At 46.7% G+C, this 72,089-nt stretch overlaps 3 protein-coding genes, 1 non-coding gene and 1 pseudogene across 4 annotated transcripts; 3 read left to right on the forward strand and 2 right to left on the reverse strand.

Annotated features, from left to right (window-relative positions):
* Nucleotides 1-11,074: 11,074 nt before the first annotated feature.
* LOC123131816 (wall-associated receptor kinase 2) lies at nucleotides 11,075-13,636 on the forward strand. The gene is made up of 2 exons (XM_044551498.1): nucleotides 11,075-12,212; nucleotides 12,332-13,636. The coding sequence occupies exons 1-2, from the start codon at nucleotides 11,123-11,125 to the stop codon at nucleotides 13,513-13,515; spliced, it is 2,274 nt and encodes a 757-aa protein (XP_044407433.1). The 5' UTR covers nucleotides 11,075-11,122; the 3' UTR covers nucleotides 13,516-13,636.
* A 6,718-nt stretch (nucleotides 13,637-20,354) lies between these two features.
* On the reverse strand, nucleotides 20,355-20,439 carry TRNAY-GUA (transfer RNA tyrosine (anticodon GUA)). Its single transcript is given in 2 exon segments — nucleotides 20,355-20,390; nucleotides 20,403-20,439. It is a non-coding gene; the product is annotated as a tRNA-Tyr (tRNA).
* Nucleotides 20,440-24,842: 4,403 nt separating this feature from the next.
* Nucleotides 24,843-28,876, reverse strand: LOC123130135 (putative disease resistance protein RGA4; annotated as a pseudogene).
* A 1,890-nt stretch (nucleotides 28,877-30,766) lies between these two features.
* Nucleotides 30,767-31,474, forward strand: LOC123130136 (uncharacterized). Its single transcript, XM_044550082.1, has 2 exons — nucleotides 30,767-31,102; nucleotides 31,230-31,474. Exons 1-2 carry the CDS (start codon nucleotides 30,841-30,843, stop codon nucleotides 31,298-31,300), a joined length of 333 nt encoding a protein of 110 aa, XP_044406017.1. The 5' UTR covers nucleotides 30,767-30,840; the 3' UTR covers nucleotides 31,301-31,474.
* Nucleotides 31,475-34,351: 2,877 nt separating this feature from the next.
* LOC123129373 (uncharacterized) lies at nucleotides 34,352-34,808 on the forward strand. The gene is made up of 2 exons (XM_044549564.1): nucleotides 34,352-34,622; nucleotides 34,750-34,808. The coding sequence occupies exons 1-2, from the start codon at nucleotides 34,352-34,354 to the stop codon at nucleotides 34,806-34,808; spliced, it is 330 nt and encodes a 109-aa protein (XP_044405499.1).
* Nucleotides 34,809-72,089: the final 37,281 nt, after the last annotated feature.

Raw genomic sequence — 72,089 nt, forward strand, 5'->3', positions numbered from 1 at the left:
GTTCGTCATATGATTCGTGGCACCGGTGTCCATATACCATGCTGTTGGGGAACGTAGTAATTTCAAAAAATTTCCAACGCACACGCAAGATCATGGTGATGCATAGCAATGAGGGGGGGAGTGTTGTCTACGTACCAACGCAGACCGACTGCGGAAGCGATCACACAACGTAGAGGAAGTAGTCGTACGTCTTCTTCCCGATCCGACCGATCCAAGCACCGTTACTCCGGCACCTCCGAGTTCTTAGCACACGTTCAGCTCGATGACGATCCTCGGGCTCCGATCCAGCAAAGCGTCGAGGAAGAGTTCCGTCAGCACGACGGCGTGGTGACGATCTTGATGTACTACCGACGTAGGGCTTCGCCTAAGCTCTACAACGATATGACCGAGGTGGAATTTGGTGGCAGGGGGCACCGCACACGGCTAAGGAACGATCAACTATGATCAACTTGTGTGTCTATGGGGTGCCCCCTGCCCCCGTATATAAAGGAGCAGGGGGAGGGGTTCGGCCGGCTAGGGAGAGGGGCGCAGGAGGAGTCCTACTCCTACCGGGAGTAGGACTCCCCCCCCCAATCCTATTCCTAATAGGATTCTCCAAAGAGAAGAGAGAAAGAGGGGGCCGGCCCCTTCTCCTAGTCCTAATAGGACTAGGGAAGGGGGGAGGCGCGCAGCCCTTGTGGGCAGCCCCTTTCACTTTTCCACTAAGGCCCAATAGGCCCATTTGCCTCCCGGGGGGTTCCGGTAACCCTCCCGGTATTCCGGTAAAATCCCGATTTCACCCGGAACACTTCCGATGTCCAAACATAGGCTTCCAATATATCAATCTTTACGTCTCGACCATTTCGAGACTCCTCGTCATGTCCGTGATCACATCCGGGACTCCGAACAACCTTCGGTACATCAAAATGCATAAACTCATAATAACTGTCATCGTAACGTTAAGCGTGCGGACCCTACGGTTCGAGAACAATGTAGACATGACCGAGACATGTCTCCGGTCAATAACCAATAGCGGGACCTGGATGCCCATATTGGCTCCTACATATTCTACGAAGATCTTTATCGGTCAGACCGCATAACAACATACGTTGTTCCCTTTGTCATCGGTATGTTACTTGCCCGAGATTCGATCGTCGGTATCCAATACCTAGTTCAATCTCGTTACTGGCAAGTCTCTTTACTCGTTCCGTAATACATCATCTCATAACTAACATCTTAGTTATTATGCTTGCAAGGCTTATGTGATGTGTATTACCGAGAGGGCCCAGAGATACCTCTCCGACAATCGGAGTGACAAACCCTAATCTCGAAATACGCCAACCCAACATCTACCATTGGAGACACCTGTAGTACTCCTTTATAATCACCCAGTTACGTTGTGACGTTTGGTAGTACCCAAAGTGTTCCTCCGGTAAACGGGAGTTGCATAATCTCATAGTTATAGGAACATGTATAAGTCATGAAGAAAGCAATAGCAACATACTAAACGATCGGGTGCTAAGCTAATGGAATGGGTCATGTCAATCAGATCATTCAACTAATGATGTGACCTCGTTAATCAAATAACAACTCTTTGTTCATGGTTAGGAAACATAACCATCTTTGATTAACGAGCTAGTCAAGTAGAGGCATACTAGTGACACTCTGTTGGTCTATGTATTCACACATGTATTATGTTTCCGGTTAATACAATTCTAGCATGAATAATAAACATTTATCATGATATAAGGAAATAAATAATAACTTTATTATTGCCTCTAGGGCATATTTCCTTCAGTCTCCCACTTGCACTAGAGTCAATAATCTAGATTACACAGTAATGATTCTAACACCCATGGAGCCTTGGTGCTGATCATGTTTTGCTCGTGGAAGAGGCTTAGTCAACGGGTCTGCAACATTCAGATCCGTATGTATCTTGCAAATCTCTATGTCTCCCACCTGGACTAAATCCCGGATGGAGTTGAAGCGTCTCTTGATGTGTTTGGTCCTTTTGTGAAATCTGGATTCCTTTGCCAAAGCAATTGCACCAGTATTGTCACAAAAGATTTTCATTGGACCCGATGCACTAGGTATGACACCTAGATCGGATATGAACTCCTTCATCCAGACTCCTTCGTTCGCTGCTTCCGAAGCAGCTATGTACTCCGCTTCACATGTAGATCCCGCTACGACGCTTTGTTTAGAACTGCACCAACTGACAGCTCCACCGTTTAAAGTAAACACGTATCCGGTTTGCGATTTAGAATCGTCCGGATCAGTGTCAAAGCTTGCATCAACGTAACCTCTTACGGTGAGCTCTTTGTCACCTCCATATACGAGAAACATATCCCTAGTCCTTTTCAGGTATTTCAGGATGTTCTTGACCGCTGTCCAGTGATCCACTCCTGGATTACTTTGGTACCTCCCTGCTAAACTTATAGCAAGGCACACATCAGGTCTGGTACACAGCATTGCATACATGATAGAGCCTATGGCTGAAGCATAGGGAACATCTTTCATTTTCTCTCTATCTTCTGCAGTGGTCGGGCATTGAGTCTGACTCAACTTCACACCTTGTAACACAGGCAAGAACCCTTTCTTTGCTTGATCCATTTTGAACTTCTTCAAAATCTTGTCAAGGTATGTGCTTTGTGAAAGTCCAATTAAGCGTCTTGATCTATCTCTATAGATCTTTATGCCTAATATGTAAGCAGCTTCCCCGAGGTCTTTCATCGAAAAACTTTTATTCAAGTATCCCTTTATGCTATCCAGAAATTCTATATCATTTCCAATCAGCAATATGTCATCCACATATAATATCAGAAATGCTACAGAGCTCCCACTCACTTTCTTGTAAATACAGGCTTCTCCAAAAGTCTGTATAAAGCCAAATGCTTTGATCACACTATCAAAGCGTTTATTCCAACTCCGAGATGCTTGCACCAGTCCATAAATGGATCGCTGGAGTTTGCATACTTTGTTAGCTCCCTTTGGATCGACAAAACCTTCTGGTTGCATCATATACAACTCTTCTTCCAGAAATCCATTCAGGAATGCAGTTTTGACATCCATCTGCCATATTTCATAATCATAAAATGCGGCAATTGCTAACATGATTCTGACGGATTTAAGCATCGCTACGGGTGAGAAGGTCTCATCGTAGTCAACCCCTTGAACTTGTCGAAAACCTTTTGCGACAAGTCGAGCTTTATAGACAGTAACATTACCGTCAGCGTCAGTCTTTTTCTTGAAGATCCATTTATTCTCAATTGCTTGCCGATCATCGGGCAAGTCAACCAAAGTCCATACTTTGTTCTCATACATGGATCCCATCTCAGATTTCATGGCCTCAAGCCACTTTGCGGAATCTGGGCTCACCATCGCTTCTTCATAGTTCGTAGGTTCATCATGATCTAGTAGCATGACTTCCAGAACTGGATTACCGTACCACTCTGGTGCGGATCTCACTCTGGTTGATCTACGTGGTTCAGTAGTATCTTGTCCTGAAGTTTCATGATCATCATCATTAGCTTCCTCACTAATTGGTATAGGTGTCGCAGAAACAGTTTTCTGTGATGTACTATTTTCCAATAAGGGAGCAGGTACAGTTACCTCGTCAAGTTCTACTTTCCTCCCACTCACTTCTTTCGAGAGAAACTCCTTCTCTAGAAATGATCCATTCTTAGCAACGAATGTCTTGCCTTCGGATCTGTGATAGAAGGTATACCCAACAGTTTCCTTTGGGTATCCTATGAAGACACATTTCTCCGCTTTGGGTTCGAGCTTATCAGGTTGAAGCTTTTTCACATAAGCATCGCAGCCCCAAACTTTAAGAAACGACAACTTTGGTTTCTTGCCAAACCATAGTTCATAAGGCGTCGTCTCAACGGATTTTGATGGTGCCCTATTTAACGTGAATGCGGCCGTCTCTAAAGCATAACCCCAAAACGATAGCGGTAAATCAGTAAGAGACATCATAGATCGCACCATATCTAGTAAAGTACGATTACGACGTTCGGACACACCATTACGCTGTGGTGTTCCGGGTGGCGTGAGTTGCGAAACTATTCCACAATTTTTCAAATGTACACCAAACTCGTAACTCAAATATTCTCCTCCACGATCAGATCGTAGAAACTTTATTTTCTTGTTACGATGATTTTCAACTTCACTCTGAAATTCCTTGAACTTTTCAAATGTTTCAGACTTATGTTTCATTAAGTAGATATACCCATATCTGCTTAAATCATCTGTGAAGGTGAGAAAATAACGATATCCGCCACGAGCCTCAATATTCATCGGACCACATACATCGGTATGTATGATTTCCAATAAATCTGTTGCTCTCTCCATAGTACCGGAGAACGGTGTTTTAGTCATCTTGCCTATGAGGCACGGTTCGCAAGTACCAAGTGATTCATAATCAAGTGGTTCCAAAAGCCCATCAGTATGGAGTTTCTTCATGCGCTTTACACCGATATGACCTAAACGGCAGTGCCACAAATAAGTTGCACTATCATTATCAACTCTGCATCTTTTGGCTTCTACATTATGAATATGTGTATCACTACTATCGAGATTCAACAAGAATAGACCACTCTTCAAAGGTGCATGACCATAAAAGATATTACTCATATAAATAGAACAACCATTATTCTCTGATTTAAATGAATAACCGTCTCGCATTAAACAAGATCCAGATATAATGTTCATGCTCAACGCTGGCACCAAATAACAATTATTTAGGTCTAATATTAATCCCGAAGGTAGATGTAGAGGTAGCGTGCCGACCGCGATCACATCGACTTTGGAACCGTTTCCCACGCGCATCGTCACCTCGTCCTTTGCTAGCGTCCGCTTATTCCGTAGTCCCTGTTTCGAGTTGCAAATATTAGCAACAGAACCAGTATCAAATACCCAGGTGCTACTGCGAGCTCTAGTAAGGTACACATCAATAACATGTATATCACATATACCTTTGTTCACCTTGCCATCCTTCTTATCCGCCAAATACTTGGGGCAGTTCCGCTTCCAGTGACCAGTCTGCTTGCAGTAGAAGCACTCAGTTTCAGGCTTAGGTCCAGACTTGGGTTTCTTCTCCTGAGCAGCAACTTGCTTGCTGTTCTTCTTGAAGTTCCCCTTCTTCTTCCCTTTGCCCTTTTTCTTGAAACTAGTGGTTTTGTTAACCATCAACACTTGATGCTCCTTCTTGATTTCTACCTCCGCAGCTTTCAGCATTGCGAAGAGCTCGGGAATAGTCTTGTTCATCCCTTGCATATTATAGTTCATCACGAAGCTCTTGTAGCTTGGTGGCAGTGATTGGAGAATTCTGTCAATGACGCAATCATCTGGAAGATTAACTCCCATCTGAATCAAGTGATTATTATACCCAGACATTTTGAGTATTGGCTCACTGACAGAACTGTTCTCCTCCATCTTGCAGCTATAGAACTTATTGGAGACTTCATATCTCTCAATTCGGGCATTTGCTTGAAATATTAACTTCAACTCCTGGAACATCTCATATGCTCCATGACGTTCAAAACGTCGTTGAAGTCCCGATTCTAAGCCGTAAAGCATGGCACACTGAACTATCGAGTAGTCATCAGCTTTGCTCTGCCAGACGTTCATAACATCTGGTGTTGCTCCAGCAGCAGGCCTAGCACCTAGCGGTGCTTCCAGGACGTAATTCTTCTGTGCAGCAATGAGGATAATCCTCAGGTTACGGACCCAGTCCGTGTAATTGCTACCATCATCTTTCAACTTTGCTTTCTCAAGGAACGCATTAAAATTCAACGGAACAACAGCACGAGCCATCTATCTACAATCAGCATAAACAAGCAAGATACTATCAGGTACTAAGTTCATGATAAGTTTAAGTTCAGTTAATCAAATTACTTAGGAACTCCCACTTAGATAGAAGTGATCACGTGATCCAAATCAACTAAACCATAACCGATCATCACGTGAGATGGAGTAGTTTTCAATGGTGAACATCGTCATGTTGATCATATCTACTATATGATTCACGCTCGACCTTTCGGTCTCTGTGTTCCGAGGCCATATCTGCATATGCTAGGCTCGTCAAGTTTAACCTGAGTATTCTGCGTGTGCAAAACTGGCTTGCACCCGTTGTAGATGGACGTAGAGCTTATCACACCCGATCATCACGTGGTGTCTGGGCACGACGAACTTTGGCAACGGTGCATACTCAGGGAGAACACTTCTTGATAATTTAGTGAGAGATCATCTTATAATGCTACCGTCAATCAAAGCAAGATAAGATGCATAAAAGGATAAACATCACATGCAATCAATATAAGTGATATGATATGGCCATCATCATCTTGTGCTTGTGATCTCCATCTCCGAAGCACCGTCATGATCACCATCGTCACCGGCGCGACACCTTGATCTCCATCGTAGCATCGTTGTCGTCTCGCCAATCTTATGCTTCCACGACTATCACTACCGCTTAGTAATAAAGTAAAGCATTACATCGCGATTGCATTGCATATAATAAAGCGACAACCATATGGCTCCTGCCAGTTGCCGATAACTTGGTTACAAAACATGATCATCTCATACAATAAAATCAGCATCATGCCTTGACCATATCACATCACAACATGCCCTGCAAAAACAAGTTAGACGTCCTCTACTTTGTTGTTGCAAGTTTTACGTGGCTACTACGGGCTTAAGTAAGAACTCATCTCACCTACGCATCAAAACCACAACGATAGTTTGTCAAATAGACTCCGTTTTAACCTTCTCAAGGACCGGGCGTAGCCACACTTGGTTCAACTAAAGTTGGAGAGACAGTCTTCGCAAGCCATCTGTGTGCATAGCACGTCGAGGGAACCGGTCTCGCGTAAGAGTACGCGTAAGGTTGGTCCGGATCGTCTCGTCCAACAATACCGCCGAACCAAAGTACGACATGCTGGTAGGCAGTATGACTTGTATCGCCCACAACTCACTTGTGTTCTACTCGTGCAAATAACATCAAACCATAAAAAGCTGGGCTCGGATGCCACTGTTGGGGAACGTAGTAATTTCAAAAAAAATCCTACGCACACGCAAGATCATGGTGATGCATAGCAACGAGGGGGAGAGTGTTGTCTACGTACCAACGCAGACCGACTGCGGAAGCGATCACACAACGTAGAGGGAGTAGTCGTACGTCTTCTTCCCGATCCGACCGATCCAAGCACCATTACTCCGGCACCTCCGAGTTCTTAGCACACGTTCAGCTCGATGACGATCCTCGGGCTCCAATCCAGCAAAGCGTCGAGGAAGAGTTCCGTCAGCACAACGGCGTGGTGACGATCTTGATGTACTACCGACGTAGGGCTTCGCCTAAGCTCTACAACGATATGACCGAGGTGGAATTTGGTGGCAGGGGGCACCGCACACGGCTAAGGAACGATCAACTATGATCAACTTGTGTGTCTATGGGGTGCCCCCTGCCCCCGTATATAAAGGAGCAGGGGGAGGGGTTCGGCCAGCTAGGGAGAGGGGCGCAGGAGGAGTCCTACTCCTACCGGGAGTAGGACTCCCCCCCCCCCCCCCCCCAATCCTATTCCTAATAGGATTCTTCCAAAGAGAAGAGGGAAAGAGGGGGCCGGCCCCTTCTCCTAGTCCTAATAGGACTAGGGAAGGGCGGAAGGCGCGCAGCCTTTGTGGGCAGCCCTTTTCACTTTTCCACTAAGGCCCAATAGGCCCATTTGCCTCCCGGGGGGTTCCGGTAACCCTCCCGGTATTCCGGTAAAATCCCGATTTCATCCGGAACACTTCCGATGTCCAAACATAGGCTTCCAATATATCAATCTTTACGTCTCGACCATTTCGAGACTCCTCGTCATGTCCGTGATCACATCCGGGACTCCGAACAACCTTCGGTACATCAAAATGCATAAACTCATAATAACTGTCATCGTAACGTTAAGCGTGCGGACCCTACGGTTCGAGAACAATGTAGACATGACCGAGACAGGTCTCCGGTCAATAACCAATAGCGGGACCTGGATGCCCATATTGGCTCCTACATATTCTACGAAGATCTTTATCGGTCAGACCGCATAACAACATACGTTGTTCCCTTTGTCATCGGTATGTTACTTGCCCGAGATTCGATCGTCGGTATCCAATACCTAGTTCAATCTCGTTACTGGCAAGTCTCTTTACTCGTTCCGTAATACATCATCTCATAACTAACATCTTAGTTATTATGCTTGCAAGGCTTGTGTGATGTGTATTACCGAGAGGGCCCAGAGATACCTCTCCGACAATCGGAGTGACAAACCCTAATCTCGAAATACGCCAACCCAACATCTACCATTGGAGACACCTGTAATACTCCTTTATAATCACCCAGTTACGTTGTGACGTTTGGTAGTACCCAAAGTGTTCCTTCGGTAAACAGGAGTTGCATAATCTCATAGTTATAGGAACATGTATAAGTCATGAAGAAAGCAATAGCAACATACTAAACGATCGGGTGCTAAGCTAATGGAATGGGTCATGTCAATCAGATCATTCAACTAATGATGTGACCTCGTTAATCAAATAACAACTCTTTGTTCATGGTTAGGAAACATAACCATCTTTGATTAACGAGCTAGTCAAGTAGAGGCATACTAGTGACACTCTGTTGGTCTATGTATTCACACATGTATTATGTTTTCGGTTAATACAATTCTAGCATGAATAATAAACATTTATCATGATATAAGGTAATAAATAATAACTTTATTATTGCCTCTAGGGCATATTTCCTTCACATGCGGGATCAATCGGGTATGACGGCGTAGAACCTTGGTCGACACGTGTGTCCTTGCCCTTGGCGGCAACATGGGCAGCAGGAGGGCCAGAATCTGCCATGGCAAATTGGCGCTCATTGCCTTTGGCATCATTACCAATGCCGAGGAAGCTCCGCTGATCATCGTTTGTGGCACTTGGAGGCGAGGTGCCTCTCACGGCCGCAAAGCTGGCACCGCACGGGGCCCCCACCCGAGGCTGGCGCAGGGGGGTGGCAAGCCGGGCAGGCGAAGAGGGCGCAGGTGGGCGCTGGCCACACAATGCCCAAAAGGCCGCTGGCTGGTCGGCGATGGTGGTGACGGATCGGTGAGCTTTGATGCGTTGCTCGGTGAAGAGCAGACGGGAGAAGAGCTCATGCGGAGGAAGCGGCGGCTTGGCGTTGTGGACGGCCTGGGCAAGGTTGTCGTACTTGGCATCGAGACCCTTGATAACGTAGCCGACGAACTCCTCATCACTCAGCGGTCGACCAATAGAGGTCAGTGTGTCCGACAAGACCTTGATTTTGTTGAAGTATGTTGTGGCAGACGGGTCCAGTTTCTTGATGTCATCCAGCTTGCTGCGAAGAGCCATCGAGTGGGCGGTGGAGGTCTGGGCAAACGCATGTTCCAGAGTCATCCATGCATCCAAGGAAGGAGGCAGCAAAGAGGCAAAGGCCAGCAACCCCGTCTCCTAGGGAGCCCTGGATGGCGGAGAGGATCGCTTGGTCTTGCTACACCCACACACGGTGCACCGGGTTGATGGCCGGGCCGTGGACAATGGGGATAACCTGCGGCGGACACGACAGGGAACCATCCACATAGCCAAGGAGGGAGCGGCTGCGGAGCAGCGGTAGAACCTTGGCACGCCAAAACACATAGTTGTTCGGCGTGAGACGAGTGGTGATCAAGTTGTCGAAGTGAAAAGGCCCGAAGAACATGGCGGCGTCGGTGGTAGCAACAGCGGACGCTACAGGAGCTACGGGTGCCACACGCACGAGCGGATCATCGGAGGCCCCCGAGGCCGCCGGCAGGATGGCGAGTGTTGGGGACGAACCAGCGAGGGCCGCGGGTGGCGCCATCATCGCGGCGGTGGAGGCCGCCACCGTCGACGTCCCGGGAGATGGCTGAATCGAAGCCGAGAATATCGAGCCAACCGTGGTGGTGCCGAAGAATTGGGGCCGCGGCGACGCACTGGCGTGGGCGGGGAGATTGAGAAGGGCGGCCAGCGTGGCGGGGAGGGCCCCCGGAGCTGGCGGAACCGGAGGCGGAAGCGGTCATGGCAGCTGCGGCGACGGCGGCCCTAGGGTTGGGGGCACGGCGGCGGCGGGGGCTAAGGTGGAGTAGGGTCTAGGGTTTAGGCTGATACCATATTAAACATAGAATTTGTGGGAACTGGCTCAACCCTCTAAGGATGGCCTATCACATACATTTATAAGATTACACAATATATAGATTACACAATTAGGCTACGTTACAAAGTCTAACACGAAGGCTTGATTATTGTTGACATATGAATCATGGCATCCTACGGTAGGTTGGACGAGAGCGTTAATCAGCATGATCATGGATGAACATTACAAAGCAAAAGGAGCTTTGTTCTACTACCACATACATGAAATATTTGTTTTTTGAATGACAAGAAACATGTTCTTCCCGATGCAGCCATCGACCAAAAGTAAAGAAAGTACCATAGGCTCAAAGATGGCCTCCAATCAATCTTTGGCTTCTTATGCTCTCGTTCACATCTTCTCGTCTTCACCCACCTGGTCGTCCTCATTTTCACGACACCAACTTGGTTTATAGTTGAGCTGGTTTAGCCGAACCAGTCCTCGTGTACATGTGCGATACGATCAAGAATCACTCTACGTGCCCTAAATTCCTACGACGTCCTCAGTTCTTTGATTTATTCTGCAGCATGAAATCCATCATTAACTAAACAATCATTTGGTTATGCCATTTTGGGTTTTGCTCTCAAGAAACGCTTGTGATTATTGTTAGGTGGTCTATGAATTTGAATATAATTTTTATTATTTCTTGTGTTTATTGTATTGTCATGATAGATCGGATGTTTTACAATTACATAGAGAATTCATGAGATCGAAAAAGAAGAAAACGTGAAAATGTAGATACAGATGTGAAAAGAAAAACAATATCTCAATGTCTTTGTCATCACGATGCGGCCTAGACCAGGTCAGTCAACGCGCACATGCATGCACGCGTGTTGGGTCAAGCGAGCGAGCACTCACTGTCACGGTAGCTCGCGGCTGCTCTCGTACAACTTGCTCAACTTGTAGACAGCTTTATAATGGCGGATTGGAGCGACAATAATCGAACAACCCGCCGCGACGATGATTCCGGCCGCCGCGCTGACGGCGTTGCTGCTGCAGCTCTGCCTCTCAGCGGCAGCAGCTCAGGTTACGCCAGGCGCAGGCTCGCGCTGCCCAGCCAGCTGCGGCGCCGTGCGCGTGCCGTACCCGTTCGGCATCGGCGACGGGTGCCACTGGCCGGGGTTCAACCTCACCTGCGACCGGACGCGCGCCGGAGAGCCGCGGCTGCTCGTCGGCACCGGCCTCCAGGTCGTGGGGATCTCCCTGGCCAACTCCACGGTGCGGGTCGTGGACAGCGCGGGCCAGGTCACGCTCAACTTCACCGGGCCCGGAGGCCTCGACGGCACCGGTGCGTGGGGCGGCCTCGGCGCCGCCAGCCCGTACGTGCTGTCGGAGTGGCGCAACCAGTTCGTCGTCACGGGGTGCAACGTGCAGGCCACGCTCGTCGGGGACGGCGGCGGCGGCAACGTCATCAGCGGCTGCTCCTCCTTCTGCTCCATCAACGACAAGTGGACCGGCGCCGTCACCAACTCGACCTCCACCGGCGACGGCGCCACCGCGTGCTCCGGCATCGGCTGCTGCGAGACGCCCGTCCCCATCGGCCGCCCCTCCTACCGCGTGGAGATCAAGTCGCTGGACTCGAGCAACGAGCACGCCGACAGGCTCCCCATCGCGGTGCGCATCGCCGAGAGAGGGTGGTTCGACGGCGCCTCCGCCGCGCTCCTCAACGACTCGCCCGGGTACTCGCCCTCGCGCCGGCCGGCGGTGCCCGTCGTCCTCGAGTTCGCGGTGGACTCGAAGCCGGTGGAGCTGCCGGGAGTGGCAACGTCGGGCTGCCCCGTGGACGCACGGAGGAGCGCGTGCCGGAGCAGCCACGCCTCCTGCCACAACGTCTCCGGCAACTACCGCAGCGGCTACGTGTGCCGGTGCCTGGACGGCTACCAGGGCAACCCATACCTCGCCGGCGGATGCCAGGACGTCGACGAGTGCACGCTGCCGGGCATGTGCTTCGGCGAGTGCACCAACACGGCCGGAGGGCACCTATGCCGGTGCCCGCGAGGCGCCCAAGGCGACCCCCGCATAAGAAATGGCTGCATCAGATCTTCTCTAGGTGAGCACAGAACCAGTAAAATTGCACGCCAGAGATTGCATCGGTTCATGTTCTGTTTTGTAGTATTTCAGAGATTCTTCCTTAACAACGAAAACGCATTGTTTGTGCACATTCTTCAGGTTTAAGTGTCGGCATTGGAGTTGGCAGTGGAGCAGCCCTTCTAATCATGGTACTTGGTGCTATTTTGATGACTCGAAAGATGAAGCAACGGAGGGCAAAAATGCTCAAGAAGAAATTCTTCAAGCAAAATCGAGGGCATCTGTTGCAACAGTTGGTGTCTCAGAAGGCGGACATCGCCGAGAGGATGATCATCCCCTTGGTGGAGCTACAAAAGGCAACAAACAATTTCGACAAAGCTCGTGAGATCGGTGGAGGAGGGCATGGCACGGTCTACAAAGGGATCATGTCGGACCTGCACGTCGTGGCGATCAAGAAGTCCAAGGTCGCGATCCAGAGGGAGATCGACGAGTTCATAAATGAGGTAGCCATCCTCTCGCAGATCAACCATCGAAACGTGGTGAAGCTCTTTGGGTGTTGCCTTGAGACGGAGGTGCCTTTGCTGGTGTACGAGTTCATCTCCAATGGGACCCTTTACCATCATCTTCATGTCCAAGAACCCGCGCCATCCCTGACATGGAAATATCGGGTAAGGATCGCAACCGAAACTGCGAGAGCTCTCGCCTACCTTCACTCGGCCGTGTCGTTCCCTATAGTCCACAGGGATATCAAGTCCCAAAACATTCTGTTAGATGGCACTCTCGTAGCAAAGGTGTCAGACTTTGGAGCTTCGAGGTGCATTCCGGTCGATCAAACAGAGACTGCAACCGCTATCCAAGGGACATTTGGGTACCTAGATCCCTTGTACTTCTACTCGGGACAGCTCACCGAGAAGAGCGACGTTTACAGCTTCGGTGTCCTTCTCATGGAGCTTTTGACAAGGAAAAAACCATGCTCATATCGGTCGTCCGAGGAGGAAACCCTTGTCTCATATTTCACTGCTTCGCTAGCAGCAGGCGAGCTGGTTCACGTGCTAGATCCTCAAGTCGTTGAAGAAGGCGGCAAGGAGGTTGAAGAGGTGGCTGTGCTGGCAGTGGCATGCGTGAGGATTGAAGGAGACCACCGGCCAACCATGAGGCAAGTGGAGTTGACACTTGAGAGCCTTGGGGCCTCACATGATAGCTTTGTGATGCATGACATGGATGTGCCCAAGTATCCAGTGATTCAGGGTACAAATATGGAGGAAACGAGCCGGCAGTATAGCTTGGAAGCAGAGTACTTGTTGTCATCAAGGTATCCTCGGTAGTGAATAAAATTCTTGTGTGATCAGTTTAATTTGAAAACTGATGACTCCATAGTGGAATTGCATGGTTTGCAACTTTGTACTCTCTCTGTTCCTAAATATTTGTTTTTTCTAGAGATTTCAACAAGTGACTACATACGGAGTAAAATGAATGAATTTACACTCAAAAATATGTCTACATACATCCGTATGTGGTAGTCCATTTGAAATCTCTAATAAGACAAATATTTAGGAACGAAGGGAGTACGTCTGCCTTAATCTCATTTGTTTTCTCACTGCTCTGACAAACAAGAGAACTTGCATTAGTGCAACAGACATACAAACTCTGCAGAATGTTGCATTTTGATTGAAAATGCACTTGACCCGGAAGAGAGATGTTATGTCCAGGTTGTGACTCCACAAGCATCAAATGAATTGTGGAGTGATGCACTCCTAAGGAAAAAAGAGGTTCAGAACAAAAACTCCAAAATAAGAACTTGGCTTGATAGGCAACACAAGATAAAGAAGGAAAGACCATCTGCATCTGCAGGAAGAAAAGAAAGAGATGGCTCCTTTCTGGCCAGCAGAAAGAAAAAGAGAACATGCCAACACATAATTATTCAGTAAGAATAAAAAGGAGTTTGGACCAAATGAAGTAGGCTCTCAAGGATACGAATTCATGACAAGTTTGACTGATCTTTTGACATGTCCCAGTGTTGAACTCTTGAAGATATAGATGATGGCATATTCTCACCATGACTAAATGATGTACTTTCTATTGTGTGTGCCACTGTTCTAGATATTCTACGTGCCACTGTATTTTCAGAAACAATACACCAAGATTCAGCCCTAGATATATTTTGTGTGCCACCAATGAATGTTCCCAGTCAAAATCATGCATTGTTTGGGTGTCATTTGTATTATTGATAACTCATAAAGTCTTTTAAGATCCAAATCATGCCAAGATGTGTGGGATTTAATTTGTCAAACTGAACAGAGCAAGGGGACTGTGATTTAATTTGTTTCCAAACTGAGAGTAAATTGCACACTTCGTCCCTGTACTCGTTGGCTTGTAACAAAACCATCCTGGTACTCGCGAAGTGCTTCTGTACGGTCCTCAGACTTGCAATTGTGTAACAGAGACGGTCCTGTATACGCAGCGGCATACGTCTGGCCCTTTTCCCCTGCCACGTCAGCGCCTAGAGCTGGTCCAGCCGAACCGACTGGCTTGAGTCGGACTTAGACGACGAGACGACCCCCTGTGTAATCGAGGTTTTCAGTTGCCGCCTCTGTTCGTTTGTGTTCTCTTCCCCGAGCACGACGCAGCCAACAGCGGAGGAGGGTTTGATCGAGGGCAGAGATCGCGGCCGTGGGGAGCACCCGGAGTGGGAAGGCCTCAGAGGGAGGCGGCGACACTGTCGTCTTCCGCTGTGAGTGCCGCTGATGGCGCCCATACAACGCCAGGATAAGGGGCCCGTCCCGACGTACGGTATGTTGATCGCCGGAATAATCCAAGTCGATTGTTGTTTCATATGCTCATTTTCCACCATTTGCATACCTATTACCCATTCCACCGTGAAATTTATAATTTGTATGCACTAATTTCGTTAGGGTTCAGACTTGTACCTGTTGCTCGTAGGAGATAGATTTCTTTTTCTGTTTGAACTCAGCTGATCCTTTTGAATTGATCACCCCCCTATTTATCAGTTTCATTTTTGAATAAAATTGAGGTTTGTCGCTCATTAAGTCAACGGCATAATTTGGTTAGGATTTAGACACAGTTGTTTCATCTTTCCATCTGAAACTTTTTTTGTGTAATTATAACAGAGGAAGGCAGTGATCTATTTACTGTGGAGTTCATATTTGGAGGATTTTTCCTTGGCGGTGGAAGCAGCAGGGCATATCTGAATGGCCGCAAGGTGTGCTATGATTTTTGTGATGCTACTCAAGCTTCTATGCCGATGTTGTATGAATTAGTAGAGCACTTGGGGTATGAGACGGCTGGAAGAATTGCTATTTACTTGTTGCTGCCAGGTATGCAATTGAATGAAGGCGGGTTGAAGTTGTTGTCGAGGAACAATGACACAAACATTATTAGGAAAGTGGTCAGGGAGGGGTACAAATATCTCATGTTTTACCTGGATCATGAGGACAACTATGGTGGAGGAGGATGGGACGATGCGGTTTCAAACCCTCTTACTCGTCAGAGAGAGGAAAATATCGTTGAGCCTAGCTTTGTTGTCCCAGAGGAGAATAGAAGTGAGGTAATGTATACAGGTGATAGCACTTGTGAAGGAACAAGTGGTGGCAGTAGAAGAAGCAGAAGAGCAGTCGCAGAGGAGGAAGATGACGAAGGCTCTTGGTCAGATAGTGACGACTCTGATTATAATCCGGAAGAGCTTGTGGACAGTGACTATGACCTGCAGGATGGGGATGAGGATTTGGTGATGGATGAGTCACATGTTGCTGATGATGAGAAGAAGGGTAAAAGGAAAGGGAAGCAGGTAGCTGAAGATGACAATTCTGAAGATGAAAAGCTTGAAATGCCAGAGTCAGATGACGAGGAAATGAAGTTCAAGTTCAATCATTTCATAGAAGAAGATTTGCATGAGCCGAAGTTTCATGTTGGGCAGGTATTCTCGTCAATAGAATTGATTAGGAAGGCAATTAGGGAGTATAGTTGCAAGGAGAGACTTGGCATAACATTTCCAAAAAATGATAAAACAAGGATTGGAGCAAGGTGTACCAATGGCTGTCCATGGTATTTGTATGCATCGCATGACAATAGAACAAAGGGGATTATGGTAAAGACATTCAAAGATGAGCACACATGCAGCAAGAAGTGGCAAGTGAGAGCCTTTACGGCGAGATACATAGCAGATAAATATGTTGAAAAGATTAGAGCTGATGAGAAGATGTCAATTAAGGGTTTAGGAGGATTGATACAACAAGAGTGGAATATGAGAATTCATAGGCAGAAGCTTTGGAGAGCAAAAATCTCAACTAAAGATAAGTAGACAAGCATGATTATAAATGAAGAATATAAATGAAGAATATACTATAGATAAGCAGAAAAATCTCAACTATAAGCAGAAAAATCTCAACTAAAGATAAGTAGACAAGCATGATTATAAATGAAGAATATACTATACCTCTTCGATCAATGAAGAAATGACACTATCCTCATTATTAAGTGGATCATGTTGTGCCAACTCCCTAGTTTGCAAGTTTTGCTCCTGAATTGAGAAAACAAATAATTACTTACTATAGTTTGCACGTTATATCATATTAAAATGATAGATATAATTCAATGATTATTATACTTGTGTAATGACAGGAGCTTCTTCATCAGATGACGAAACCTCTGGCTCTGCTCTAACTCTCTTCTTTTGTCCCTTTTTCTTTGGTTTCAGGCCTAGTTTGAAATCTTTGCATCCACCAATGTTATGTCCTGCAGATCCACAATAGCTGCAATGAATAACAACCCCACCCCTTCCAACTTTCTTGCCTGCCCTCCCCTCTTTCTCTTCAGGTTGTTTCCTTCTGTTCTTTTGTTTCCTCCCTTTCTTTGTTTTTACTTTTGGAGGAATGATTTCCTTGCCATACATGTTTTGCCACTCACTAATATCATTGCAAGGCATAATTATGTGCTCATATGCCTTGCGGTAGGTCTCAATGGAGTAGCATTGGTGAACCATTGATTCTGGGGCAATGTTGTCATATCTGCAAGCTGAAACACCATGACAACAAGGAATCCCTGTTAAATCCCATCTCCTGCAACTGCATTTCTTCAGGTTTATGTCAACACTGAACTGGACACCTCTATCATCCACTTGAAATATGCCCATTCCAGCTGGATCTGCAATGCAAGTATTTGCTGCATCAATATGCCTATTCAGTCTTTTTCTGATTTTCGGACATATATGACCAGTCCACTTTTGGGACTCCTCCTGCTTGCCACATATTCTCCCCATGCACTGCCCTTTGATCCTTTGAATCATGCTTAACAAAGGTAGTTCTCTTGCATCTAAGATATACTTATTGAATACTTCACAATTATTGTTCAACAACACATCACACTTAGGGAATTCAGTCTGAAATGCCCTCACCCATGTTTTTGGGTCTAACTCTTCCAACCAATCATGAGCGTGTTTGTTTAGAACTAACATTCTATTCATGTTCTCCCTCCACTGACCATGTGTAGTACTTCTAGCACATCTCCACAATTGGTTTTTCAATATATCTCCTTTAAAAATTCTATTGAAATTTTGCCAGATATGTCTCACACAATATCTATGCTCTGAATCAGGAAATAATTCTCTAACAGCCTTAATTAATCCCTGGTAATGAACAAATATGATAAAAAAGACATATAGTTAGAAGCATATGTATGTAAAGAACATAAAGTGAAGCATTTTCTATGTAAAGAACATATTTTCATTAACACTTACTTTCTGCTTGTCAGACATTACTGTCCAAGGAGAACTGTTCACAATGCCCAAGTCTTCTTTCAAAGAACTCAAGAACCACCTCCATGACTCTGTGTTCTCAATTTGCACCACTGCAAAAGCCACAGGATATATGCAATCATTCGGATCCATCCCAATAGCAGTCAACAGAATGCCTCCAAACTGAGTTTTCAAATGACAACCATCGACAAATATTACTGGCCTACAAGCCGACAAAAATCCCCTCTTACAAGCATCGAATGAGAAGTAACACTTCTGGAAAATTCCATCATTAGCAACTTCAATGAAAAATGCACTCCCTGGATTGGATCTCCTTAACTCTGCTGCATAGTCCCACAACTTCCTGTACTGTGCTATTTCATCCCCATATATTGTGTTCAATGCAATTTTCTTTGCTCTCCAAAGCTTCTGCCTATGAATTCTCATATTCCACTCTTGTTGTATCAATCCTCCTAAACCCTTAATTGACATCTTCTCATCAGCTCTAATCTTTTCAACATATTTATCTGCTATGTATCTCGCCGTAAAGGCTCTCACTTGCCACTTCTTGCTGCATGTGTGCTCATCTTTGAATGTCTTTACCATAATCCCCTTTGTTCTATTGTCATGCGATGCATACAAATACCATGGACAGCCATTGGTACACCTTGCTCCAATCCTTGTTTTATCATTTTTTGGAAATGTTATGCCAAGTCTCTCCTTGCAACTATACTCCCTAATTGCCTTCCTAATCAATTCTATTGACGAGAATACCTGCCCAACATGAAACTTCGGCTCATGCAAATCTTCTTCTGTGAAATGATTGAACTTGAACTTCATTTCCTCGTCATCTGACTCTGGCATTTCAAGCTTTTCATCTTCAGAATTGTCATCTTCAGCTACCTGCTTCCCTTTCCTTTTACCCTTCTTCTCATCATCAGCAACATGTGACTCATCCATCACCAAATCCTCATCCCCATCCTGCAGGTCATAGTCACTGTCCACAAGCTCTTCCGGATTATAATCAGAGTCGTCACTATCTGACCAAGAGCCTTCGTCATCTTCCTCCTCTGCGACTGCTCTTCTGCTTCTTCTACTGCCACCACTTGTTCCTTCACAAGTGCTATCACCTGTATACATTACCTCACTTCTATTCTCCTCTGGGACAACAAAGCTAGGCTCAACGATATTTTCCTCTCTCTGACGAGTAAGAGGGTTTGAAACCGCATCGTCCCATCCTCCTCCACCATAGTTGTCCTCATGATCCAGGTAAAACATGAGATATTTGTACCCCTCCCTGACCACTTTCCTAATAATGTTTGTGTCATTGTTCCTCGACAACAACTTCAACCCGCCTTCATTCAATTGCATACCTGGCAGCAACAAGTAAATAGCAATTCTTCCAGCCGTCTCATACCCCAAGTGCTCTACTAATTCATACAACATCGGCATAGAAGCTTGAGTAGCATCACAAAAATCATAGCACACCTTGCGGCCATTCAGATATGCCCTGCTGCTTCCACCGCCAAGGAAAAATCCTCCAAATATGAACTCCACAGTAAATAGATCACTGCCTTCCTCTGTTATAATTACACAAAAAAAAGTTTCAGATGGAAAGATGAAACAACTGTGTCTAAATCCTAACCAAATTATGCCGTTGACTTAATGAGCGACAAACCTCAATTTTATTCAAAAATGAAACTGATAAATAGGGGGGTGATCAATTCAAAAGGATCAGCTGAGTTCAAACAGAAAAAGAAATCTATCTCCTACGAGCAACAGGTACAAGTCTGAACCCTAACGAAATTAGTGCATACAAATTATAAATTTCACGGTGGAATGGGTAATAGGTATGCAAATGGTGGAAAATGAGCATATGAAACAACAATCGACTTGAATTATTCCGGCGATCAACATACCGTACGTCGGGACGGGCCCCTTATCCTGGCGTTGTATGGGCGCCATCAGCGGCACTCACAGCGGAAGACGACAGTGTCGCCGCCTCCCTCTGAGGCCTTCCCACTCCGGGTGCTCCCCACGGCCGCGATCTCTGCCCTCGATCAAACCCTCCTCCGCTGTTGGCTGCGTCGTGCTCGGGGAAGAGAACACAAACGAACAGAGGCGGCAACTGAAAACCTCGATTACACAGGGGGTCGTCTCGTCGTCTAAGTCCGACTCAAGCCAGTCGGTTCGGCTGGACCAGCTCTAGGCGCTGACGTGGCAGGGGAAAAGGGCCAGACGTATGCCGCTGCGTATACAGGACCGTCTCTGTTACACAATTGCAAGTCTGAGGACCGTACAGAAGCACTTCGCGAGTACCAGGATGGTTTTGTTACAAGCCAACGAGTACAGGGACGAAGTGTGCAATTTACTCGATGGTAGGAAAAAGAAAAGATATCGGGCAAGAAAACAAATTCCGACCTGCCGGATTCGAACCAGCGACCTAAGGATTCTTCTGCAACACTACAGTCCTCCGCTCTACCAACTGAGCTAAGGTCGGCTTGTGTCTACAATTTGATAGTTAGCTCTAATAAAGAGAAGAGTCTATGACTACGTCAGATGCACGATCTGCTAATCAACAGCACATTTTTCCCCTACTCAACAGCACTTGAGGAAGGGATGTGATTCAAATCACCCGACTGATTTGTTGTCTCCCGTCCACCACTTCGTTCATGCGACGCGTGTCCCTGGTGACTTGTCTATGGCTTATCGTGCATCACGTTCGTCCTTTACCTAAAAAGGGTCCCCCCTTCCCGCTTTATGTATGAAGCAACCATCACTATAAACATTCGATCAAATCGATATCAACACACGCCACCACGGCACACAACACACACCCAGGACAAGATATAAAGGTGCCGGGCACCACCACACCACACAGACGACAACCGAGTAAACTAAAAGATGAGCTAAGAAGGACCACTTGGAGACGATGGAGACCTCCACCACCGAGGAGGGGGGAGACGGACAATCATGAAGCAAGGACTCCAAGACGGTGCCTTCTAGAAGGGTATGACCATGGATACCTGCCATCATCCGATCCGCAGATCAAGTTTTCACCTGGACCCACAAGCAAGCAGTGGGAGCGTAGCGACGGAGCCTTCAAGAAGAATACGACGTCCATAGACGCCACCGCCGACGACCAGTACAAGAACTGGGCAGGTGATGTACCCCGTCACTCACACCCTTTCGACACACCCCTGCTCCGTCCACCACCTGCAGCCAAGCCTCCCGCGAAGCCATGGATGCTCACCCGCACTTGAGATGGAGGTTCCGCCCCCCCCCCACACCTCCCACCGCCAGGGCTACCGCCCAGCATCCAGGCACCCCCAAGACTATCCAAAGGGATCAACTTTGTACCACAGGGACACCCTCGACCGACGAACCGCAGCATACATCCCGCCTTGAACGTCGCTGAAGCTGCGGCAGCCGCACGCGGATGGGGAAAGGGGGAGGTGGGGGAGCGGATGCATCCAGACCGACACACCCCTGTGCCAGTGACGGGTGGCCCGAGCACGTCAGCGCCGCCCATCCCTCCAGCCAACCTCCCCATCCTTGCCTTATCTTCTCCTTTTCACCTCGCCGCCATTTCATGTCGTGCTTGTTGCCGCTATTGCCTGCCCATCTCAACCAGACGAGGATGCTGGCAGCGTGCTAGGCGGACCTCATCGCTGCAACACGACCCGCATGGCTTTTCCTCCCCATGTGGTGCAAGGTGGACTGTCGCGCGCCATCGCTGCTACAAGCAGAGCATGGCTTTTGTGAGCCGCAATGAAGCCTGACGATGTTCGCAACTTGGGGTCGTGAATATGCATGAATGAGCCACCACCGACCATCCCCATCTGCCTCCATGTTGTAATTGCAACGACGGAATCAAATGGTGACGACGAATGATGATGGTGCTGTTGCGACATGTGTCGGGAATGGCGGCAGCCTTTCTGGAACATCATTTTCATTGCAAAATTTGATGTAGCATCACCTATGTTGCAAAAGTTTCTTCCGCAACATGATCTATGTTGCAAAAATTGAATACAGAAAAATTTCTACAAAAAGACCTCTTTTGCAACAAAACATTTGTTGCAAAGATTTTTGCAATAGCAGCTCTATTGCACCAAGGGAAGATGTCGCACGGCCACACAAGGACGCCATATCCGATAGATCGCGACTTGGCTGATCTCTTAAAAAGATCAGTCGGCTGACGCGTAGCATATGCCCCTTGTGACCTCAAAATCTGAAATAGATATATGTTGCTATCCTTGTGCAAGATTACAAAAAATGAGGAAACAATTGGAGTGTGATTTGCAGCAAAGTAACACAATCCATGCCCCATATATTAATCTAGTACACAAATTCGAGCAATCTAAAAAAAGTACACATATTCAAATGTATGATGATCCGGCACACCCAAGAGCATGAGTGGCGAGGATGTGTCGAAGGGGAGGGAGGAAGCTGTTTCCTACCATGTAAGATGGCACGCAAGTCGGGCATGCCAGTCTGGTGGCTCAGGATCCCACGCGTTGGCACACCTGACTGACGACTCGGTCTTTGCAGAAGATTGGGTTGGCGTGTCCGAAAGTCTTGAGATTCCAGCAGATCCGGTGGACCCCAACGCTATGCAGAATTGCGACGTGCATGCACAAAGACGACATGTTCTTGGTTAGCCTATCGTAGGGCATTTTGGCTGCACCGGGAGTGGTCTATGCACCACAACTATCCGAGAACAACATACCTCACATATCTGTTCCTATATTTAGGATTTTTGGAACGTGGATAGACGTGCATTTTTCCTTGCTCCAAAATGACGCCTGAGACAAAAGAGTGTACGTTTAGCGAAGGGGCCATACCGTCATTAGGTGCTTCTCATCAGGAAGTAATGCCTAGCGCACGAAGGTGAGATCATGTCCGATGAGGCTCTGCAGGCCTGCGTGGGACTCTTCTCGCACCCATTTGACACACTCCCATATTGCAGCCATATTGACTCGAGCAAAATACCACATTATTATAAAAAGAAAGAAAATACACTTCATCATCTCTTTATTTATCCTGGAAAAAAAAACCATGTTTCTAAATGACTCAAAAACACCGTACCCTAGTCTTCTATTCTAGTCTATATCAGTACCCTATGTATAGCATATGAATAATTTTCATTATTAAGCTGGATGGATCCGCTACATCGGACGGCCAAGAGCTGCTGGTCCTCAGATCAGGTCATATGATGTACTGGACCCTTCCATGTGGGATATATCATATATGGTAAAAAAAAAATTGGATTTGCCCCGCGCGCGTGCTTCACAGGGACTCCGTGCACGCAGCTACTCTCTCCGTTCTAAATTACTTGTCGTAAAAATGGATGTATCTAGAATTAAAATATGTCGTAAAAATGGATGTATCTAGAATTAAAATACATCTAGATACATACAAGTAATTCAGAACGGAGGGAGTACCTGGCTGGCAAGGACATGTCGACCATTCTCTCCCCCTTGGTCGCTACACATTTTCCTGAATCGACCGCCGCAACACTCCCGTTCAGGCTGCCGGTTCGATCCTACAGTACATCCGCCGGCACCCTAATCCCGGCCCTTCCAGTCGCCTCTCCCATTACAGTCCCCGCCATGCCATGGAGGACAAAGGCGGGAATGCTGGCGGTGGTGGAGGAGCGTCACTGGAATTTGGATCACGCACTGGGCACATCACAATGCTGGAAATCAGGTGACGTGGAGTGATCCTGATAGTGGAGCCAATTTTCTTGTTGACCTGTGCCTTCTGATCCATCATTATTCAAGCCATACATTGCAGTCTAAAATTCGTGACCACCAGGTGTTTGCGTTTATGCGCACAAGGCTTCTCATTTTCTATTTTAATGACCCGTACTTCCCAATCAAGGCAGAATCGAACAATGCCAGGAAATCCTAGATTCCAACCTAGAGTTTGTTTGTTTGTTTGTTTGTTTGTTTGTGTGTGTGTGTCTCCACAAAGCTTTTCGCTTTTTCTGTCCAATCTTATATGCTGCTATACAATTGTGTAAATCTCATATCGAACAAACGTATGATGATGACATCTATACCGCTATATTGCACACAAATAGCTTTCAATATAGACAAAATCCTAGAGGCTCGCTAGGTTGTTACAAGAGACGGCGGTCAAATGACATAGTCAGCTAGTTCTACTATGGGTCGACACCAAAACAACACAGAAAAGAAAACCTACTAGAAAGTACTAGATCCTAACTACATCTGTATAGTCGTGGGAGTATGGGACCCACACCAACCTTGTCGCCGGCTGGCGGCTAGCCTGAGATGAGAGGGGAGGGGCCAACAGTGGAACAGAGCAGAACGCCGTGGTTACTTCTTCTCCCTCCAGTTGCACTTGCAGCGCGAAAAAGAGAGGATGTCGCTTTCCGAGACTTCTTTCCTGAATCTTCAGGCAGTAGAGATAACAGCTTGGACTTCACCTGTATGTACAGCACAACTCCGTGGGTTTATAACATAGAAGAAAGAAATGTCATGTACTCCGGTGACCATAAAGAAATGTTGGGGGTACCTTTTAGCTCTCTTTCCTAGTAGGGAACCACAGCTATCAAAATGGGTAGCTGCGTTCACCAAATTTGTAACACGTCTCTCCTGACCCAAATAGTAGTTTGTGTCTCCTGCAAAGTTAACACATAGTTAAACTGATGCCCAGATCACAGTCCGACAGGAGATAATTCTGGTTAATACATTGAAACAATACTTTATATAGGAATATCATCTCTCAGGCTCACAACTGATTTCAGGAGATGATGACATGGAAGAAGTGAGTAAGAAACAAAATGGCTGATGAGAAGTGGGGTATACCTATTCTGACATGACCGATGCGGGAAATCTTGTTCCATTCAGAGCTCTCTTTCTGTTTCCAGCTTTCCTCCACCTCTGGATCACATTCTCTGATAATGAAAGACTCCAGCGAAGAGGGCAGGTCAGGAAACGGGAGGCGACGGCGAACTTCATCAAACTCCAGTCTCTTGAGAAAGCAAAAGTCTTCTAGCCTTAATGTAATCTCCGGCTTCAATATCTCCAGGGTCTCAACGGACCTATTTTGTCTCATCCATCTCTGAGATATTGTTCCACATCCAACGGAGATGATCAAGTTTTTTTGTGCTACACAATCTGTTCAGTGGCTCCATTTTAACATGAAGGTGGTATGGATCCAGAGGGAGTCCTTCAAGGCGACCCCAACCAATGAATCTCCATACATTTCACCTATTTCTGCAGCCAGCTGAAGCTGGTCACAGTCTGTAATTTCTAGCCAACTGAGATATGAAAGAGCTCCAAGCCCACCCAAGGATGACAAGAAAATACAGTCTTTTGCAACCATTTCTCGCAGTGCCGTGAGACTCCGGAACACCTCTGATGATGGAAGAGACTTCACCCTGGAGCAGTTGCACAAACTTAATGATGTAAGATTAGTGAGACCAACCAGTGAATTCAGCAAAGGAAGTTGGAGGTCACCACACTGCACCATAGAGATTTCCTTAAGCGTGCAAGGGAGTAGTCCACCATCAACCTTCGGCATCGTCATTCTCAATGAGTAACAGCACCCAATACGAAATTCCGTAAGATCATTCATGCTCCCAAATGATAAAGGAGCATGGATTAACCTTTTACAGTCAACAATCTTTAGGATCTGAAGAGTGCAGATATAGTGCTCCTGCAGTAGAAAGCTCTCTGCCAACATGGTCAAATTTGAACAATTGCTGATGATGACTGATACTAACTTGGGTGGCATGGCCTCAGAACCAATGTTACCATGGTGGACAACAATTCTCGGGAGGATGTCCAATCCAACATTATTTATTTCCAGCTGCATCAAAGTCAGAGGTAGAAGTGGCAGTTTCCTTAATCCCTGGCATCCTTCCACCACTAGGGTTTTCAGATTTTGAGGCAAGGAATCACCAGATGATTGTCCAATCTGTTTCAATCCAGTAAGGTTTTGCAATTCGAGATGCTTGAGTAGCTGTAGATTTCCAAGAGATGGAAGGCACACCCAATTTTTGCACTGTCTCAGCTCAAGTGACACCATATTGACCAGTGGGGGATGGTTTATTCAAGGTGGGAATCGGACACCACTGTATCCTGTAATTTCAAGATTTTCAAGACGAGCATGTGGCTCAAGTATATCAAGAACCAGATTGTCTTCCTTCAGAGCCTCATTAGTTTCAGACCAGTTAAGTGACAGTGACCTAAGATAGGATTTCTCATTTATCTTGGCCTCTATAACCTCTTCATGCCTTTCAACATTCTCAAGGTTGCACAGTCGTAGCTTGCAAAGGCTTGTTAAATTCATCAATGAACTTATTCGGTAACCTTCCTCTGACTGAATACTGAAGTTATACAATTCTTGAAGTGAAGTTAATCTGCCAACAGGACACTGACCAAATCCATTAGTACCATAGGACACATACCACAGGTGAAACAGGTTTTCCATATTCTCCACTTGTTCTGATGCTGTACCTATTCTTTTCGCTGCAATAAGTACTTGTAAATGATAGAGCTTAGAAAGTCCATGTATTTTCTCAATCGTAGAGAAAGAGATATAACGAAGGTGCTTGTTAGCAACTTCTTTCGGGAAACAGAACTTGGTTACCCCTTTTAAGCTCAATAACCGTAAGCACTTAAGTTTTTCTATAACTTCCTCCAGTGCATATACATGACCAGTGCTGACATGATAAGAATCTTCCACGACGAGTGTACGCAAACTCTTAAAGCAGGAAATGGCCTTGATCTCCTCACATGATAACTTGCTGAAGTTTGCTATCCATAAGGGCTAGTTTGGTTCCCCCGATTCCCCCCGGGATCCCGGCCTTATCCCTGGGCGGAGAAAGCACCGGCCAATCGGACCCCGGATTATTCGGCAGTCAGTTTGGAAGTCCATTGGACGGGGATATCCTGGCCCAATCCACGACATATCTACGGGGGGAAAATCCACGACTGCGGAGATCGGGGACGAAACCCCATCTCTCTCGTGCGAAAGCAAACTTCCTTCGTCTCGTGGATCCCCTCGCCTCCTCCAACGCCTTCCTCTCTCAAGCAGCAAAGCCTATGACCTCGTCTGCTCCCTCAAGCCCACGATATTTGTCAAACTTCCATGCCCTTCCCCGTGATGCCCAAATGGCACCAGGGATATCTCCCTATTGTGAGAGGGGATGCCATGAGCACAGGAAAAATCTCTCCCGGTGACTGCTACCCTGGGTTTTCCCTCCTCAGCAACCAAATGAGCCCTAAGTGTCTAACCGTACACTTATGATGCAGAAAACCACCGGATTCAAGTCTTAGGCATTCACCGGTAGAGACATTACGTGCCAACTCATGCAATAAATCATGCACAACATAGTACTCTGTGCTGTATTTCTGGTAAGGATTTACTGTTGGCACAAAAGTAAAGAATGACTTTCTTGCCAACTGCTGCAAATTATCTTTCTCCCATGTCTTCTGGCCTTTTGGTCCCACCTTCAGTTTGCAGGATCAGTCCTGAACCCATCCACATTTTCACTATGTCTTCCTTCTTAAACTTCTGTCCTTTTGGAAATATGCTACAGTATCTAAAACAAAGCTGCAACTGTTCAGGTAGATGATGGTTGCTCGATCGAAGAACAGTTGTGACGATAACATCTGTGCTTCCTTCTAAATGTTCTAATTGTCTCTCTAAGTTCTTCCAGTGCTCATCAGTTACATTGCTACGTAGATGGCCACCTGCAATCTTTGTAACCAAAGGACAGCCTCGAAACTTTTTTGCTATTTTTTCAGCAACTGACAAGAGATGTGCATAATCTTCCGGATTCAAACCACCAAATGCACACTTCTTGAAGAGCATACAATTTTCATCTTCATTTAATCCATTTAAGTGCAAATAGTCCTTTCTACTTCTCATCACACCTGTAACCATATCTGCCACAGATCTCATTCGGGTTGTCAGCAGGATCTTGCTTCCTGTTTGGATACTCCGCAAAGGTGCCATTAAATTTTCCCATTCACTAATTTTGTTATCTTCCCAAACATCATCCAGAATAAGCAGAACTTTCTTACGGTCCAGTTTGTCTTTGAGAATTTGTTGCAATGCTTGCAAAGTATCAGCATTAGGCTTCTCTTTTGTAACTGCCTCCAAGATCTTTTTCATTACCCTTGTTGAACTGAAAACATTATCAGAAACATGTACCCACAAAACACAGTCAAAGTGTGCTGAACCTTTCAATTCTTCGCACACAATCTGAGCAAGGGTTGTCTTTCTCCAATTCTGATTATTGCAAAAACCGGTACCTGAATAACAGTATCTGGATCATCATATACATTATCAGTCAACCACCTTATCACCTGGTTCTTCTCACTGTCACGACCAAATATCTCAATAGGCACCAAAGTGGAGCTAGTCTGGTATACACTTCTTTCAGCGCGATCTTGCAGGACAAGATTATCAACACGGCATAAAAGCTGAAGGAAACCACCCACATCTTTAGCAACAGTTTCTAACTTCTCTATGGCCTCCCTCAGCTTCTCTACCATGTTTCCCTCAGGAGTCATCCTTGCAGCCTTGCCAACAATCTGTTCTTTGAAAAACTTTGTGAACGGATTACGCACCTGTCCTAGGCTGTGGGCTTCTGCCTCTTCTTTAAGCTTGTGGTAGTCCATCTCATCAAGTGCATCCTCAGCTTCCTCGACTGCATCGCGGAATCGCCAGAGCCACTCAGCTAGTCCATTGCTCTCCTCACTGATCTCCTGATGATCAACAACATCGTACACCGCTTGGATGTCCGTGAGCTTTTCTGACAGATTATTCTTGAGCTCCTCTAGATCGTTAGGCTTGTACCACTCACTGAGATAACCGAATGCCTTGTTCAGGATGAATGAGATGGCTGGGGTTGCAACCGACTTCCCTGCAAAGACTAGTGCAGCAGTAGCAGCCATTGTTGTGGACAGGAGGTTTGGATCTCGCTCTCTGGACAGGAAGCAGGAAGGACAAGGAGGAGTCAGGACTAACACAACTAAAGAAAGATCTTTGCAGGCGACTTGTAGTCCTTGATACCACAATATAAACCTTCATTGACTTTAAGCATCGATTTTATAAAATGATATAGTTTTAAAATGCTAATAGAGCATATTATTTTCGGTGGAACATGGAGCTGGAGCGCAATCAAAATCCATTATTTTGACGTGGAGATTCCTTTAGAGAGTTGTGTTTGACTTTGGAATCGTTTACCGAAATCATTAATTTCCATGGAGGCACATATTGTACTTGTTTAAGCCAAACCACAAGTTCCGTGCAAGCACGTCATATATTAATAAAAGTGACAAGAAACTTGATAACTATTACTAGTTTAGTTAAGTGAACATCGTGGATGCGCCTAATGCCAGTGGACATGTTTAATCGTGCAACTACAGTTATTTACTATTGATCAATCACTCACATGATCTGGTTCCAAGGTAGGGTCAACCGGTTCTGGCTACTGGTTTATGGCCCTTCTGCAGTTCTGCATCTAGTGCACATGGAACAACTGAAACCTGAATGCCTGAGTCTTTAGTTGCACCAAACTTCATCTCTTCCTCACTTTGCTTTTTAGTTAAATCTTAGTCTATTAAAGACATGTGAGTATTAACTGTGTTAGATATTACATTAGGACATAAATGGTTACAACACGTTCTTAATGTCGTCGAGCCGTAGATGCCTCTTCTTTGCCAAAAGATAACTTGTAAAGTCTCCTTTTGGAACACCGAAATAAGGGACGTCACACAGTATAGAATCTTGCAGAATTTCAAACATAGGAATAGTAGACATTTTGCGTACCTCAAATTAAGAGCCGCGCTGTGTGAGGAGTGAATGGTGCACATTTGTTCCTGATGCGAGGCTGTACTGTACAAGTTGGAAATAAAAAAAACTTGTGTGCTTGCAGCAACGAAAAGGAGGCGAAGAGCCCTGATCAGGTGCGTGTTGAATTGTGGAAATGCAGGGGAGGGGAAGCGCAGTCGATTTCTGAAGCAATTTACCCAGGTGAGAAGATGGGGGCATGAATCAAAACAAAAGTACTTTTTGCTCAAGCAAAAGGTGGCGGCACAATAGGAGCACTGGATGTTGATCAGCTAACAAGTGGCGGATGCTTTCCAGGCAGGGGTGGAAGATTCAGTGACAAGTAAGACCTGATTCTAGTGTTGCACTTAAAAAACTAAGCTGCATCAGTTTTAATATATAGCCATTTTGTTGTACATAGGTGAAAATAAATCCTCTTCTCTTCCTTTCTAGGCAAAATTTCATCTAATCTGAAACAAATGTTATCCCTACAATATTTTCATGCTCGGCTGAAACAAATTTTAGTTTTGTTGGAATCATCTTTTGGCTGCTGTGGAAAACAGTGGACATGAACGATCGAAACAATTTCAGTATGTTGCAACGGAAACATCTGTCACAAATGGTCGAACCAATTTCCAGTTGTCATCGATGCGGATTCTTGAATTGGCTGCTTGATCAACTTCTTCTGTGTTAGAAACAAAATAGTTGTTTATAGTAATTTCCCATATAAACAGCATTGCATGAAACTGTTTTCAGTTATCTTTCTACATCAGTTCATGGAGCTTGTCTGGGGCAAAAGAAAGATGTGGGCAGCATGCATTCAGTTATCGTTCACAAAATCGGGTACAGGACACTGAACCTGAAATTGCGGCGCATTTAGTTTGCTGTAGAATACTGAAATACTTTGCTCGGCTACAATACAAATTAGCCGTGTCAAATGTCGAGATTGCCCCCATTGAGATGAACAGTCACACAGCAGTTCTCCGATATATAAGAGCTCACACTGGCTGAATGAACAGTCACCATTCACCACTCACCACAGCAGTTCTCTTTCTCTTCTATTCTCATTGCCTGCCAGAGGAGGGAGATGGTGGTGAAGAAGAGAGCGGCGGCCATTGCCGCCCTGTGCATGCTCCTGCTCCTCATGCTGTCAAGGCCATCTCGTCAGCAGCTCTCGGATCACTCCTGCGACTGCTACCGAAAGTGCTACTTAGAGTGCAAGAACGCCTTCCCGATGCTCTGCAAGGTCGTGTGTGGCGGCAGCTGCAATGACAACAAGGACCCTGTCGTCGCCTGCATGGTCGCCTGCTGCACCAACTCTGTCTGTGGCCTGCCACCAGCGCCATCCGGTAAGAGGACCTACCACCCTACTTTATGTGTCCGTCCGCAGAGGCACGTTGATGGAATATGTGTGCCCTTTTTGCTGTTATTTTGTTCTCATGATCTTGTGCTTGCACTGCCATTTTGCATATGCAGTTTGCGCTCCGGATTGTATCCATGCATGCAACAAGACGTGGGGTGGCCATGGTCCCAGCAAGGAACCTTAAAGATGGAAGATCGGTTGATCATGGGATCATACGATGTTGAGCGGCTGCACAAATGCAATAAAATGTATCTCACTTCGGTGCACTACTTGTGAGAAAGTTTGTGAATCTTATAACAAAGCCAGTTATCGAGGCATGTGGCAAATACCTGCTAATTTTGATGTGTCTTTGATTTTAGCTTCCCCTGTCCAGATTGCAAGAGCAAAATTATCTATCTTATTTTTGTGACAAGGAAGTGACATATGAGGTTCATGTAACAAGTAAAAGAATTCAAACATGAGCAAAGTCATCCAAGCTTTGTGTGAATCCCAACAAAGGGAAAATAATTTGAAATTCATCAGTCAGAACAGAACCAGACAAATTCATTGGTCAGACTCACAAAATAGGACATAAGCAGAAATTCGACTTAGGATTTCCCTTACTCATACAACATGGGACACAATCAAAAGAAAACAGTGAAAACGAGCGCATGCAAAATACAACACACCGTGTCCCTGCATTGTACATAGACTTTTAACAATGACGATAATCACACACACCCAAAACACTGAAGCACACACACCCGTGTATGAAAGAATTCAAGTTCAAACATTAGCCAACCACTGAAGCCTTCACCATATCTCAAAAAAAAAAAGTAAAACTATCCCAGTAGTATTGCTATGCTACTGAATATATGCAAATTTTGTTAAGTAAATAAAAGTGCATAATTGCAAACAATTCATAAGAGATGCCATTCCATGCAGATACTTCACATCTCCAGGCACTTAAAATTGCAATTTGTCCCTTACTAGTACTAAACAGCAGGTAATTAAACATATATACAATAGTTTTTACTGATATGTGCCATGCATCCATATAAACAGTATTGTATGAAAACTGCATCCGGTTTTCTTTCTACATCAGCACAGGCAGCTTCATAAGGGGTTGTCTGGGCAAAAGAAAGATGATGAGCATCATGCAACTGTCTAATCAGGTTATTTTGGCATGAAATTCCATTCGAGTTACATTCGGCAACTTGTATCAAGCTGTATAGAGGTGATTAAATGTGCCATAACTTGCACACTGGTATATAAATCAGAACTGCATTCTGTTTTCTCTATATCAACACATGCAGCATTGCAGCTTTAAGGTGAGCAGCGAGAACCACTAGCACAATTGGGTACAGGTACATGACACTCCAACTTTGGGTTACGGTCCTTTGATTTGCTGGAAAATAGTGAAATGCTATTGGTCCCATTACGAATTATCCGTGCCAATGTCGATATTGCCCTCGGACCTCCAATATATAAGGGCCCTCACTCTAGCTGAATGGCAGAGCCACCAACCCACCACACACCACAGGAGTTCTCTTCTCCCGTACGATTGTGAGGCCAAGGAGATGGAGGCGAAGAAGAGAGCGGCCGCTGTTGCCACCCTGTGCATGCTCCTCCTCCTCACGCTGCCAAAGCCATCCCATCAGCAGCTGTCCGAAGTCAAGTGCGAGTGCTACCGGAAGTGCTACCCTGGGTGCAACAACAGCACCCCTCCGTGGGTCTGCAAGGTGATGTGCGCCTGTAGCTGCCCCTTCTTCGACGACATCTCCGACCCCCTTCGCACCTGCTTGGACGCCTGCAACACGGACCCCATCTGTGACCTGCCAGCGCCGTTGACCGGTAAGACATGAATGATAGAATATGTTTTCTTTTCACACAAACTTTATTGGATGCGTTTGCTCTGTTTATGTATGAATTCTCATGTACATTGATTGAATGTGTGTTCTTTTCACAAAGCAAAAAGGAAACGTCTGTTCTGATGATCTTGGGCCGTTTCGCAGATCCTGAAGTTTGTGTAGACGAATGCTACAATGTGTGGGGCGCCCCTGGTCCCGATCCCGACGAGGAACATTGAAGAGCTAAAAGCCGGTCGAGCAGCTGTGATTGCTGCACCTGATGTCGAGCAGCTGTGATTGCTGCATCAATAAATAAAATGTGTTTTGCTTCCTTGTAACACTTGTGAGAAAATTTGTGAATCTTAATATAAACATGGTTATCGATGCATGTGGAAAATCCCTGCTAATTTTGATTTTACCTTCCTCTGTCCAGATGACAACAACAAAATTCTTTATCTTCTTTTTGCGAGGATTAAGGAACATAAAAGCTTAACATTTAAATTATTCAAATATTAGCAAACTAATCCAAGCACTGCATGAATCTCAACGAAAGCAAAATAATTCAAAATTCACTGGTCAGAACCAGATAAGCATTCACCCAAAACAAACACACAAAATGAGACATAAGTACAAATCTGACGCAGAATACTCCCCACGTAGTACAGCACTGAACACAAAGGAAAAGGGGAAAAGATGAACACATGCATAACACAAGCAAACGATCAATTGAAATGTAGTAACTAATTGAAGCAAGCTATCAAGGCACATCTATATCTCGGAAACCGGAACGTAACTGTAGATACCTGCAGGGAAATCACATGGCGTCAGTCAAAGCAATTTGTACAAGGCATTCATGGAAAACCGTTGACATTATATCTGAAGACATTGTATGGCTCAAACAATAAGCACTAAGCACTAGCTAAACCATCTTGGAAATTGTGTGAAAAGCTCCGGCGTGAGATCACCTCAGAATTATATTAGAGAAAACCAACATTAGAAAAAGATTCCCGACATGTGCTGATGTAGAAAGAAAACAGGTCGCTTCACAGGGAAAATAGAAAGATGAGCAACATGCACTTTTCTAATTCGTGTAAGATCCAAGGTTATTTTCAGGTGCTCCACTAGGGGCTAGTAAGTGGCAGTAGGCACCATCTTGTTCGGGAATTAATACCATTGGAAAATTGGCTACAGGACACTCCAACCTGAAATTGTGGGTCATTTGATTTTCTGGAAAATACTGGAATACTTTGTTACGTTACACTACAAATTATCCAGGTCAAACGTTGATATTGCCCTCAGAACTCCAATATATCTGACTGACTAAGAGAGCCACCAGTCACCTGAAAACTCCCACAGCAGTTCCTTCCCTATTCTCTTGTCATAGCTCGTGCGAGGAAGGAGAGGAGATGGAGGTGAAGAAGGGGGCGGCTGCCATTGCCGCGCTGTGCATCATGCTCCTCATCATGTCAGTGCCATCCAAGCAACAGGTGGCCGCCATGTCCTTCTGCGACTGTTACCAGCAGTGCCACGACGGGTGCAGGCACAGCGTCCCTTGGTGGCTCTGCAACGTCGACTGCGCCAGCAACTGTGACGGAGTTGACAAGAAGGACGCCCTCGCCGCATGCATCATGGTCTGCAGCACGGACTCCATCTGTGACCCGTCAGTGGCACCAACCTGTAAGACCAACAGAACACCTTACTTGCATTCCATTTGCTCCGTTGCTTTTATAGATGAATTCTCCTGATTCTCCTGAACATCGGTGCAACATATGCTCTCTTCTGCTCGTCTTGGCCATTTTTGCAGATACACATGGTGTTGCGGATTGTATAGCTGAGTGCAACAAGAGGTGGGGCAACAATTAACGCCAAGTAACCTTCAAAATAAAGAGTTGAATAGCCTCTGGATCATGGGATCGTGATGTTGAACGGCTGTGATTGCTGAACCAATCAATATTCAATAAAATGTGTATTGCGCGTCCACACAACACTTTGTGAAATTTTGCAAATCAGAGTGACATGTTTACTTCATACTCCAAACCTTGGCAATCTCATCCACTTAAACATTAGCAATCTCACTGAAGCCTTCCCTCAATCTCAGGGAAACCAAAACAACTCAACATTCACTAGTCAGAACCAGGTAAATACAAAAACGCTAAATGGGCATAAGGAGAAATTCAACGCAGAATTCGTCCTTGCCTGATACAATATGGAACTCAATCAAAAGAAAACAGTGAATATAAACACACACAAAATGCAAGGAAGATCAGCTGAAAGTGTTATGACCGGCATATTAGGGGCTTAGCCCAGTTAGTTGTGGTCCAGTTTATCTTATCGTTGTTAGGAGCTTAGCCCAATTACTTTATTAGGAGAATTATATAAACTAGTGTAAGGACCTGTTTTGGGATTAAGCAAGAAGGAATCATATTTGCTCGGCTTCCTTAGGGAGCCGGGAGACCTAACCCTAGCCGCCGCCCCTGTGCCCTCTCTCTCTCTCTCGCACGCAACAACGGCGCCCCAGCGCCAGCGATCACGCCTTCCTCCCCGCCATCCCTCATTCCACCCCTACAATCTGAGACCACGCCCTGGTAGGGATCCGGTTCCTACCAATTTGGTATCAGATAACTTCGGTGCGATCATGTCCTCACCGCCGACCACCCCGACCCTCCCACTACCGACCGCGACGACCGCCCCGATGGCCTAAAGGAAATATGCCCTAGAGGCAATAACAAAGTTGTTATTATATTTCCTTATATCATGATAAATGTTTATTATTCATGCTAGAATTGTACTAACCGGAAACTTAGTACATGTGTGAATACATAGACAAACAAAGTGTCCCTACTATGCTTCTACTTGACTAGCTCGTTAATCAAAGATGGTTATGTTTCCTGACCATAGACATTTGTTGTCATTTGATGAACAGGGTCACATCATTAGAGAATGATGTGATGGACAAGACCCATCCGTTAGCTTAGCACTATGATCGTTTAGTTTGTTGCTATTGCTTTCTTCATAACTTATACATGTTCCTATGACTATGAGATTATGCAACTCCCAAATACCGGAGGAACACTTAGTGTGCTATCAAACGTCACAACGTAACCGGATGATTATAAAGATGCTCTACAGGTGTCTCCGATGGTGTTTGTTGAGTTGGCATAGATCGAGATTAGGATTTGTCACTCCGATTGTCGGAGAGGTATCTCTGGGCCCTCTCGGTAATGCACATCACTATAAGCCTTGCAAACAATGTGACTAATGAGTTAGTTACAGGATGATGCATTACGTAACGAGTAAAGAGACTTGCTGGTAACGAGATTGAACTAGGTATTGAGATACCGACGATCGAATCTCGGGCAAGTAACATACCGATGACAAAGGGAACAACGTATGTTGTTATGCGGTTTGACCATAAAGATCTTCGTAGAATATGTAGGAACCAATATGAGCATCTAGATTCCGCTATTGGTTATTGACCGTAGATGAGTCTCGGTCATGTCTACATAGTTCTCGAACCCGTAGGGTCCGCACACTTAACGTTCGGTGACGATTGATATTATGAGTTTATGTGTTTTGATGTACCGAAGGTAGTTCGGAGTCCCGGATGTGATCACGGACATGACGAGGAGTCTTTAAATGGTCGAGGCATAAAGATTGATATATTGGAAGGTTATATCCGGACACCGGAAGGGTTCCGAAGTGTATCGGGTATTTTTCGGAGTACCAGAGGTTACCGGACCCCCCCCCCCCCGGGGAGTCTATGGGCCTTATTGGGCCCTAGTGGAGAAAGAGGGCAACAAGCAAGGTGTGGGGCGTGCCCCCCATAGGCCCAAACCAAATTGGTTTAGGGTTGGGGGGGGGGGGCTCTTTCCTACTCCCCTCCTCCTCTTTCCTCCTTCTCCTAGTAGGAATAGGAAAGGGGGGGGGGCAAACCTACTTGGAGTAGGATTGCCCCCCCTTGGCGCGCACCTCCTCCTAGGCCGGCCTCTTCCTCCCTCCCTCCTTTATATACGTGGGGAGGGGGCACCCCATAGACACACAAGTTTATCTCTTAGCCGTGTGCGATGCCCCCCTCCACAAACTTCCACCTCGGTCATATCGTTGTAGTGCTTAGGCGAAGCCCTGCGTTGGTAACTTCATCATCACCGTCATCACGCCGTCGTGGTGACGAAGCTCTCCCGACACTCAGCTGAACGTGTGCAGATCACAGAGGTGCCGTACCTTTGGTGCTAGGATCGGTCGGATCGTGAAGACGTACGACTACATCAACCGCGTTGCCATAACGCTTCCGCTTACGGTCTATGAGGGTACGTAGACAACACTCTCCCCTCTCGTTGCTATGCATCTCCTAGATGGATCTTGCGTGTGCGTAGGATTTTTTTTTGAAATTACCGCGTTCCCCAACATGGCCACCACGACCATCGCCCCGCTCTTGCCGGTGCCGGTCACCTCCGCCACGCCCGTCCCCGTCGTCTTCACCCCGAAGGAGATGACAGTTGCCATCCAGGATCTCACCCAGGCGGTCATGGACATCTACACGTTCCTCGTGAGATCCTATGGGCCACAGCCGCCTGTGCCCTACGCCACCGCCCCACCGCCGCAGCAGCCGCCATCCTCGGGGACCCCCGTTGCCGCCGCCATGGCAGCCGCCACCAGCGACGAATCCCGGCGCCTCCACCATGTAGCAGGGGCAAGAGCTGCAGCCGCCGCCACCGGCGACTGCAGCCCTGGGCATCCTGACGACAGGACCGGGGGTGCCCATCCACCAGGTCCGGTTTCCCCCGTTGTCGTTTCCGTTACCGGCCTGGCTTGCTGGGTCCCTTGAGCTGGTCTACACGACGGCCTCAGTCGGGCCGCACGTGCTGCCCCCGCCGGCGACGCACCCGGCCATGCAGTTTGGCGGGTCCTCGGGCTCCGCCGAGACTTTCGCCAGCGTCAACGGGCCCCTGTTCCAGGGCGGCACCCTGATGCCAGCCTACTCGGCCCCGTCGTCCTCGCTGCTCCAGGATGATGAGGTGCACCTGCCCGTCGTCCATGTCCAGACGCCGCCGAGATTCTTCAAGCTGTAGTTCACGACCTACGATGGCACCGTCGACCCCCTGAATTGGCTCAACCAATGCGACCAATTTTTCAGGGGACAGCGCACGCTCGCGTCCGACCGCACCTGGATCGGCTCGTATCATCTTTGAGGAGCCGCACAAACATGGTACTACGCCCTCGAACAGGACGAGGGCGGAATGCCACCATGGGAGCGCTTCCACGAATTGTGCCTCTTGCACTTCGGTCCGCTTATACGCAGGAGCCGTCTGGCGGAGCTTGGGCGTCTTCCGTTCTTCACCTCGACGCAAGACTTCGCCGACCGCTTCCAGGCGTGCCACGCCCCCAACGTTTCGGCTCGTCAGCGGGTTGAGCTCTTTGTTGGCGGCCTACTCAACCACATCCGCGTGGACGTGGAGATGCACGGGCCACAGGACCTCGAAACGGCTATGTACTACGCCCGCGCGTTCGAGCGTCGCATGGTGGCCATCCAGCAGGCGCCACCGCCCTGGGCCGCTGGGCTACCACCCTTGCCGGAAGTTCCCGCGCAGGGTCAGCCTGTCCAGGCTTCCGCGGTGCCCCTCGCCGCGGCTGCGGCACGCCCGTTCCGCCGACTCACCCCGTCCGAGCAATTCGAGCGTCGCTGCCAAGGGTTGTGCTTCAACTGCAACGAGCCCTATGTACTGGGCCACGTCTTCCCATGACTCTTCTACCTGGAGGCTGCAGACTACATTGAGGAGGACCCCGCCGTCGGCGGGCTCGGCGACCAGCTCGCTCTAGTTAACGTGGAGGTGTTTGGCGACCATTGATCTTCCCCGCCTTCCAGCTCGAGGACGGGCTGTTTGTGCAGGCGGGGAGAGATGTTATGACTGACATATTGAAGGAAATATGCCCTAGAGGCAATAATAAAGTTATTATTTATTTCCTTATATCATGATAAATGTTTATTATTCATGCTAGAATTGTATTAACCGGAAACATGATACATGTGTGAATACATAGACAAACAGAGTGTCACTAGTATGCCTCTACTTGACTAGCTCGTTGATCAAAGATGGTTATGTTTCCTAGCCATAGACATGAGTTGTCATTTGATTAATGGGATCACATCATTAGGAGAATGATGTGATTGACTTGACCCATTCCGTTAGCTTAGCACTTGATCGTTTAGTATGTTTGCTATTGCTTTCTTCATGACTTATACATGTTCCTATGACTATGAGATTATGCAACCCCCGTTTACCGGAGGAACACTTTGTGTGCTACCAAACGTCACAACGTAGCTGGGTGATTATAAAGGTGCTCTACAGGTGTCTCCGAAGGTACTTGGTGAGTTGGCGTATTTCGAGATTAGGATTTGTCACTCCGATTGTCGGAGAGGTATACCTGGGCCCACTCGGTAATGCACATCACTATAAGACTTGCAAGCATTGTAACTAATGAGTTAGTTGCGGGATGATGTATTACGGAACGAGTAAAGAGACTTGCCGGTAACGAGATTGAACTAGGTATTGAGATACCGACGATCGAATCTCGGGCAAGTAACATACCGATCACAAAGGGAACAACGTATGTTGTTATGCGGTTTGACCGATAAAGATCTTCGTAGAATATGTGGGAGCCAATATGAGCATCCAGGTTCCGCTATTGGTTATTGATCGGAGACGCATCTCAGTCATGTCTACATAGTTCTCGAACCCGTAGGGTCCACACGCTTAAAGTTCGGTGACGATCGGTATTATGAGTTTTTGTGTTTTGATATACCGAAGGTAGTTCGGAGTCCCGTATATGATCATGGACATGACGAGGAGTCTTGAAATGGTCGAGACGTAAATATCAATATATTGGACGACTATGTTCGGACACCGGAAAGGTTCCGGAAGGTTTTGGACATATACCGGAGTACCGGGGGGTTACCGGAAGCCCCAGGGGGGCTTAATGGGCCTTAGTGGAAATAGAGGGCAGCAACGGGAGTGTGGGGCACGCCCCCCAAGGCCCAAACCGAATTGGTTTAGGGCACAGGGGGCCAGCCCCCTCTTTCCTTCTCCTCCTCTCCCTGTCCTTCCCCCTCTCCTACTCCTACTAGAAAAAGGAGGAGTCCTACTCCTAGTGAGAGTAGGACTCCCCGTCTTGGCGTGCCTCTCCCTGGCCGCCTCCTCCCCCTTCCTCCTTTATATACGGGGGCAGGGGGCACCCCATAGACACAACAATTGATCATTGATCTCTTAGCCGTGTGTGGTGCCCCCTCCACCATAATCCACCTCGATCATATCGTAGCGGTGCTTAGGCGAAGCCCTGTGTCGGTAGCATCATCATCACCGTCACCATGTCGTCGTGCTAATGAAACTCTCCTATGAAGCTTTGCTGGATTGGAGCTCGCGGGACGTCATCGAGTTGAACGTGTGCAGAACTCGGACGTGCCGTGCGTTCAGTACTTGGATCGGTCGGATCGTGATGACGTACGACTACATCAACCGCGTTGTGCTAACGCTTCCGCATTCGGTCTACGAGGGTACATGGACACACTCTCCCCTCTCGTTGCTATGCATCACCATGATCCTATGTGTGCGTACGAAAATTTTGAAATTACTACGTTCCCCAACACATATTAGGGGCTTAGCCCAGTTAGTTGTGGCCCAGTTTATCTTATCGTTATTAGGGGCTTAGCCTAATTATCTTATTAGGAGGATTATATAAACTCGTGTAAGGACCTATTTTGGGATTAACCAAGAAGCAATCATATTTTCTCGGCTTCCTAAGGGAGCTGGGAGACCTAACCCTAGCCGCCACCCCTGCGCCCTATCTCTCTCACACGCACGCTACGACGGCGCCCCAGCGCCGGCGACCACGCCATCTCTCCTTTCACCCCTACAACCCGAGACCACGCCCTGGTAGGGATCCGGCTCCTACCAGAAAGGTACATACTAATTACTTGTAGCAAGCCTGTTATGTATTCATGCCAGTTGGTCAATTGACTATAAAAAGTAGATAACAAGCCAGGTTGATCAAAATAAGCGATTAATTCCTATAAGCCCACTTCAGGTTTGACTAGTGGATCCTACATAGAGGGTGGATTTTCCTCGCGGGTCGCAGCAAGCCCCTTCTGCATCTCAGCCACCAGATTGTAACTCTAGATACCTGTAGGGCAATCACAGCATCAGTCAAACCAAATGTGTGCCATTCATTCATGAAAACGCCACTAAAGTTTTATCAGATGATTTTGTATGACTCAAATTGTCGTGGAGTTGACACGGCAGATGTCCTAGAGCAAGGACTTAGTCGTAGGGCCATCGCACTAGGAAGCTTAAAGGGGTTGATCGGGACAAAGGACACACGAGAGAGTTTTTATACTAGTTCGGCCCCTTACGATGAAGGTAAAAGCCTACGTCTAGTTGAGATTGGTATTCCTGAGGTTTCGATTTCCAAGAGGCTCAACTCGCCGGCTTGGCTATCGACTTGGGTGTTTCTTCCCCTAAACCGCCACCGGGTCGTCCCCTTATATACGCGGGTTGACGCCTGATGGCCTACAGAGTCCCGGCTGGCTCATAATCGTGTCCGACTCGGTGAATTCCTTTACATGCCTTTCTTTACAAGTCTTTCCTTACATACGGCGGTTTACAATATCAGGCCTTAAGCCGGCCCCAGCCTTTGGGCCTTCTATATGTTTCATAAACTATCATCTTGAATGTATATTGGGCTTCTTATGTAACCCGCCATTAGGGCTGACCCGGCCCCTCCTGGGCGGGTCATACTGGTAGTAATATCCCCAACATTAGGCCCAGGTTGACTTTGAACTTTGTTCTTTGTCAATCTTCAATACTTAGGTGGAATCCATCCTCTGTCTGAAAACTTCTATAACCCGCCGTGACGTCATCTTTTGAAAACACAAAAAACCTTCATGATGTCATCTTTCAACGGATCTTTCATTTTTTAATGCCTTCCGAGAATCGAGGCGTCCGTTTATTTTGGATAATCATTATTCGGGTCTCCTTGATTTTCGTGCCCGCCTGTTCACTTACTCCCTTATAAATAGGTACCACTTAGGTCTTTTTCATTCTCCTCCTTCAGTCGTCTTACCAAGTCACCCAAAGGACTGGAATCAAACTTGGTTTTATTGTCAGGATATTTCTCCAGCAAACGAGAAGCCTCTGCCGGGTTACCGCCCCGGTCATCTTGACTCCAAGTTCACCCTTCCGGATAAACTCACCGTTGCTGAACGCAAGAGGCTACTTCCCTCCATCAGAAGAATCAATGCTTTGTTGGGAAATGGTTTAACTAGAGTATATCTGACCCGCTGCTGGATCTCATGGCGGGTATTCCATTAGGCCGTCGATCCAAACTGATGTATGAATATGACGGAAGCCCGGACAACTCTCTTCGTCACAGCCCAGTTGAACTCACCGCAGAAGAAATTGTTTCAATGTCAACCCTTTTGGTAAATGGGAAATATGAAGATTGTAGTATTGTTGGGTTAAATCCCTTCTGCAAGCTTAACCCGGTGTCAGAAGTAAGTACATTCTGATCTCTTTTCCTTCGTATTTTGCCTAGCTACACTATTTTAACACAGATCTTTCTTCTTGTCTTTGCAGGCCAATTCTGACTTTTGGAAGGTGAAATATGACCACGAAGCTGCCAAGAAAGCGAAAGCCGCCGCCATGAACACCAAGAAGATGACCCGGAAATCGAAGAAGAAGAAGAAAAGCACTGTTGAAGATTTAATGAAACTTGATGACACATCTGACTCGGAGGTAGCCCTTGATTCCCTTGGCCAATTTTTTAACAATCTTATTGACACTGATCCTTACCAGGATGACACTGGGGCCAGTCAGGCTAGGGAAGTAGAGGTAACTATCATTTCCTCCGACTCAGAGCCCTTACCAAGACACAAAGTTCGATGAGTGATCCGTAAAGTAAGGTTTTCTAACCCCTTAGCTCACTTGGATCCCAACTTTATTTGAAAAAGTAGCAACATGAAAGCCGCCGTGAAGCTGAGATTGAAGATTAACCGGCTGTCGACCTTCAACATACCCCTCGGAAACAACCGAACGAGGTTTACTTTTACTGTCCTTAACTTGTTTTAATGAATCCTGCTCATTGTATTCCTTTTAACTCCTTTCTTTTACCTTTTCAGGAGGTGTCTCGTTCTTCAGGCGACTCATCACAAACACAATTTCCAGCTTTCAAGACTACTCCTGGGTAATTAGAAATCCTTTTTTCTTCCGGGTTGATCAGTTGTATCTTGATGCTGACTGTCCTGTAATATATATTTTTTCTTTAGCGGCCAGGCTAAATCCAAGAAGGCGAAGGTAACAAAACCGGCGGAAGACCCGCCAGTACTAGCATCTGAGCCGGCTAGGCCGGCTTCTCCATTAACTGCCGCCCCAGAAGACCCGCCTATTATCAATGAAGCAAATCCTTCGGAGCCGTCCCTTGACAAAGCCACTATGAATCCTTCCACAGTTGGACCGTCAAGCTCAACTGACCCGCCGTCTCCACGTGTTCAAGATGTTCAAATTACTGGGAGCTGCTTTGTTGAGCCGGGGAACCCAACGGTGTTGGCTCGGTGCACAACTAAGCAAGAAGCATTGGAGAGGCAGAAGATTCGCTTTGATGTTGCCAACTACGACCGTCTTAATGCCAGTGATATCTTATCCGGCTATCTCAGTCATGTACACTCCAGTCGTGAGTCTGAGATCGAGATGGTCAAGCAGGTTCAGTTGAAATATGAGGTACGTTGTTTCCGATTTACCAATATTCCTTCAGCCCCCATGTCTGTAGATTATGAGAGAAACGAAATAACCCGTAGACTTAAAATATAGGCCAAGACCTTTACCTCTGAATCGTTACCTGATATTGATAGAACAATACTTCACTCATAGTCCCCAAGGACCGGTTTATTTTGATCATTAATGAATCGGTACTTCAGAATTTAAAAGCATCTGTAAAGTACTTAACATTCCGGTTTATCCTTGATAAACTTGTTGAACTGCGTACATTAGCCCCCAAGTGCCAAGTGTTGTTACTTTGTAAAGGACTTGGGACTTCAAAATGTTGGTAGAGTCATAAAAATTTGATTTGGCATACATTAGCCCCCAAGTGCCAAGTTGTTTATTCGTAAAGTACTTGGGACTTGAATCTTGAATTTGGATACTGAAATTTAAAACCAAGTCTTGACTTATCTGAATGTTTCACAGAATGCATTGTCTGAACTAAACTCTCAACTGACTGATGCAAAGACCCGGCTAGCGAGTCAGGAGTCAGAAATCAAGTCTTCCACCTCCAAACTACAAATAAGCCTTTCTAAAACGGAGAATTTGAAGACCAGCTTTGCTGCCAAAGAGAAAACTTGGGAAGATGAGAAAATACTTCTGACCCGGCGAGCTGAGACAGCCGAAATAGCTCTGAAAGAAATATCAACCGAGCTGAACGGTTTAAAGGGCCGAGTGTCTCAGATGGTCGCTGCTATCTTTGGTAAGCTGCCTTGTTTTGACCTTTCGTGTATTTTATGCCAAACCGGAGTATAATCCACCAACTGACCCTGTGAAAAATATATGCAGGCCCACAAAGTAAGAATCTAAGCCAAGATCCGTTGATTAAACTGAAAGCAGTATACACTCTGGTTGAACAATTATATATCGGCGCACAACGGGTTCTGGCTGCCATATCTCCTGCTAATCAAGGACCCAACCGGCTCAGCGATGTCCTGAAGAAGCTGTCCATCCTTCCTGCCCAGTTCCAAGAAGTAAAACGCTCTTGTGCGCGAGCCGGAGCTTTGACTACTCTAAGCCGCTCCAAGGCTTGGGTGCGAGACCTAGACCTAGCGGACGTAGCAAGGGGCTATCCTACCATGAAGGAGGACGGGTCTCCTTTTAGTCAGGATGATTTCATAGCCTGTGTTCGCGAAGTCCGACCCCAGGCGACTAGTCTTGGAGATGACACCAATGTTGACAAGTACCAGCTGGGTTTTGATAGTGAAAATAAGAAGATGGCCACTCCTTCATACAAAGTAGCAGATCTGATCCCACCTATGAGAGAAGATAACTTTGCCCCGTAAATTGACCCGGTCGGCCTGATTGATGACGAACCCGAATTTGTCGCCATGAACGGCTTTGATTGGTCAAAATCCAACTTCCAGCAAACACAAGGTGGTGAAACGGTGAGAGAGGGACAATGATCATATTCCTAGGCTTATAAAGCCTTCTAATAACTTTAGTTAAAACACTGCATGTTTGCTTATGCCGTCGTGCATAAAATACTTCTTATGTGAATCTGTGTTTCAGATGTCAATGCATGCATTATTTAATGTTTGTCTCTGCAATGGTTGAACTCCGTTCCTGTGAATACAAGGAAAAGATTGGCAAGGAGGTTTAGAACCAACTAGGCTTAAACACCTAATGTACAACCCATAAATTTACCTCAATAAGAAAAACAGAGACAAATGTAAATACAGGATAAGGTTTAATACTAACTCTTGAGTTAAAGCAGCAGGTAAGCGCGTATAAGTAAAAACCATACCTTATCCTTGTTGATCCTTAGATCGCCGGTTTAAATAACCCGAATGATGAATTGATAATTCAATATGTATGAAAAGTTAATACTCCTTGAATACTCAATGATCATCATATCTTAGTAGCTCGTACCTTTGGATCCTTGCACCACCGGCTTGAATAACTCGGGCGGCTGTTTGTCCAATGATTGAGCCGGCGAAGAAAACCAGGCTATCTTATTTATAATATTGAAAACAACAAAAACTCAAAGGCAAGCAACAGATAATAAACATAGTTTTAACTCTGTATTCAAAAGGTTGGGGGTTCCTAATTCGAATATGATCAGTAAACCGGACCAAAGGGGTTAAGCTAAGGTTCGAATACGACCATATAGCCCCTAGTGGCTTTGGCGTTGCGCCGATCAAGAGGGTACCGATAGCTATGTTCTCTTTGGTTCGAATACGACCTATGTTTGAACAGGAAGCCCTCAAATGACCTTGATAGGTTTTTAACGACCCTGATTCGAATATGATCCAAGTCAGACTCAAAAGGGGTTAAGCTATGATTCGGATATGATCAAGAAGGCCCCAAGTGAGTTTGGCCTTGAGCCGATTAAGAGGGTTACGACAGCTATGTTCTCTTTGGTTCGAATACGACCTATGTTTGAACAGGAAGCCCCCAAGTGACCTTGAGATTTGCAGCTAGATTCGAATACGATCATAAGCCGGACTAAACAGGTTAAACTTGATTCAAATATGATCAGCTCCTTAATAGTCATTTGTGAATAAAAAATAATAAAGATGCATAGTCTTTGAAAAGAAAAGAGACCGATGGTCTTACTTTATTGCTTATCATCGTATATACAATGTGAACGTATGTACATGATGAGAGCCGGTAGCTCAGGTGTAGTACGGCCGAAGTTGAGCAATGTTCCACGGCCGGCGGGTCTCTTCCTCCGACTTATGTGAGTCTTTGTGCTCTCGAACGTTAATGAGGTAATATGACCCGTTGTTTAAATTCTTACTGACCACAAAAGGTCCTTCCCAAGGCGGGGATAGCTTGTGCGCATCTGAAAGATCCTGGATGAGCCGGAGCACCAAGTCGCCTTCCTGAAAAGTTCTGGACTTAACCCGGCGGCTGTGATAACGACGCATGTCCTGTTGATAAATTGCTGACCGCGCCGCCGCTAGGTCTCTTTCTTCGTCTAGTAAGTCAAGTGCATCCTATCTGGCTTTTTCATTGTTAGCTTCAACATAAGCCGCCACACGGGGCGAGTCATGACGGATGTCACTGGGCAATACTGCTTCTGCTCCATAAACCATGAAGAAGGGTGTGTAACCCGTAGACCTGTTGGGCGTAGTATTGATGCTCCATAACACTGAGGGTAACTCCTCTACCCAACAACCCGGCGTTCGCTGTAAAGGAACCATAAGCCGGGGTTTTAGCCCTTTCAGAATTTCCTGATTGGCTCTCTCGGCTTGACCATTGGATTGAGGATGAGCTACAGAAGAAACATCAAGCCGGATGTGCTCTCGTTGACAAAACTCTTCCATAGCCCCTTGGGACAGATTAGTGCCATTGTCTGTGATAATACTGTGTGGAAAACCGAAACGGAAGATTACTTCTTTCATGAACTGAACCGCCGTGGCTGCGTCACACTTACTCACAGGCTCTGCCTCAACCCACTTAGTAAACTTATCAACTGCCACTAAGAGATGTGTCTTTTTTATCCTTAGACCTTTTGAATGGTCCCACCATGTCAAGCCCCCAAACCGCAAATGGCCAAGTGATTGGAATCATCCGGAGCTCTTGAGCCGGCACATGCGCTCGTCGTGCAAATTTTTGACATCCATCACATCTACTGACTAGATCCTCTACATCAACGTGAGCCGTCAACCAGTAAAAACCGTGACGAAACGCTTTGGCTACTAAAGATTTTGACCCGGCATGATGACCACAATCGCCTTCATGGATCTCACGAAGAATTTCTTGACCTTCTTCAGGGGAAACACATCGTTGGAACGCTCCGGAAACACTGCGATGAAATAACTTTCCATCCGAAATCGTCATGGACTTAGATCGCCGGGTTATCTGTCGAGCCAGAGTCTCATCCGCTGGCAACTCTCCCCGGGTCATGTAAGCCAAGAATGGCACTATCCAATCTGGGATGACATGAAGAGCCGCCACCAACTGCGCCTCCGGGTCAGGAACAGCTAAATCTTCTTCTGTGGGCAACTTGACAGAGGGGTTATGCAAAACATATAAAAAGGTGTTGGGTGGTACCAGCTTACGCTGAGACCCCAGTCGGCTTAAAGCATCAGTTGCTTCGTTCTTTCGATGGTCAATGTGTTCCACCTGATAACCTTTAAAATATCCTGCAACAGCATCGACCTCTCGGCGATAAGCCACCATGAGAGGGTCCTTGGAATCCCACTTGCCAGATACTTGCTGAGCCACTAGATCTGAGTCACCAAGACATCTGACATGTCTCAAGCTCATCTCCTTTGCCACTCGAAGACCATGGAGCAATGCTTCATACTCTGCTGCGTTGTTAGTGCATGAAAACATCAACTGTAACACATAACAAAATTTATCACCTCGTGGGGAAGTTAATAAGACTCCAGCCCCTGATCCTTCCAATTGCCTGGATCCATCAAAATGAATAGTCCAATATGTGTTGTCCGGCTTCTCTTCTGGCATCTGCATGTCTATCCAGTCATTGATGAAGTCAACCAAGGCTTGAGACTTAATTGCAGTACGTGGAACATACTTCAGCCCATGAGACCCAAGCTCAATTGCCCACTTGGCAACTCGCCCCGTGGCTTCTCTGTTTTGAATAATGTCCCCCAAAGGAGCAGAGCTAACCATAGTGATTGGATGTCCCTGAAAGTAATGCTTAAGCTTCCGGCTTGCCATGAACACCCCATAAACAAGCTTCTGCCAATGTGGATATCGTTGCATAGATTCAATTAGCACTTCACTGACATAATAAACTGGCCGCTGAACCGGATGCTCTTTGCCAGCCTCCTTGCGCTCTACCACCATAGCCACACTAACAGCCCCTGAGTTGGCAACCACATATAACAATAGCGGCTCTTTCTCAATTGGAGCAGCTAGGACCGACGGCTCAGCCAGTTGTGCCTTCAGATCCTCAAAAGCGGCGTTCGCAGCATCACTCCAAAAAAAACATCTGTTTTCTTCATCAACTGATACAGCAGCATAGCCTTTTCCCCTAACCGGCTTATGAACTGGCTCAAAGCGGCCACACGACACGCCAGTCGTTGAACATCATTGACGCGGGTTGGTTTGGCTAGAGATGTAATTGCCTTGATTTTCTCCGGGTTAGCTTCAATACATTGGCTAGACACCAGAAAGCCCAAGAGCTTGCCGGCTGGCACTCCAAAAACACACTTGGCCGGGTTAAGCATCATCTTGTAAACCCGAAGATTATCAAAAGTCTCTTTCAGGCCTGTGACCAAGGTTTCCTCTTCCCTGGATTTCACCACTATATTATCCACATAGGCATGAACATTGCGCCCAATTTGATTGTGAAGACAATTCTGCACACACCGTTGGTAAGTCGCCTGGGCACTCTTAAGCCCAAAAGGCATAGACACATAGCAGAAAGCCCCAAAAGGAGTTATAAACGCTGTCTTCTCTTGATCCTTGACTGCCATCTTAATCTGATGATAAGCAGAGTAAGCATCTAAGAAACTCAACCGTGCGCAACCCGCCATAGCATCAATGATCTGATCAATACGGGGAAGGGCAAAAGGATCAGCCGGATAAGCTTTGTTCAAATCTGTGTAATCCACACACATACGCCAGGTGCCATTATTTTTGAGTACAAGCACCGGGTTAGCTAACCATTCTGGGTGAAAGACCTCCACAATGAACCCGACTGCCAAGAGCCGGACCACCTCTTCTCCGATGGCCTTGCGCCTTTCTTCATTGAACCGCCGGAGAAACTGTCTAACAGGTCGAAACTTTGGATCGATATTAAGAGTGTGCTCAGCGAGTTCCCTCGGGACACCCGGCATGTCTGAAGGTTTCCATGCAAAGATGTCCCGGTTCTCACAGACGAACTCGATGAGCGCGCTTTCCTATTTCGGATCCAAGTTTGCGCTGATGATGAACTCTTTGGATGAATAGCCAGTCACAAAGTCAACCATCTTAGTGTCATCAGCTGATTTGAATTTTAACTCTGGCTCATGCTCCGTTGTTGGTTTCTTTAATGACGTCATGTCCGTCGGGTCAACATGATCCTTGTAGAATTTCAACTCCTCTATTGCACAAACAGATTCAACATAGGCAACATCCCCTTCTTCACATTCCAAGGCTATCTTCCGGCTCCCATGGACTGTAATGGTGCCCTTGTGACCCAGCATCTTGAGCTGCAAATATATGTAACACGGCCGAGCCATGAACTTGGCATAAGCCGGCCGCCCAAACAGAGCATGATATGGGCTTTTGATTTTAACCACTTCAAAGGTTAATTTTTCTGCTCTGGAGTCATACTCATCCCCAAAGGCTACTTCCAGCTCGATCTTACCAACTGGTATGCCGACTTGCTAGGTACCACACCATGAAAAACAGTGTTGGATTATTTAAGATTTTTGTCCGTCAATCCCATCCGGCGGAACGTCTCATAGTAAAGGATGTTGATGCTGCTGCCTCCATCCATGAGTACCTTAGTAAACTTACACCCACCAACCTGAGGTGCCACTACCAAAGCCAAGTGACCTGGATTATCAACCCGGGGTGGGTGATACTCTCTGCTCCACACAATAGGCTGCTCCGACCAACGTAAATAACAGGGAATTGCCTGCTCAACGGCATTGACGACCCTCTTGTGGAGCTTCTGGTCCCTTTTACATAAACTGGTAGTAAAGACATGCTACTGTCCGCTACTCAACTGCTTTGGGTTGCTCTGATAGCCGGATTGTTGTTGCTGCTGATTCCCTTGGCTGTGTTGCTGATTATATCCTCCTTGGTGACCAGGATAACCCTGACCGTGAAAACCTCCTCCGCTTGAACCGGCGCCCGGGCCCTGAAAGCCGCCTCCACCTGAGCCGCCACCTGGGCCGTGACCCCCATCAAATGCATTTAAATTTTTAAATGCCTTCATGATCGTGCAATCTTTCCACAAGTGGGTGGCTGGTTTCTCCCGGGTGCCGTGTTTTGGACAAGGTTCGTTCAACAACTGCTCAATGGTGGGGCCTGACCTGCCCGACCGAGGGGGTTGTTTGCCCTTGCGCCGGTGATTACCACCCTGCGCATTGGTATTGAAAACAAACTCACCAGCCTTACGTTTATTACCTCCTTGATTCGCTGGGTTATGCTGGTGACCCTTCTCATTGTCGTTCTTCTTTCCCTTTGTTGCCTTTTCTTCGTCAGACACCGGGTCTTTGGTGGTATCGGAGTCAGCATACTTGACAAGAGCCGCCATCAATGTTCCCATGTCATTACAGTCATGTTTAAGCCGCCCCAACTTCTGCTTCAGAGGTTCAAAACGGCAATTTTTCTCCAACATCAAAATTGCTGAGCCGGCATCCATCTTATCAGATGAATGTATTATCTCCTTGACCCGGCGCACCCAATGGGTTGTAGATTCTCCATCCTCTTGCTTGCAATTGGTCAGGTCCACAATCGACATTGGCTGCTTACATGTATCCTTAAAGTTCTGGATGAACTGTGCCTTTAACTCTGCCCATGAGCCGATAGAATTGGGTGGCAATCCTTTCAACCAGGTCCGAGCCATTCCATCCAACATCATGGTAAAATATTTGGCCATTGCAGCATCGCTAACCTCCAACAGCTCCATAGCCATCTAATAACTCTCAATCCAAGCCCCCGGCTGTAAGTCAGCCATGTAATTAGGCACCTTACGAGGCCCCTTGAAATCCTTGGGTAACCGCTCATTGCGTATGGCTGGGACCAAGCAAGGTACGCCTCCGGTTCTTGTGGCCACTCCTGCCTCAATCGAGGTTGCTGGATAAGCCGGAAAGGTTTGGTGAGCCACCTGCTCTGCTGCTATCTGACTCGTCCGTTCTGCCTCTTGACGAATCCTCTCCTAATCCGCCAAGTTAAGGGCTCCAGCCCGCACCGGCTCATGCCTATATGGCTGGTTGTGGCGTTGAGCGTTACTTGACATTTCTGCGGACTCCATGTGCCTACTATAGCTCGGGCTCCGGCTTCGGCGAGGGGTTGGATGAATCCTGTCTCGACTGTAAGAGTATGCATCCTGCTGGGCCAAAGCTGTCTAAAGTAGTTCTCTTACCCTCCGGGTTTCAATGGCTGCTAGCGAGTCGCCTTCCACTCGAAGAGCTGCCAAATGAGCCGATGCTGCGATGAGGTTTTCCATGGGGTTGGAGAAGTGACCCGAAGGTGTTTGTACATAACGAGGAGGAGCTGTATTTATGCGAGGCGGCTCCATGGTCCGTGGCTAAACCGGTGCACCGGGTGTCGCGACCCGGTTTGCTTCCGGCGGGTTGCTCCCCCCAGCTCTGGGTGTATGGAATAGGTTCCTCGGATCCAGCATTAGAGGCAGACGCGACTGAGTTTTCTGATGCCTCCTCCTCATGACCTCGTTCGATGCATTAAGATCCACTGAGAGCCGGAAAGTTTCTGCTTGAAGCTGCTGGGCATGAGCATCTAGAGCTGCTCGTTCTGCTATCATCCGAGTTTCCTCCGCGGCTAGATTTTCCTTTGCTTGCACCATCTCCTCCCGCACGCGTGCCACTTCTGCATCATGCTGGGCTTTATCCATCGGTTCTACCACAGCAGTTAACAGAGCCGTCAGTTTATCCATGAGGTCCATTAGAACCTGAGCCGGGGGCGCGCGGGGTCTCCTGACCCGGCAGCTACCGACCCGGTGGCTGTTGCTGTCGCTGCGGTGGAGTTCTGCCTGGGCTGCGTCCCTGCCATGAAGACTCCGACCCAATTCGGCGGCTCAAGGGGGTCCGGAATACTGCTGCCATTGGAACAGCCCTCGAGCATGCCGTCTTGCAGTTGGTACAACGAGTTCGTCTCACCTGTTGATGATGCAGTATCAGAGCAGATAGCCGTTTCCCCGCCTTCCATCGATCCTTCGGAGTATTCACCGCCATGGACGCAGCCTACAAAGGCATGCTTCACAACAGATTGAACACGGGCGGACCCGATGCACTGAGACGTTTCGATGAGGTTGGTGTGGACGTCCGGCTCAGGGCCTGACTCGCCGATCCGGCCGATGAAGACGTGAATTCTGCCGAAGGGGACCCGGTACCCATACTCGATCGAGCCGGCCTCGGGGCCCCAGCCTTCGTCGTCGATGTAGAGTTTGCCGCGACGACTCTTGGTCATCCGGCCCACAGCGTATCCCTTGAGCCCTTCGAAGTTGCCCTTCAAGAACTCAAATCCATCGTGCGCTGGCCCCATGGTGGGCGCCAACTGTCGTGGAGTTGATACGACAGATGTCCTAGAGTAAGGACTTAGTCGTAGGGCCATCGCACTAGGAAGCTTAAAGGGGTTGATCGGGACAAAGGACACACGAGAGAGTTTTTATACTAGTTCGGCCCCTTACGATGAAGGTAAAAGCCTACGTCTAGTTGGGATTGATATTGCTGAGGTTTCGATCTCCAAGAGGCTCAACTCGCCAGCTTGGCTATCGACTTGGGTGTTTCTTCCCCTAAACCGCCACCGGGTCATCCCCTTATATACGCGGGTTGACGCCTGATGGCCTACAAAGTCCCGGCCGGCTCATAATCGTGTCCGGCTCGGTGACTTCCTTTACATGCCTTTCTTTACAAGTCTTTCCTTACATACGGCGGTTTACAATATCGGGCCTTAAGCTGGCCCCAGGCCTTTGGGCCTTCTATATGTTTCATAAACTATCATCTTGAATGTATATTGGGCTTCTTATGTAACCCGCCATTAGGGCTGACCCGGCCCCTCCTGGGCGGGTCATACTGGTAGTAATATCCCCAACACAAATAGTAAACATTAGCTTCACCATTGTGGAGATCTCCAAAGGAGAATCATCTCAGCATTACAAAACCAACATTAGAAACATAGAATAAGTAATTTGTAGTGTAGTGACCTTCGGCTACTATTATTAATTTATTCGCAATTTTTGGCTATATCTGGTCCTAATAGAGGCTAGAAGATCAGTGGGCATACAAGGGGTTCATGGAGTAGGAAATCAGAAATGTCAAACTTTTGTTTCTAGCTCATTACCGTTCTTCTTTTGAAATGCAGAAGCAGCTAGTTAGTCACTAATGGATGAATTTAATCAAATTCATGATGTAGAAGCCAGAACTAAGGGATCATGCATCGCCTTATTAACAGACATACTTACTTCAGTCAAGAATAGATGTCTTTTTTTCACTCTGCACAACATTTGACCACTACTTCCAATGATAATATGTTGTTAGTACACAGTGAAATTCGCTGCGAAAGTAGTATTTCTGGTGAATTTTGTCATGCCATTTTGATGATATGTTAATATAAAGTGCTAAACATCAACCCTGATCAATTTTAAGAAATTAAACTACCACAAAGCATATATAAACACATATAGTATGCAACAGACAACAGCCAATTGAATATGCAACTAACAATGAGAGGTGCCGAGACAATATTTAAGAAAACTGCCAAAAACTAGAATAACCTTCCACAAATCTGCAATACTTTAACTGCAAAAGGAATGATAAACAGTAGTGCGACATGGCACGAAGGCATGCTCTTCAAAATTTTGTTAAAATAATTAGTTCGCTGTGAAATGGCATAGCTATAAAGCCCATATAGGTGAAGGAAGTATAGAACAAATGATCAGGTTATTTTTAGTTGTCAGTCACTTACGTAGAGAAGTACATATAAATCACTAGAACCTAATATATGTGTTTTGATGTACCGAAGGTAGTTCGGAGTCCCGGATGTGATCACGGACATGACGAGGAGTCTTGAAATGGTTGAGACATAATGATTGATATATTGGAAGGTTATATTCAGAGACCGGAAGGGTTCCGAAGTGTATCAGGTATTTTTCGGAGTACCGGGAGTTTACCGAAACCCCCCGGGGAGTGTATGGGTCTTATTGGGCCCTAGTGGAGAAAGAGGGTGACAAGCAAGGTGTGGGGCGCCCCCCATAGGCCCAAACCGAATTGGTTTAGGGTTTGGGGGGCCCTCTTTCCTTATGCCCTCCTCCTCTTTCCTCCTTCTCCTAGTAGGAATAGGAAAGGGGGGCAAACCTACTTGGAGTAGGATCGCCCCCCTTGGCGCGCGGCTCCTCCTAGGCCGGCCTCTTCCTCCCTCCCTCCTTTATATACGTGGGGAGGGGGCACCCCATAGACACACAAGTTGATCTCTTAGCCGTGTGTGGTGCCCCCCTCCACAGATTTCCACCTCGGTCATACCATTGGAGTGCTTAGGCGAAGCCCTGGGTCGGTAACTTCATCATCACCGTCATCACGCCGTCGTGCTGACGAAGCTCTCCCCTGACACTCAGCTGGATCTAGAGTTCGTGGGACGTCACCGAGCTGAACGTGTGCAGATGACGGAGGTGCCGTACCTTTGGTGCTAGGATCGGCCGAATCGTGAAGACATACGACTACATCAACCGCGTTGTCATAACGCTTCTGCTTACGGTCTACGAGGGTACATAGACAACACTCTCCCCTCTCGTTGCTATGCATCTTCTAGATGGATCTTGCATGTGCGTAGGAATTTTTTAAATTACTACGTTCCCCAACAGTGTCATCCGAGCCAGGTCTATGCATAGATGTTATATGCACGAGTAGAACACAAAGGAGTTGTGGGCGTGGGTATATACATATTGCTTGTCACGACCGGTTTTTCGGACATAAATTTCCAGAAAATGGCCGTTGTGCTCACCAGCCCCAGGATTACTGTTAGCTGATGAGGCACCAACTTGTTCCAGAAATTCCAAGCAAAAGTACAAAATGTATAGTACAAGACCATTGTGGCCTGTGAGTACATCAAATGGTTTCTAGTGGTTGATGGCGGAAGCGGTTTGTGAATCATCAGTGTGTGGGACTCCATTTCCCACGGGAACAGCTGACCTGGTTAACTCCGATCTTTGCGAGGCTGCTATCACCGTTGCTTAGTTTCCGGGGCTGTCACCGTACGTTCTTTTCCATGCAAATATCTGGCCAAGACAATAGCCAGGGACAAGCCAGTGAGTACTTCGAATGTACTCGCAAACATCATGAACACTGGGATAATATAATTGATAATTATGCACTTAAATATTCTATGATCACATCGTTAGTCACAAATAAAATATCTTTTATGCATGCAAGCGGGTTATTAATATGCAACATGAATAAGCAATAATGTAGTGGAAATAAAATGCCGCAGTCGGGCGTCTGGGCGACACCACATAAAGGGCTTTAAAAGAAATGCCACAGTGGGACATCTGAGCGACATCACAGAAAGGGCTTTAAAAGAAATGCCACAGTCGGACGTCTAAGCGACATCACAGAAAGGGCTTTAAAAGAAATGCCACAGTCGGACGTCTAAGCGACATCACAGAAAGGGCTTTAAAAGAATTGCCACAGTCGGACGTCTAAGCGACATCACAGAAAGGGCTTTAAAAGAAATGCCACAGTCGGACGTCTAAGCAACATCACAGAAAGGGCTTTAAAAGAAATGCCACAGTCGGACGTCTGAGCGACATCACAGAAAGGGCTTTAAAAAAATGCCACAGTCGGATGTCTGAGCGACATCACGGAAAGGGCTTTAAAAGAAATGCCATAGTCGGACGTCTGAGCGACATCACAGAAAGGGCTTTAAAAGAAATGCCACAGTCGGACGTCTGAGCGACATCACAGAAAGGGCTTTAAAAGAAATGCCACAGTCGAACGTCTGAGCGACATCACAGAAAGGGCTTTAAAAGAAATGCCATAGTCGGACGTCTGAGCGACATCACAGAAAGGGCTTAAAAAGAAATGCCACAGTCGGACGTCTGAGCGACATCACAGAAAGGGCTTTTATTCACAAGTAAATTAATACTCATAATAAATATTCAATTCATGATAATAAACGGGTTAGTCCATCCACAGGAATAAACATTTACCCGGGCTTAGAAATAAATAATCACCATGAATATCCAGGGGGTAGAACCATCCCAGGGATACTTGATAATACAAATAATACAACAGGTTAGTCCATCACAAAATAATAATCATGGTCCTCACAAGTCACCGGTCAGTATACAAGTTTGGTTTAACAATTTCACCTCCGAAGACTGACACTAAGACCAACACTTGACCCATCCCAGACTGTAATCCTTAACCATGGACACAGCTATTCGAATAGGTTTAATCTCTGCAGAGGGTGTACTCTTTACCCACGAGTAACGGATTCCTTTAGTCCATCGGGACTAATTCCGTCTACGGCCTTTTAGTTGAGAACACGCCTAACTTGCACACACCAGCTTAACTCATCGGTGTCTGGAATCACCCACGACACTTGTTAAGCAAAACTCTAAGTGGGGAGGCTACAACCTCGCGTAGCATGGGATCAAATTTATATCGCGCGCTCTAAGGGGTGGCCTCCCCTCTCGGTCCCAACCGGAAACACCCATGCCCCCGGACCAGCTGGCCTGCCTACCGGCTACAACCGATATCTTCCACCATGGCCTCTCTGTACGGTGTGTGTTAGAAAGGGGTTGACGACTTACTGAACCGTACCCTACCTGCGGCAGGGACGAGTGGGAGTACGAGGCAAGTATGGGGGTTACTGGAACAAGACTCGATCTGCGGTCGACTCAGGAGGTTTATAAGTTCCCTACATGACATGTATATCAAATATATTACAACCGACGAAATCACCACTCAATATACCTTACCATGCCATACCGGACATAACCGTCCCGACGGGGACCGGCGACAAGCTCACGCCTACCCAAGGCCGAGGCTTTCCCGGACTCCTTTCCGGCATGCATGCAAGGCACATGAGGATGATTACCATCACAAAAATATTCATTTCCAACAGCAAGGAAATCACTGATATGCTTCCATGCATATGATCATATCACATAAAATAACAAGTCCTCCGAAATAAGGTGGTGTTATAAACGTGTTAAATAACACACCAAAAACATTATACCAGGGTTCAGAATGCTTGCCTTTAAGTTGTGGAGGGGTGAGGTGCTCTCCAAAACTTTTGAAAGGTTCTTCTCTCTCTCCAAAATCCTATTTTAAAATATATTTGAATCAACACACGTTTCAAAAACAGTACAAAAAGTTGTTTGGAATTTTTTTCAAAAAAATCTTAAAATAAACTAGACCAAATTTGAGGTAGGTAGGAAAAAGAATCAACTCATTTGGAGTTATATTTAAAAAGTTATAGCCAGTCAAAGATTTGGTCAAAATCTGTTATTTAAAATAAAACAGAAAAGAAAACGTTTCAGAGGGTAATACGCTTTCGAAGCGGGGAAAACGTACTGGAGGTTTTGCGCTTTCACTTAGCCCACGTGGACCGGCGCTGGGTCACTGACGGTGGGCCCGCCTGGTCCACTGGTCAGGTTTGACCAGTCGCCCGCATCTTCTCCCTCCTCTGCCCGAGCGGGGCGGGGCTCCGGCGAGGCTCACCGGCGAATGACGGCACCGTTCGGGGAACGGAGGCCATCGATGTGCTCAGGGGATCAAGACGGTCACTCCGGTAGTCGTAGGGTCGTCGGAGGTGGAGGAAATCGCCGGCGGCGAGCTCCGCGGCGGAGGGAAGCTTCGGGAGCAAGGTGGATTTGGGGCTACGGTGGTTCCCGATCAAGATTGAGTAGGGGAATGGGTTCACGGGAGGATGAGGAAGTTTCTGGCGAAGAGAATGGAGAGGGGGAGGTACTGGAGGTGCCGGATTGGCCGGGGCGGTGGCGGCGGCAGGAGTTGCCGGAGATGAGGGAGGAGGCCTCCCCGGGTCGAATGCGAGCTAGGGGAGCGCCAATGGGGTGGCATGAGGTCGCCTGCGTGCTCGGGGAAGCTCGGGGACCTCCATAAATAGGCGAGTCGAGGCGGTTCAGCGGCGGCTGCGGATGAGCTCGTCGGCGACCGTCTTTCTGTAGCTGCAGGGTATCATGGCGGCGACGAGCGCTAGCGGACATGGCTGCGGATAAGCTCGCGCTGTTCCAGGGGCCAGGTGGCGAGCGGGGGAGGCTCGGCGGCGCTGAACGGAGCAGGGGCTGTCGGCGGCCGTGACGGCTAGCTCCTGGCCTGTCGGGCGTGGCGAGGGGCGGCTTGGCGCGTAGCGGTGAGGAGGGACGTGCGTGGCGAGGTGCTGCCAAGTGGGCCAAAGCCAGGGGGGCCAGCGTGTCGGCTCGGGCGCGGCATGTGCAAAACGCGTGCCAAACGCACGCTCTGCTCGCGCTCTGGGCATGCACGAGATGTGCTCGACACAATGCCAGAGCACACTAGAGGTCGCGGTTGAGGCTGGGAAGAAACAGGGCTAGGTTAGGGTTAGATAGAGGGGAAATGGGCATGGTGGTTAGGTCATGTGGCCAAGTTTACAATGCAAACTTGAATCCATGCTAAATCTGGCCATGCACATAGGGTGTTTGATAAAATGCCACAGGCACCTAGGCTTTTCTTGGAGTTGCCAAACTCTCCAGATCAGGGTCTCCTTGGATGAATGAGAAGGTGGTGAGGTTATTTGGCCAAAAGCAGAAACTTGTTAGTGCAAGTTTTGCAAAACTTCAATTCTGGACAGAAGATAAATGGCATTATTCCATGAACCAAAAATGAACCAATGGGTGCATGCTCCTGGATTTAGGGGTTTGGTAGGGTGGTCTACAAGCAGGAAAAGGAATCATGGGTAAAGGAGCAACTTAAGATGTAGTTGCTGTACAAATCCTCAAGTTGGTCCAGAATGAAAATGAGGTTGATTCACTCAAATTTTTCAAAGAACAGCACTAGGTTTCTGCATAAAGCTGAATCATATGCTACTACCAATATCCCATAATTTTGGTGGAGGCTAGAAGGAATCATTTAAAAGAGTTGTAGTGCAAAATTGTCCACTGGACCAGAGAACAAAATTGGTTGTAGAGCTCAAAATATTTCATGAAATAAGGATGTTTTTGCACAAAAGTTATTTGTAGACATCACATGACATCTCCAAATTTTTGTGGAAATTTTTAAGTGAATTTATCAAATGGTTGTAGTTCAAATATGGCCACTTAACCTTGAAAAACCATTTTCAAGAAAGTAAAGATCAAGCAACTTAATTTTTTTAATTAGTTATATTAAATAAGAAAAAGTTTCTCTTGAGAGATTAAATAAGTCCAACAACATATTTGAAAGATTTTCACTTTGGGAAAAACTCATCACAACAGGGAAGAAAATGATTAAACAAAATCAAAAGGGAGCTCAAAAATTCAAAGTTTTAATTCCTGGCAAAATTTTAATTCATTAAAACAAGGTCAAAATTTTGGGGTGTCACAACACTACCCCCCTTAAGAAAAAAAATCTCGTCCTCGAGATTTGATAAAAGCTGTTTCAAGAAAATTTTATGCAACAAAGATGTGGCTACAGTGAGAGGGTAATAAGTGGTGTAAAACCACAGTGTGGATACTGGTGCTGCGTGAGAAATCTACGGTTCGGGACAAAACGTGAGATTTTTACGCTGGATATAAATTTAGAATAATCTCTAAATTTAAATATACGCTGGTCGTACCCGAGAGCATAGTGCTCTCCCTGGCCGACAGGTGGGCCCGAGGCCCACTGTCAGCCTCTTCTTCTCCCTCTGGTTCTCTCTTCCTCCTCTCTCTCGCGCGCGCTTCCCCACGCTTTCTCCACCGGCGACGTTTAGCGCGTAGGGTATCTAGGCCGTACCGCGGTAGTGCGCGGCGTGATAGCTGCCGGTGCAGCGTGCACTCACCTCGCGGGCCAGCATGCTGTCGGCACTGCTCGCGGATTCGTCTCCAAACACCGGCGATCGGCGACGAGCGGCGTTGGTGGACTTCGCCCACCGTACACCGAGCTCGAGCTATAAAATGGCCGGGGTGTTCTCCTCTCTTCTTCCTCACACCTGGCCTCACTTCTCCTCCTCCTTCCCCCACTACTGCTTACAGAAGCTCGGGTGAGGCTCTAATGGCGGAGGCGATGCCGGACTGGTTTGCGATCCTGATATTCGGAGGGCTGGCGACACTACTGGGGCTCTCCATGCTCCTGTGCGCGATGATCCTCGACGATCGTCGCGACGCTGCTGCTCGGGTGTTGGCTCTCCGCGGTGGTGGTGATCACGAGGAGTAGATGGGGTGTGCTAGGTGCTAACCGTTGTTAGGGGGTGATTAGCTGGATGCAACACCGTTGCAAAGTTTTGCAAACAGTGTATGTGCTCGAATGATTATGGTTGTGAGTTGCTGCCGTGGTGCTGTGTGAAATTAATAAATCCACGCCGCGAGAAAGTGCAGATGTAGCAACTCAGGGAAAAAAAATCTCACTCCAGGATTTTGCGAGAAAAGCAGTTAATTTAAAAGAGCATAAACCACAACAAAAACTACATCCATTAGTAGAAGCCAATTAATTAACTTGTCGTACAAACTCAGGGCATTACGCATAAGTCACACACATAAATAAGCGTGGTAATAGTGAACACCGCAGCGACGTCTAAAATGGAAACGGTAATTGGACGGGGTCCCTAGAAAACGTCTCTGGTACTGGGATACACTCCTCTTCTATCGGAGAAAGTGGATTGACCAGTCGATGTACGTGTCTCTCCTGGCCGGGCCTTAGTGCTCTGCCTATGGCGATTTGAGGATTTAAATCTGCGAGGCTCTGGAGATAACCCATCACACGTTGGGTTAAACGCTCTTGAGCGATGACGTACTGGACAAGGTTGGCCAGGACTGGGTCTCTCTCAATTCGTCCACCAGGAAAAGATGTCACTCCTCCGGGTTCTGCACGGCTCGGAAAGTAATAGTATCCTCGTTCGCTGGCATAAGGCACTGCGAATCGAAGGCGAGCAAGTGCTTCGTATGCAGCAGCTTCTATGGCCATCTGTGGGGTTGGCATAGATTTCCCCACGAAGGAGACCTCTGTGGGGTCTTGGTTTGAGTTTACGGGAGGGATGTGCACTGCTGCCCAATATCTTGAGGTGGAAGAGGTGATCCTTGATTTGAACAGCTCGTACTGGGGTGGCTGGGTAGCGCCCATGGTACTGCAGGTAAAATCCCACAATATCTTGACAAAACTACCCTGGGTTGCATCTGGGGTTCTCAGGTAAATGCTGGGGCTCGGCATGGCAAGAAATGGTTGTGAGGATGGTGCACAAGATGAGGGGTGCTTGGCAAGGTCACGCGGTGGCCTTTTATAGCACTGGAGCTGGGTCATTTTTACCGTGGTGAATGGTAAAGAAAATTTTCAGCTCTGTTCCAAGGTCGGGGTCAAGCCACAGATTCACACATTTCACTATAGTGATGTGTTACTGTGGGGGTTGTCGGGGAAGGTTTTTGGGGTAGTTGTGTCCGAAAAAATATGCAACTGGGTGCTGACATACCCATGCAGGGGATACTATTTAAAACGGAGGCACGACAACAGGCGGCGTTTAAAAACAAGGCCACATGATTATAAAGCAAGGGTACACTGGGACTCGATACGATTTTGGGTGACTTAGTCTACCTCGTTTACATCCAAGCGGGCGTGCCTTGTGGATGTCGAGGCTTCTCTTCGGGTCTCGTCATCTGAATTAACTGGAGTGGTCTAAGGGGCTGCAGGCTCGGGGTGGCGATGATGACCATCTCGGGGATTGTTGGCCACAACCCCGTTGGAGTGTGCTTCCAATATGCGGCGAAGTACTTCTGGGGTTATCGCGGCACCTTGGCCGATGGCTGGGGCAGATCTCCGGGGCTCGATCGGGTGTCCAAACGGCACGACTGGGTTGTTGATGTTGGGCTCATTCTCTTCTCTCGCCGGGGTTCGACGAACCAGCTCTCCACGAGCTGCGATTAGATCAATCGTGATTTGATCGCATAGCTCCTGTAGTGCACTTACATAGCGCACTAGGTGCAACAATGCAGGATCTGTCTCGTGATCTCCGTTGACAACTTGGGGTGGTCTACCATACCCTTCACGTCTAGCGTAGTAGTGGAATGAGCGACAGTTAACTCTGGGCGACAAGTGTCGGAGATGAACTATAGCTTCTCGAGCAGCTAGTTGGATGGCTTGTGGCTCAAAGGAAGTTGTCCTTCCGGTGAACCTGTAGGGGCGCTCGGGCTCTAGTCCCCTACCATAAATGTGCACAGTGGCCCAGAATTGACGGCTCTCGCCGCTCATGGGTCCTTGGTACACAACATATTCTGGGGGCTCTTCTAACGCATAGGCACGACGGGTGAGGTTTGCGAGTATGGTCACAAAGCCTCCAAGGTTGGTTGCTGTGGTCTCATTGTGCACGACGGGTCCAGGCATTGTGGCTCGGTTTGGGGTAGCGGCTGCTGTGCTGGGTTGGGGCTAGCGTGCCCTTTTTATAGGAAAAAGGGGACAGAGTCTTCCTCCACACGCTAGCGAAAAAGGACTATTTAGGACTCGGTCACTGGTGCATGATTGACGGGTTAGATGGATAGGTTGGGCAACGACTGCCGATAAGGGTGTCGGGTCACGGTGTGGCTATCTTGCTAGGGAAGCTTGACTGGGGTTTGGTCAAAGTATGGTGGGCTGGTCTACTTAGGTTTATTGACCTAGCTAGGATAGGATTAACCAATGGTCAGCCTGGCTCTGATACCAAGTCTGTCACGACCGGTTTTCCGGACATAAATTTCCAGAAAATGGCCGTTGTGCTCACCAGCCCCAGGATTACTGTTAGCTGATGAGGCACCAACTTGTTCCAGAAATTCCAAGCAAAAGTACAAAATGTATAGTACAAGACCATTGTGGCCTGTGAGTACATCAAATGGTTTCTAGTGGTTGATGGCGGAAGCGGTTTGTGAATCATCAGTGTGTGGGACTCCATTTCCCACAGGAATAGCTGACCTGGTTAACTCCTATCTTCGCGAGGCTGCTATCACCGTTGCTTAGTTTCCGGGGCTGTCACCGTACGTTCTTTTCCATGCAAATATCTGGCCAACACAATAGCCAGGGACAAGCCAGTGAGTACTTCGAATGTACTCGCAAACATCATGAACACTGGGATAATATAATTGATAGTTATGCAATTAAATATTCTATGATCACATCGTTAGTCACAAATAAAATATCTTTTATGCATGCAAGCGGGTTATTAATATGCAACATGAATAAGCAATAATGTAGTGGAAATAAAATGCTGCAGTCAGGCGTCTAGGCGACACCACATAAAGTGCTTTAAAAGAAATGCCACAGTCGGACGTCTGAGCGACATCACAGAAAGGGCTTTAAAAGAAATGCCACAGTCGGATGTCTAAGCGACATCACAGAAAGGGCTTTAAAAGAAATGCCACAGTCGGACGTCTAAGCGACATCACAGAAAGGGCTTTAAAAGAAATGCCACAGTCGGACGTCTAAGCGACATCACAGAAAGGGCTTTAAAAGAAATGCCACAGTCGGATGTCTAAGCAACATCACAGAAAGGGCTTTAAAAGAAATGCCACAGTCGGAAGTCTGAGCGACATCACAGAAAGGGCTTTAAAAAAAATGCCACAGTCGGACGTCTGAGCGACATCACAGAAAGGGCTTTAAAAGAAATGCCACAGTCAGACGTCTGAGCGACATCACAGAAAGGGCTTTAAAAGAAATGCCACAGTCGGACGTCTGAGCGACATCACAGAAAGGGCTTTAAAAGAAATGCCACAGTCGGACGTCTGAGCGACATCACAGAAAGGGCTTTAAAAGAAATGCCACAGTCGGACGTCTGATCGACATCACAGAAAGGGCTTTAAAAGAAATGCCACAGTCGGACGTCTGAGCGACATCACAGAAAGGGCTTTAAAAGAAATGCCACAGTCGGACGTCTGAGCGACATCACAGAAAGGGCTTTTATTCACAAGTAAATTAATACTCATAATAAATATTCAATTCATGATAATAAACGGGTTAGTCCATCCACAGGAATAAACAATTACCCGGGCTTAGAAATAAATAATCACCATGAATATCCAGGGGGTAGAACCATCCCAGGGATACTTGATAATACAAATAATACAACAGGTTAGTCCATCACAAAATAATAATCATGGTCCTCACAAGTCACCGGTCAGTATCCAAGTTTGGTTTAACAATTTCACCTCCGAAGACCGACACTAAGACCAACACTTGACCCATCCCAGACTGTAATCCTTAACCATGGACACGGCTATTCGAATAGGTTTAATCTCTGCAGAGGGTGTACTCTTTACCCACGAGTAACGGATTCCTTTAGTCCATCGGGACTAATTCCGTCTACGGCCTTTTAGTTGAGAACACGCCTAACTTGCACACACCAGCTTAACTCATCGGTGTCTGGAATCACCCACGACACTTGTTAAGCAAAACTCTAACTGGGGAGGCTACAACCTCGCGTAGCATGGGATCAAATTTATATCGCGCGCTCTAAGGGGTGGCCTCCCCTCTCGGTCCCAACCGGACACACCCATGCCCCCGGACCAGGTGGCCTGCCTACCGGCTACAACCGATATCTTCCACCATGGCCTCTCTGTACGGTGTGTGCTGGAAAGGGGTTGACGACTTACTGAACCGTACCCTACCTGCGGTAGGGACGAGTGGGAGTACGAGGCAAGTATGGGGGTTACTGGAACAAGACTCGATCTGCGGTCGACTCAGGAGGTTTATAAGTTCCCTGCATGACATGTATATCAAATATATTACAACCGACGAAATCACCACTCAATATACCTTACCATGCCATACCGGACATAACCGTCCCGATGGGGACCGGCGACAAGCTCACGCCTACCCAAGGCCGAGGCTTTCCCGGACTCCTTTCCGGCATGCATGCAAGGCACATGAGGATGATTACCATCACAAAAATATTCATTTCCAACAGCAAGGAAATCACTGATATGCTTCCATGCATATGATCATATCACATAAAATAACAAGTCCTCCAAAATAAGGTGGTGTTATAAACGTGTCAAATAACACACCAAAAACATTATACCAGGGTTCAGAATGCTTGCCTTTAAGTTGTGGAGGGGTGAGGTGCTCTCCAAAACTTTTGAAAGTTTCTTCTCTCTCTCCAAAATCCTATTTTAAAATATATTTGAATCAACACACGTTTCAAAAACAGTACAAAAAGTTGTTTGGAAATTTTTTCAAAAAAATCTTAAAATAAACTAGACCAAATTTGAGGAAGGTAGGAAAAAGAATCAACTCATTTGGAGTTATATTTAAAAAGTTATAGCCAGTCAAAGATTTGGTCAAAATCTGTTATTTAAAATAAAACAGAAAAGAAAACGTTTCAGAGGGTAATACGCTTTCGAAGCGGGGAAAACGTACAGGAGGTTTTGTGCTTTCACTTAGCCCACGTGGACCGACGCTGGGTCACTGACGGTGGGCCCGCCTGGTCCACTGGTCAGGTTTGACCAGTCGCCCGCGTCTTCTCCCTCCTCTGCCCGAGCGGGGCGGGGCTCCGGCGAGGCTCACCGGCGAATGACGGCACCGTTCGGGGAACGGAGGCCATCGGCGTGCTCAGGGGATCAAGACGGTCACTCCGGTAGTCGTAGGGTCGTCGGAGGTGGAGGAGAAATCGTCGGCGGCGAGCTCCGCGGCGGAGGGAAGCTTCGGGAGCAAGGTGGATTTGGGGCTACGGTGGTTCCCGATCAAGATTGAGTAGGGGAATGGGTTCACGGGAGGATGAGGAAGTTTCTGGCGAAGAGAATGGAGAGGGGGAGGTACTGGAGGTGCCGGATTGGCCGGGGCGGCGGCGGCGGCAGGAGTTGCCGGAGATGAGGAAGGAGGCCTCCCCGGGTCGAATGCGAGCTAGGGGAGCGCCAATGGGGTGGCATGAGGTCGCCTGCGTGCTCGGGGAAGCTCGGGACCTCCTTAAATAGGCGAGTCGAGGCGGTTCAGCGGCGGCTGCGGATGAGCTCGTCGGCGACCGTCTTTCTGTAGCTGCAGGGTATCATGGCGGCGACGAGCGCTAGCGGACATGGCTGCGGATAAGCTCGCGCTGTTCCAGGGGCCAGGTGGCGAGCGGGGGAGGCTCGGCGGCGCTGAACGGAGCAGGGGCTGTCGGCGGCCGTGGCGGCTAGCTCCTGGCCTGTCGGGCGTGGCGAGGGGCGGCTTGGCACGTAGCAGTGAGGAGGGACATGTGTGGCGAGGTGCTGCCGAGTGGGCCAAAGCCAGGGGGGCCAGCGTGTCAGCTCGGTTGCGGCATGTGCAAAACGCGTGCCAAACGCACGCTCTGCTCGCGCTCTGGGCACGCACGGGATGTGCTCGACACAATGCCAGAGCACGCTAGAGGTCGCGGTTGAGGCCGGGAAGAAACAGGGCTAGGTTAGGGTTAGATAGAGGGGAAATGGGCATGGTGGTTAGGTCAGGTGGCCAAGTTTACAATGCAAACTTGAATCCATGCCAAATCTGGCCATGCACACAGGGTGTTTGATAAAATGCCACAGGCACCTAGGCTTTTCTTGGAGTTGCCAAACTCTCCAGATCAGGGTCTCCTTGGATGAATGAGAAGGTGGTGAGGTTATTTGGCCAAAAGCAGAAACTTGTTAGTGCAAGTTTTGCAAAACTTCAATTCTGGACAGAAGATAAATGGCATTATTCCATGAACCAAAAATGAACCAATGGGTGCATGCTCCTGGATTTAGGGGTTTGGTAGGGTGGTCTACAAGCAGGAAAAGGAATCATGGGTAAAGGAGCAACTTAAGATGTTGTTGCTGTACAAATCCTCAAGTTGGTCCAGAATGAAAATGAGGTTGATTCACTCAAATTTTTCAAAGAACAGCACTAGGTTTCTGCATAAAGCTGAATCATATGCTACTACCAATATCCCATAATTTTGGTGGAGGCTAGAAGGAATCATTTAAAAGAGTTGTAGTGCAAAATTGTCCACTGGACCAGAGAACAAAATTGGTTGTAGAGCTCAAAATATTTCATGAAATAAGGATGTTTTTGCACAAAAGTTATTTGTAGACATCACATGACATCTCCAAATTTTTGTGGAAATTTTTAAGTGAATTTATCAAATGGTTGTAGTTCAAATATGGCCACTTAACCTTGAAAAACCATTTTCAAGAAAGTAAAGATCAAGCAACTTAATTTTTTTAATTAGTTATATTAAATAAGGAAAAGTTTCTCTTGAGAGATTAAATAAGTCCAACAACATATTTGAAAGATTTTCACTTTGGGAAAAACTCATCACAACAGGGAAGAAAATGATTAAACAAAATCAAAAGGGAGCTCAGAAATTCAAAGTTTTAATTCCTGGCAAAATTTTAATTCATTAAAACAAGGTCAAAATTTTGGGGTGTCACATTGCTTGCCGTCACAAGTTGATTCCTGATTCAGCGGTATTGTTGGTTGAAGCGGCTCAGACCGACATTACGCGTACGTTTAAGCGAGACTGATTCTACGGACATGCTTCACACACACATGTGGCTGGTGGGTGTCAGTTTCTCCAACTTTAGTTGAATCGGATTCAATGAACATGGTTTCTTTCTGAAGATCAAAAAACAATCACTATACCGCGTTGCGGTTTTTGATGCGTAGGTAAGAACGGTTCTTGCTCAGCCCGTAGCAGCCACGTAAAACTTGCAACAAAAAAGTAGAAGACGCCTAACTTGTTTTTGCAGGGCATGTTGTGATGTGATATGGTCAAGACATGACGCTAAATTTTATTGTATGAGATGATCATGTTTTGTAACAGAGTTATCGACAACTGGCAGGAGCCATATGGTTGTCGCTTTATTGTATGAAATGCAATCGCCATGTAATCGCTTTACTTTATCACTAAGTGGTAGCGATAGTCGTAGAAGCAATAGTTGGCGAGACGACAATGATACTTCGATGGAGATCAAGGTGTCAAGCCGGTGATGATGGTGATCATGACGGTGCTTTGGACATGAAGATCAAAGGCACAAGATGATGATGGCCATATCATATCACTTATTTTGATTACATGTGATGTTTATCTTTTATGCTTCTTATTTTTATTAGTATGGCGGTAGCATTATAAGATGATCTCTCACTAAATTTCAAGGTATAAGTGTTCTCCCTGAGTATGCACCATTGCGATAGTTCATCACGACGAGACACCACGTGATGATCGGGTGTGATAAGCTCTACGTTCACATACAACGGGTTGATACGTCCATTTTGCAGCATGCTTTTATATCATATTTATTGCATTATGGACTGTTATTTCACTTTATGTCACAATACTTATGGCTATTCTCTCTTATTTTTACAAGGTTTATATAAAGAGGGAGAATGCCGGCAGCTGGAATTCTGGTCTGGAAAAGGAGCAAATATTAGAGACCTATTCTGCACAACTCCAAAAGTCCTAAAACTCCACGGAAAGTCTTAAAAGAAATAAAGAGAAATCCACGCCAAAGATGAAGGCCAGGGGGCCAACACCCTACTCACGAGGGTGGGGGCGCCCCCCTAGGGCGCGCCCCCCTACCTTGTGGGCCCCCTGGTGGCTCTCCGATGCCCATCTTCTCCTATATGAGGTGTTTCAATGAGAAAAAAATAGGAAGGAACTTTTCGGGACGAGACTCCGCCGCCACGAGGCGGAACCTTGGCGGATCCAATCTAGAGCTCTGGCAGAGCTGTTCTGCCGGGGAAACTTCCCTCCCGGAGGGGAAAATCATCACCATCGTCATCACCAACGCTCCTCTCATCGGGAGAGGGAAATCTCCATCAACATCTTCACCAGCACCATCTCATCTCCAAACCCTAGTTCATCTCTTGTATCCAATTCTTGTCTCAAAGTCCGGGATTGGTGCTAGTAGGTTGCTAGTAGTGTTGATTACTCCTTGTAGTTGATGCTAGTTGGTTTAATTGGTGGAAGATCATATGTTCAGATCCTATATGCATATTATTACCCCTCTGATTATGAACATGAATATGCTTTGTGAGTAATTACGTTCGTTCCTGAGGACAAGGGAGAAGTCTTGCTATGAGTAGTCATGTGAATTTGGTATTCGTTTGATATTTTGATAAGATGTATGTTGTCTAGCCTCTAGTGGTGTTATGTGAACGTCGACTACATAACACTTCACCATTATTTGGGCCTAGAGGAAGGCATTGGGAAGTAATAAGTAGATGATGGGTTGCTAGAGTGACAGAAGCTTAAACCCTAGTTTATGCGTTGCTTCGTAAGGGGCTGATTTGGATCCATATGTTTCATGCTATGGTTAGGTTTACCTTAATACTTTTGTTGTAGTTGCGGATGCTTGCAATAGAGGTTAATCATAAGTGGGATGCTTGTTCAAGTAAGAACAGCACCCAAGCACCGGTCCACCCACATATCAAATTATCAAAGTATCGAACGCGAATCATATGAACGTGATGAAAACTAGCTTGACGATATTCCCATGTGTCCTCGGGAGCGCTTTTCCTATTATAAGAGTTTGTTCCGGCTTGTCCTTTGCTACAAAAGGATTGGGCCACCTTGCTGCACTTTATTTACTTTTGTTACTTGTTGCTCGTTACAATTTATCCTATCACAAAACTATCTGTTACCACTTATTTCAGTACTTGCAGAGAATACCTTGCTGAAAACCGCTTATCATTTCCTTCTGCTCCTCGTTGGGTTCGACACTCTTACTTATCGAAAGGACTACGATAGATCCCCTATACTTGTGGGTCATCAAGACTCTTTTCTGGCGCCGTTGCCGGGGAGTGTAGCGCCTTTGGTAGGTGGAATTTGGTAAGGAAAATTTATATAGTGTGCTGAAATTTACTGTCACTTGTTACTATGGAAAGTAATTCTCTGAGGGGCTTGTTCGGGGTATCTTCACCCCGTCCAGTAGAGCAAAGAGTTGCTCCTCAACCTACTGAACCTATTGAAAATGAAACTCCTTTTGAATTTCCTTCGGCTATGATGGAAAAACTGCTAGCTAATCCTTTTACAGGAGATGGAACAAAGCATCCTGATGAGCACTTAATATATGTGGATGAAGTTTGTGGATTATTTAAGCTTGCAGGTATACCCGATGATGTTGCTAAGAAGAAGGTCTTCCCTTTATCTTTGAAGGGAGACGCATTGATATGGTATAGGCTATGTGATGATATGAGATCATGGGACTATAAAAGATTGAAGCTGGAATTTCATCAAAAGTATTACCCTATGCATCTTGTTCATCGTGATCGCAATTATATATATAATTTCTGGCCTCGCGAAGGAGAAAGCATCGCTCAAGCTTGGGGGAGGCTTAAATCAATGTTATATTCATGCCCCAATCATGAGCTCCAGAGAGAAATAATTATGCAAAGTTTTTATGCTCGGCTTTCTGAAAACAATCGCAACCATGCTCGATACTTCTTGTGCTGGCTCTTTTATGATGAAGACTATTGAATTCAGATGGAATTTATTGGATAGAATTAAACGCAACTCTGAAGATTGGGACCTCGACGAAGGTAAGGAGTCAGGTATGACACCTAAGTTTGATTGTGTTAAATCTTTTATGGATACCGATATTTTCCGTAAGTTTAGCACTAAATATGGACTTGACTCTGAGATAGTAGCTTCTTTCTGTGAATCTTTTGCTACTTATGTTGATCTCCCTAAGGAGAAGTGGTTTAAATATCATCCTCCCATAGAAGTAAAAGTAGCTGCACCTATTAAAGTTGAAGAAAAGACTGTCACTTATAATGATCCTATTGTTCCTACTTCTTATATTGAGAAACCACCTTTCCCTGTTAGAATAAAGGATCATGCTAAAGCTTCAACTGTTGTTCGTAAAAGCAATATTAGAACTTATACACCTCCTGAGCAAGTTAAAGTAGAACCTAATATTGCTATTGTTAAAGATCTCTTGTCTGATAATATTGATGGGCATGTTATTCAGTTCGAAGGTGAAACTGCTAGAATTGCTAAACCTTGTGATAAAGATAAACATAGACCTGTGGTAGGCGTGCCTGTTATTTCTGTTAAAATAGGAGATCATTGTTATCATGGCTTATGTGATATGGGTGCTAGTGCTAGTGTTATACCTCATGACTTATACAAAGAAATTAAGAATGAAATTGCACCTGTTGAGTTAGAAGATATTGATGTTACTATTAAACTTGCCAATAGAGATACTATTGCACCAATTGGAATTGTTAGAGATGTTGAAGTCTTGTGTGGGAAAACTAAATATCCTGCTGATTTTCTTGTTCTTGGTTCCCCACAAGATAGCTTTTGTCCATTATATTTGGTAGACCCTTCTTAAATACTGTCAATGCTACCATAGACTGCACTAAGAATATTGTTACTGTTGGCTTGGATGATATGGTTCATGAGTTTAATTTCTCTAAATTTAGTAAACAACATCGTGAGGAAGAATTACCTAGTAAGGATGAATTATTGGTCTTGCTTCTATTGCCGTACCTCCTAGTGATCCTTTAGAACACTATTTGCTAGACCATGAAAATGATATGTTCATGAATGAAAGAAGGGAAATAGATGAAGTATTCTTTAAACAGGAACCTATTCTGAAACACAATTTGCCTGTTGAAATCTTAGGGGATCCTCCTCCACCCAAGGGTGATCCCGTGTTTGA

This window comes from Triticum aestivum, chromosome 6A (genome assembly GCF_018294505.1).
Source record: "Triticum aestivum cultivar Chinese Spring chromosome 6A, IWGSC CS RefSeq v2.1, whole genome shotgun sequence".
Lineage (NCBI taxonomy): Eukaryota > Viridiplantae > Streptophyta > Magnoliopsida > Poales > Poaceae > Triticum > Triticum aestivum.

Bases quoted from the DNA above. Each gene is read 5' to 3' on its own strand.
- LOC123131816 (XM_044551498.1), top strand. From the start codon at position 11,123: ATGATTCCGGCCGCCGCGCTGACGGCGTTGCTGCTGCAGCTCTGCCTC. The intron at 12,213-12,331 runs GTGAGCACAGAA...CACATTCTTCAG, and splicing joins CTGCATCAGATCTTCTCTAG to GTTTAAGTGTCGGCATTGGA.
- LOC123130136 (XM_044550082.1), top strand. From the start codon at position 30,841: ATGGTGGTGAAGAAGAGAGCGGCGGCCATTGCCGCCCTGTGCATGCTC. The intron at 31,103-31,229 runs GTAAGAGGACCT...TTGCATATGCAG, and splicing joins CCTGCCACCAGCGCCATCCG to TTTGCGCTCCGGATTGTATC.
- LOC123129373 (XM_044549564.1), top strand. From the start codon at position 34,352: ATGGAGGTGAAGAAGGGGGCGGCTGCCATTGCCGCGCTGTGCATCATG. The intron at 34,623-34,749 runs GTAAGACCAACA...CCATTTTTGCAG, and splicing joins CCCGTCAGTGGCACCAACCT to ATACACATGGTGTTGCGGAT.